Source organism: Bufo gargarizans, chromosome 11 (genome assembly GCF_014858855.1).
Source record: "Bufo gargarizans isolate SCDJY-AF-19 chromosome 11, ASM1485885v1, whole genome shotgun sequence".
NCBI lineage: Eukaryota > Metazoa > Chordata > Amphibia > Anura > Bufonidae > Bufo > Bufo gargarizans.
This window is the reverse complement of record NC_058090.1, coordinates 24,692,362-24,764,450: the sequence shown is the minus strand read 5'-3', so window position 1 is coordinate 24,764,450 and position 72,089 is coordinate 24,692,362.

The following is a 72,089-nucleotide window of genomic DNA, read 5'->3' as shown; positions in this document are numbered from 1 at the left end:
GATTGGATAAATTAAGCAATTGTTAGGCCATTCCTGCAGCTTCATAGGGGAATACAACACCCATCATGCAGAGGGGCGTAAACCTCACTTATCTGCATCTTGTTCTCAGACCACCGTCTAGCACAGCAGAACTTCTGAAATACAGGAATTTTTCCAGGGCTCACTGTCTGCCATGCTGTGGTAGAAGTGATAACAGTACGCGTTTCTATTCTCAGCTGAAATGTGTGAAATTCAAATCTGACATAACCTATATTATATTATACTTCAGAGCCGCAATCACAATTCTGCTCGCAGTATACCCTGCTTGTTCGGTTTCTGCACGGACCTTGACCTGGCGTTTTACATATTGGGAGGCTTCAGCTTTATGCAAGGCAATGCAATCATCTAAAGTGGAATGAAGCACCATTATCGAAGCCACCATATGGGGCCCAGACTAAAAGGGGCTACACGAGTGATAGCATGGGGCGCTGACAGTTACACGTGCATTAAGGGAACAGTCTGAATTTGATGGACAGGGGACTGAAGACCCAGAGACCCCTCTGTCACATAAGACTCCAGGATTATAAATGGTGCATGGTACGTGGGGGCCCTGTGACAGGTTTTGCATTGGGGCCCAGGAGCTTCATGTTACGCCTCCAGGATAAGCGAATCGACTACGGATGAAAGATCCAAAGTTGATTCTCATAAAACTTGGTTCTAATACTGTACGGAGCAGGAGCCAAGTGGTACCTTGGAACCGAACGCGGGATTTTTTATTTTTTTTTACAGTACAAATTAATTTACGAAGTTATTGCGCAAAATCTCACGAGATTTCGCAAAGCAATAACTTCAGCTCATTGGAGCCAATACATTCTAATACTGTACGGATCTCCTGCTCCGTACAGTATTAGAAAGAAGTTTTATGCAAATCTATTTTGGATGTTTTATCCGAAGTCGATTCGCTCATCCCTATTTATGATCATTTACTCCCATCCCTCAGGTGCCCATCAAATATATTAGCCATATAGCACAGGGTAAATCGGACCCTGGTTGTATGAGGCCCAGATATTTAAAATGGCAGCATAGTCTGTGCATACTAATAAACTAGAGAAATGACAATTATTTGACGAGGAGCTGTCACCTCTCCTGACATTGCATTCCCCCTGTAATGACAATTCTGGAGCATCTATTCTTATGACTCTATCTTATACCATTTCTCTATTATTCCTACTAGAAGTTTATGAATGAATTGCAACAATCTGTAATTAAAGTAAAGAGATGGATGTTACCAGTTTGGGGGGGGGGGGGGGGGGCGTGTCCCTGCGTCCCTGCGTCCCTGCACAGTCTGATATCATCCAGTCAGTGCTGCCAGCACCCCCCCCCCCCCTCCCAATTGCTAATATTCATCTAGATCTTCATTGAAAACGGCCAGCAATTCATTCATAAACATCTAGTAGGAATAATAGAGGAATAGTACAACATATTTTTAAGAACAGATGCTCCAGAATTGTTTATTACAAGAGGAATGCAAGTAGTTACTAAAAGACAGATGTCAGAAGAGGGGACGTCCTCGTTAAGTGCATGCTCGCCTCTAGATTTCTATCTAGAAAGAAGGCAGATCAGGACTGTGTAGTGACTGAATGTGCGGGATACCTGGACCTGTACTGTGAAGACGTTGGAGAATATGGCGGGAGGCGGTAAATATTTACGAGTAATATCACTTCCTCTGTGACTCACAATGGGCGGAAGTCTCCTGCATTTCCTGCCAAACAGAAGCCACATGTGGATCGCGGGTCAAGTAGCTGCATGTGCAGATCACTCGGCGACTGCGATCCGATCCCAGGGGTTCTCAGTAAATGCAGTGTCATAGGCATTACATGATGGGGGATGTAGTACTGTGCGGCTCTCTGAGTCTGTATCGCACCTGATCAGTTTAGAAACATCAGCACACTATCCCTGGACATAAGGAAATTCAGTAGCATTACATGATGGGGAATGTAGTACCAGCTTAGTACACATTATTGCATATGATATGCTTAGATACCTGGCTCATCAGATAATGTCATATGTAAGCTTAGATACGCAGCACATCAGATAATATCGTGCGTCAGGCTTAGATACACAGCTCATCAAATGATATCACACAATAGCTTAGATACGTGGCCCATTACATAATATAGACACACATGACAGGTTTAGATACACAGCTCATCAGATATCACACATGACAGGCTTTAGATACACTCCCTTCCACATGATAACTTAGATACATGGCCCATCAGATAATATTGCACATGACGGGCTTAGATATGCGGCCCATTAGATAGCCTCTCATGTGTGATTAGATACACAGCTCATCAGATAACATCACACAGGACAGACTTAGATACACTCTCACACATGATAGCTTAGATACACCAGATCAAAACACAATTGACAAGGTTTGTAACATTAGTTCAGCAGAAGGTATCACACATGGCAGGCTTGGATACCTCAGTTCATTAATGATAGCTTTAGAAATTAAAGAATCCTCAGAATGGCTCATGCACACGAATGTATTTTCTTTGTGTCCGTTCCGTTTTTTGTTTTTTTTTATCTTCGCAGGAGGGGATAGGGAGAACCATGCTGCTGTAACTGTATGGCTGCACGATTCTCTCTATGATTGGGCAGAGTGATTTATGAATGCTCTGCCCAATCTTTAAAGTTAGGGATTTGGAAATCTGCAGGGAAGCAGACTTTCTTCTAATAGTGGGAAATTGTTCGGCTACACAGCCAATCATCCATCTATCATCTATCTATCTATCTATTTCCTATCTATCATTGTTATCTGTCTCTGTCTTCCTACCTCCCTCATACCTGTATGTCTATCTTTTCCTCCATCCAGACTTGGTATATATGTGTGTACATTAATATTTCATGCGGTGCAGGTGCTGTCTAGGAGTCGGGGTTCTCTCTTCTGTAGCATTTGGAATTCTCATTGATTGCGGTGACTTGATGTGTGAAATATTTATGGCCGCCATGTACTTACAGCTGATTATCTGTGTCTCCTCTTTCTCATCCAGAACCTGAAGTTAAATCGCTCCAGGACAGATCCTTTCAGCGCAGTTTTCACTCCGGCTCCGAACAGACGTTTGTAATCAAAACGCATACAGTTCCTGAAATGTTTCGCTCCTCTTCAAAAGACAAGCCGAGTGCGTTCAAAAAGGGAGAGACATCAGCGACTTCGGAAAATGTATATTATCCCGCAATGAGTCGTAGGGACTTCAGGCCTCCAGAGCTGCGCTTCCGTATTTGACTGGTGTCCAAACCCCTCGAAAATGACAACGTACGATAACACAAAAAAAAGGTGAGGGGTCCAAAAAGTCTAGGCTTAAAAAGGACGGCTCAGCTTGCCTGACACGTCGATTCTGGGGCACCTTACAACTCTGTGGTGTTCCTCTGTTATCCCTCCTTGAAATGTATCTATGAATTGACAACTGGGTGTCAGAACGGGTGTTTCTAAAGTGATGATTGGACGGCGTCGGAGTGTCAAGGGAAAAGGTAACACACGGCTATTCTAGGAGGAAGCACAGAAGGCAAATTTTCTTTAATGAGAAATACATGTATTTACTTGTAAAGATGGCAGGAACAAAGCCAGTGCTTCTTTAAAGAGGTTGTCCTATTAGAGAATGAGTACTTAAAGGGGTTGTCCGGGTTCAGAGCTGAACCAGGACATATCTATAATCTCACCCAGGCAGCCCCCCTGGCAGTTTATGCTCCCATGCTCTCCCTTGCCCTGTGCAGGATCGTGCAGGGCAAGATCTCTTTTATTTACTATAACACACTGCCGGGCGGAGGCTTCTGCCCGGCAGTGTGTTCAGTGACGTCACCGGCTCTGATGGGCGGGGTTTATCGCTGCCCTAGCTGTTTTACAGGCTAGGGCAGCGTTAAGGCCCGCCCTTCAGTGCCGAAGACATCACCAGGCCCACTGCTGGGCGGAAGCCTCCACCTGGCAGCCCGATTCGTCACCGGAACTCCAAAAAATGCCTTTGAACTGCTCCGATGCTCTTGTCAGGGGGGCTGCCTGGGTGAAATTCTGGGCATGTGCGGGTTCAGCTGTGAACCCTGACAACCCCTATAATTAGTGGGGACCATTGAAACCCCCATTGATCATGAGAACAGAGGTCCGCAAATGAATGAAGGGGCTGTTGAGCCTGTGCACTACTGCTCCGTTCATTCTCTATGGTCAGACAGAGCTGAGTGCCTTCTTCCATAGAGGTGAGTAGTGGGCATGCTCGGCCCTTGCACCATTCATTTTGGAGACTTGGGACCTCTGTTCTTGTGATCGGCGGGATCCCAATGGTCAGACGCGCACCTATCAGATACTTATACCCTATTATCCTATTCCGACAACCTCTTTTAAAAAAAAAGAGATCGGGGATAACTATTAGATTGGTGGACGCTCTCTTGTTGAGATGCCCATAATAATGAGAATGGGGGCTCTGTACCCCACAGGCCCCCCCAAAATGAACGGAGCAGCAGGTCAGGCATATGCACTACCACTTCAGGTGTGGAGTAGTTTTTCTACGAAAGCTGCCATGTTTTTCTAATTCTGGAAACCCCTTTAAGGGCGGTCTATGGCCCAAAGAGCCCAGGTAACAATGTAAGTCCCCATACCGTATCATATAATAGTGCCCTATGGTGCCATCGGTGTGCTCTGGTCCAGAATATGGGGCAATTGTATCGGAGGGAATGAAGCTTTTTTTCACGGGTGGTTAAAGGGGGCCTTGATAGGGGCAGTGATGACCCCAACCTGTGTGTATATATAGCAGGGGCTGTGGATTTCAGGTGATGTCCGGCGCACAGCCGTCTCTTTATTTAGTAGGTTTACATCACTCCTGAATATCTCACCCCAGTGAGTCACTAAAGTAAACTCAATCTGTGCTAAATATACCCGCCCGCCAGCGCCGTAGTCCTTCTTCTTGTTTAAACACTTTTTCTAAAGGTTTCTTTTATTAACACCTCGGAGAGCAGAACAAATGTCCTCGCTGCTGGTGAGGGACTCGCGCCTTCTGATAATTCACCTGGAGATGGTCAGACAAAGGCAATGAAATTTAAAGGGGCCGTCCAGGATTAGAAAAGCATGGCTGCTTTCTTCCAAACACAGCGCCACACCTGTCCGCAGGTCATGTCTGGTACTGCAGTTCAGCCCAATTCACTTCCATGGAGCTGCAATACCAGACACAACCTGTGGACAGGTGCGGCGCTGTTTCTATAAAAAAGCAGCCATTTTTTTTTCTAATCCTGGACAACCCCTTCACTATTCCTGTAGTATACATTTCCGTTCCTCTGCTCTTCCCCACACTTGTAAAATTCTCAGCTGCATGATGCCACCACTAGGGGGCAACCCGTATTTTACTTTTGTTCAACAGAAGCCATAAAAGGGGTTGTCATACTCGCCGCTCCCATTCTGCTTCTTTCTCACCGGCCACGAACTGGACCATTTTTATGGCTCCGTTCAGATTACAAATTGCTTGGAGCCACATGAGACCGGAACGAGGTGCCCAGGGCAAGGGGTTCAGAATGCACCCACCAAATTAAGTGACTGACGTTCAAAGGGTTGTACAAGGTGAGAAAAACATGGCTGCTTTCTTCCAGCAATAGCGCCACCCCTGCCCATTGGTTGTGTCTGGTATTGCATCTTACATTTGTTAAATGTAGATAGGTTGCAATATCGTGGACAACCTATGGATAGGAGTGGCGCTCTTTTTAGCATAAGGTGGCCAGGTTTCTTTGATCCTTCCTGTACAAACCCTTTCAGTTCCTCTCTCAGGACAATAATGGACCAAATCTGCACCAAAACCTGCATATGTTGTTGTGGATTTTTACATGTATTTTCCCCAGATCTCACCTTTTTATGTTGCAAAAAGGTGAAATCGAACTAAAATCAGCGCAGTTGACATGCGGTAGATTTTAAAATCTGCATCACAGGTAAATTTCTGCACCGACTAGATGAGATATTGAAGGGAATTTCCGCACGTAATACGTACCATGCGCATGTGGCCTAAAAGGAAGCGCTCGTCGTACCTTGCCACCGACAGCATTATTTGCAGCTTAGACACCGCGTCCAATTAATTGCTAAAAAATTTAAAGCCAGGAGATTAAAAAAATAAAAATAAATTATCCCCTCCAAAGTGGCGCCCAAGGTCAGATCCCTACTTTGCCTATCTATTTTGGAGATAGATTAGGGTACCCATAGACTTCTGTGGGGTCCTGTTGCCACTGATGCACCTAACATTGCTCCTGCGGGAGAATATCCCTGCATTATGGAGGCTCATCCTGCGGCACACAGAGGCTTTATGGCGGTATAGCCTCTGTATGCTGCTAGGGAGCCTCGTGCCCCTGCTCTTACATAAGCTCAAAACTGTTTTTGAAAATGGACACCCAGCGGGGGCAGAGAGCCGGGCAGTGAGATATCACATGCTCAGTTTATAATAAGGCGGGATCCTAACGAGCCAGAAATATTATGGACGCCAGTCCGGAGCAGCAGTATGAGCTCCGATTAATAAGACATTCCACATGGAGACACTCCGGGCAGCGTATTTTATGATTTTAGTGCGTTGACCTCATTAACTGCATTTCTCATAATGTGTAATCGCTGACAACACTGAAAGATTTAATTAAAAGTAATTGCAGCTTAAAAGATTAGAGCTCACTCCATGCTCGGAGCCGGTCCTAACGGAGACGCATCGCTGTCCGCGTTTATTAAAACATCAGTTTCTAACAACTTAACCGGCAATATTCTTGGGATCAGTAGATTTGGGAAAGAAGACTTTCAGTTTGGTTTATATTTGTATAGGAAATAGGGGAACGCTCTCTGATTGCAAATGAAACCAAGTAAAACTGAGTTCCGCCCCTTTCCAACACGACAGAGAAAAACGGAAAAAGGCTTTCTTCAATTTCTTGAATATTTTGCTCACAGAAAGCCTGAAATATACTTTTTTTCAGGTCTAGGTGCCTTTAATTTTTTGGCAGGTTGACTTGCCATCTGTGGCAGCCATTTTTTCATCTGTTGCCAGTTGACCAAAAATAGATCACAGCAATTAACCAGATTAATTAATTTCTGCCAAGACATGCCTATAGATGTAGCAGCCATAAAAGCTGTAGTGCCCTGGGGCAAGGGTACTTGGGACTATGGACGTTTGTGGACATTTGCCCTTATTGCTAGTACGCAAAGCCACCAATTTACTACTTTAGCGCACTTGGAAAGGTTAACGTGCACTATGATTTATGCCACTCTTTACACTTGTACTGTTTTTATATTGTTGAACTGCATTTTATATGCTTATTGTAATATATTCTGTTCATTTGCAATGTTATTGCACTAAATCTGCACTGCACTGAGAGACTTTAGTACTTTCTATCAATGCACTGAGAAGTTAGAAATCTTCCACAGTTACTAATAAGGAATACTTGTGTGTGTCTGTAAAAAACTGCTTAGTCATTCCCATAGACATATATTGAAACTCTATACTAGTCTATGACTGAAATTGCAACATTGTTTCTGTTTGTGCTGTGCTTCTCCACTCCACCCATTAGAAGATTCTAGTTCAGTTAGAAACTGTATATAAGGAGAGCAGACAGTCCCTAGTTGTCAGCAGATAGGGACCAGTGCTTAGTAGAAGAGACTGACGGACTACATGAGTGACCTGAAGAAGACGCTAAGACAGGGATACTCTACATAGACCCTGGGTCACCAGCCGTTTGACCCACAGACTTTGGGCTACAAGACCTCAAGACAGGATACCAGCCTTCTGAGAGAGGGGCAGCTAGCTCAGGCATTTCCTCAGCACAGAACCTTCTTCTGCCCAGGAGGAGACTGTAGAAGCCAGCTTAGTGCACTGCCTGTATTATTTTGCACTTGAGTTCCTCCAGTAGTTGACTGCAAACCTTGACCCTCTGGACTTATTTCCAGATATTTACCATTCCCTTTGGAGAGAAGGAACACATAATGACACCTCGAAGGTGTCCGGGGGACCCAGAGTAACATTGGGACCACTTCAAACCCGGTAAATTCACAGTCTTTACGGACCCAGTGGCTGAGGAGGGAGAGCAGTCAGGTGCAGGAACCTCATGAATTTAGCAGTGTCGGCCTTTGATTAAAAAAAACTGTGGACGGCATCTGTACGGAGGTATCGCTGGCTCTATACGGATCTATATACAAATGAGGCCCCGGGGCTCTGCACTAGAGAGCCATAGGGTGTCTTTGCATACGTTCTTACATGCTGTGTGTGTAGTGTCCCACTAGGTATGGGTGGGCACTACACAAGGGTCAATTGGTGTGCGCATTACTCTTACTCACAAGGAACAGAAATGTCATATTTTATTCTGCATTTAATGTATGTTTTAATGTATTGTTATATGCAATGTACCCCTGTCTAATGCAGCAGCAGGCCTAGTTGGGTGTAGTTAGACATCCCAGACACTAGAGGGAGATAGGGAGCCCCTAGTATAAATGTCCAGGCCCAGACAGGGAGTGTTAGTGCAGAGTCAGGAGTCTGAGAAGACACAGGTTAAGAAGCCTGCTCCTGACATGCAGCTGGATAGCCCAGGCTGCTAGTGATGTCCAGGAGGCTGTTGAGAAGTTCCAGCTTACCTGAAGAACAAGAGAGCCTAAGTTAGCTCTGAAGAGATACCCCAGTTGTAGGATTCAACCTCCTGGGAGAAACCGACAGTATCCACCTGATGGGAGGAGGCGTCCCAGGGTAAGCCAAGTGCCCCTGATAGGCAGAGGAACTTAGAAACCATTGCAAGTAGTATCATACCTGAGGAAGGAAGTAACCAAGGATAAAAGCCACCCTTTTAGGCATCCGGGCCTTGGGAGTTATCAAGCCAGAGTAGGAGTTCTAGAAAGGACAGTGACAAAGTACAACCTGCTGCTGAGTGCTTGTGGAATTTACCCTCAGTGTAACTTGCATGATTATTGCCTGCCATACTTGTGAATAAGCCCCTTCTGTGGAACTGTAATACTACAGAGACTGTACTACTCCCTGCTGTACAAAGTTGGATTGTTCAGTAAAGTTTATGTTTGGTTCACTGCATACTTGTGTACCTTCATCATTCCAACCACCAACCGGCGTGCCACCGGCCAAAGGCACTGGCGTCACGAATACCACGGGGACCTTGCCCCAGGCACACAAAATACCTGTAACATCCAGGGCACCTCAACTACCATCAGGCCTGGTCCCTATCTACCGAGCGTGCCCCAGAGGAACGGTGTCTACCTCTCCTTCACTGCCACGCGCCTGCCCAGGGTTCCGCAAATATAGTGAGTACCCTCGATTGCCCTTAACTGTGACCTCACTTCGTCTATACCCTGCAGGTCTGGCGTGTTGCATAAATTGGCGTCACGAACAGGATACGAATATTCCTGCGCCATAGCGGATTTAAAAACTGTGTGCTGAAAGTTATCTTAAAGTGACATGCCCCAATTGTTTTATTGAAAATTGCTGGGCCAAAGTGAACTGTACTGATTGCGGTGTGAAAATAGCATTGTGTGGACTGTTTTCTACTTATTTAAGCCACCGCTTGCTGTCAATGAATAGACAGCTATTTTGCTCAAAGATGGCCGCTGAGCTTGCTTGAAATTGTTTGCTGCGTCATCTTCATCTTAAATTGGCGGTAAAAATTGGCGCCTTCTGCTAAAAGTGCGGGAAGGCTGTATGCTGGCGCCACCGCCCTGTCTGGACATTTGCATGTCTGCTGTAATGGACTCCGCCTCCCCCATACTGGAGTACCTGGGGGGCGGCCTCCCAGTGCAATGGGAGGATCTGTCTGAACTTATTGGCGCCACCCTGTCGCTCTCCAGAGAAGGATCGAGCATGTTGAGGAGTGAGGACTTTCCTGCTGATATGTCCGCGCCTGACTTATTAAACATGGATGTGACTGGTGTAGAGCAAGAGGACGCTCCACCGGCCTACTCTCCGGGACCGGAGAGACCCGCCTGCCCGCCACCGAGGACGCAACCGGAGACCTATTATGGCTCCTGGAGAGACTTCTTCCAGCCCTCGTTCAAGTGGTCCGCATTGATGGCAGAGATCCGGGAGGCCGCAATTAAGAAGACGACTAAAACCAAAATTTACTACGAAGAACTGGCAAAGACCGTTCACGAGTGCCACACCGACACACAACCCCGCCTGGAAAGGAGAAGGGGGTTGGTTGTGGCCTTTGACAAGGACCGAGGCTTCGGTTTCATTAAAGACTACCTGACTGGAAGAGACTTGTATGTCAACAGGAGGTCCGTCAAGCGGAGTTACCTCCCGGAACGTCTACACAACCTCCGCGAGGGAGAGGAGGTTGAATTTACCCCTGCTGAGGGCCTGCGAGGCCCCTACGCCACAGCCGTGTCCCGTCCTAGGAAGAAGACAGAGGACTGGGACTTTGATGAGGACTACTCTGGCTGCGAGCGTGAGTCTGTGCGCTCTCCGGAGGACAACCCTGGCTGCGAGCGTGAATCTGAATGCTCTCCAGGACCGGCCCATCATGCCTTCCAAGAACGGGGCTCTTTCATTGGCCCAAATGTGTTCTGGCAGCCGACAGTGGTAGAGAAGAGGGTTAGCCCATGGCCCTCACCTGAGTTGCCTCGCAGGGAGAAAACTGTCCGTGAGCTCCAGGATGCAGAGAGATTTAAAGCTGCCCTGGAGAATATCCGCAGAGGGAGGAAAGCGGACGCCTCACCTGAGCCTGCAGCGGCTGCGCAGGACGAACCACCCACCGCCCAAGTGCCGACAACGACAGCGGAGACCAGCGATCCCGACTCCGAAAGCCTGGACGACCAGATCGTGCGGCTGGAGCTGAAACTGCGGGAGCTACGCCAGCTTGCCACCGCCAGGATCCGGACTCCACCTGGCCTACAACGTAAGGACCCGGACGTCTCCGGGCCAAAGGTGAGAGTACCTGTCCCTGCCAGTCGTCCCTCCTTAGTACCGGCACCTGCGGTGGGATCCTCATATGCTGTGCACCGGCGCACAGAGCCAGTCGTCCCAGGACCCACCGGACCGCTTGCAGCAGCGGTACCCAGGCCAGTGCAGCAGCCTACGATTGTCATGCCTGCTCCGGTGAGGTCAGCGACTGTGATTACCCCTAGGCCTATGGGGCCTATACCTATTAGGGGTCCGTTTATGTTGCAGTTGCCCCCCAATACTGTGTTGTGGGCACATCCATCGATTGAATCTCAGTACAGGCCCAATATACAGATGGAGCCAGGGAGCACCACTGAAATGCAAAGTGAATATGATATGCCCCTGTGAATTGGCCTGCTAGGCCCTTGATGTGTGATTTGTTTTGCCAAGGGATCCTACCGAAGATTTAACCCTTTCAGGACAGGAGTCCTTCGTTGTTTTGGCCCTCTGTTGCTGCTGCCAGTTACCCACGGCTCAGTGGAGGCGGTGAGCCACTGAAAATACCACGTGCAGCAAGGCCATCTTGTTTACAGGACCTCCTGCCTGCTTTCTCAGAGTGAAAACCCAGTTGTGCCTGTTTTCATGTTGCACCTCTTAACCCTTTAACCCCCTTTTCAGGTTGATTAAGGGTATTACAGCACTTATTTCTATGTGTATGCCATTTAAATAATGTGGACTATTTTATGTGCTGTCATTTTATTATGCAACTGGAATTTAAAGGAATTGGGCCCAGGGATAGACTCAAATGCACATGAGCCTCTGAGATTTTGCTACTATTTTAAAGTATTGTGCCCAGAGATGGACTTCACCTCGTGCGAGCCTCTGTGATTCTTGCAATGATTCCTAAGATCTTCTATCTCTATTTAACTGTGGATTAAACAAGAAAGAAAAGAACCTGGGTACGGACTCATTTGATATGCTTTGAGCCTCCAAAGAACTGTTATTTAATGTTTTACATTTCCCATGGACAATTTGCACTTAAAAAGTATTATATGGACTATCCTGGTATTTATTGTTACGCTGTGCCAGGTCAGCGCCCCTGTTCCCATTGTTTTATCCTGAGAGAAGAGAACGACGCCCCTTTTCACCATTACTTGCTCCTATTCCAGTGGAACTGCCTAATATATGTATACATATAATGTATATTTTGCAAATGTAGATGTGTTTTCCTGCTTTGCTTTATTGTCCTCATTACAGATGCAGTATCCAGCTGTGCAGGGACCCTCCATGTTGCGCCGAGGACGGGCAACGTTATAGCATGGGGGTATGTAGTGTCCCACTAGGTATGGGTGGGCACTACACAAGGGTCAATTGGTGTGCGCATTACTCTTACTCACAAGGAACAGAAATGTCATATTTTATTCTGCATTTAATGTATGTTTTAATGTATTGTTATATGCAATGTACCCCTGTCTAATGCAGCAGCAGGCCTAGTTGGGTGTAGTTAGACATCCCAGACACTAGAGGGAGATAGGGAGCCCCTAGTATAAATGTCCAGGCCCAGACAGGGAGTGGTAGTGCAGAGCCAGGAGTCTGAGAAGACACAGGTTAAGAAGCCTGCTCCTGACATGCAGCTGGATAGCCCAGGCTGCTAGTGATGTCCAGGAGGCTGTTGAGAAGCTCCAGCTTGCCTGAAGAACAAGAGAGCCTAAGTTAGCTCTGAAGAGATACCCCAGTTGTAGGATTCAACCTCCTGGGAGAAACCGACAGTATCCACCTGATGGGAGGAGGCGTCCCAGGGTAAGCCAAGTGCCCCTGATAGGCAGAGGAACTTAGAAACCATTGCAAGTAGTATCATACCTGAGGAAGGAAGTAACCAAGGATAAAAGCCACCCTTTTAGGCATCCGGGCCTTGGGAGTTATCAAGCCAGAGTAGGAGTTCTAGAAAGGACAGTGACAAAGTACAACCTGCTGCTGAGTGCTTGTGGAATTTACCCTCAGTGTAACTTGCATGATTATTGCCTGCCATACTTGTGAATAAGCCCCTTCTGTGGAACTGTAATACTACAGAGACTGTACTACTCCCTGCTGTACAAAGTTGGATTGTTCAGTAAAGTTTATGTTTGGTTCACTGCATACTTGTGTACCTTCATCATTCCAACCACCAACCGGCGTGCCACCGGCCAAAGGCACTGGCGTCACGAATACCACGGGGACCTTGCCCCAGGCACACAAAATACCTGTAACATCCAGGGCACCTCAACTACCATCAGGCCTGGTCCCTATCTACCGAGCGTGCCCCAGAGGAACGGTGTCTACCTCTCCTTCACTGCCACGCGCCTGCCCAGGGTTCCGCAAATATAGTGAGTACCCTCGATTGCCCATAACTGTGACCTCACTTCGTCTATACCCTGCAGGTCTGGTGTGTTGCATGTGCACAGGGCCTTGCCGTGTATATTAACCCTTAGATGTACAGTGAGCGTGCTCCTTCCAGCCGATCCGGTGCTCACATATCGTTTTTTAAATGTTAAAAGGGTTTTCCCAGGAGTAAAATATTGATGACCAAGCCTCAGGATAAGTCATCAATATCTGATAAGTGGGGCGTCCTCGCTGACCATCTGTTTAAAGAGACCGCGGTGCTGATCAGTCACATGACCTAGGTGCAGCTCAATCCTATTCAAGTGAATGGGCCTCGGCCGCAATGCCAAGCATAGCCACTAGCCAATGGCAGCGCTCGTCTGGGCACGGCAGCCCTTACAAACAGCTGATCGGTATGGGTGTCGGTAGCTGGACTCCCACCAATCCGATATTGATGATCTGTTCTGCGAATACGCCATTGACTTTGTACTCCCAGAAAACCCCTTTAAGAAGACCTTTTAATTATACACACTGTATGGAACATTATATACAGCAGAGGTCTTCCATCCGTGCCAGTTGTGAAACTTCCACTCCCAGCATGCAGAAGCTCCTAGGGCAAAGAGGACTGAAGAGGGGAACTTATCAAAGGGAACCTCAGTCCTTCTATGGAAATGCCAGAAAACATCCGTGAAGCAGGCGCAGATGTAAGCATAGCTCATCTCTGACATGTGATCTGGTGCTTCACACGGTGAATCAAAGCCATTAATATTTTATGCCGAACAGGAAGCTTCGGTTTCAGCATCAGTCGCACAGGCGTACGGCATATTAATCAGGGGGATACGGCGCAGAATCGCCAGTAACGCCACCAGATGGTTAAAAAAAAGAGAGCTATTGTGCTAGGAAGATGCGGCTGTGGAGGCATTTAGTGCCAAGGGGCAGGTCACTTACAACGGGTACAGATGGTGACCACCAAAGATGGCAGGACACGTTTGATCAGTGGAGCGGTGATGCAAAGCGGAGATTAAAGTCAGTCTTCACTGCATGTAATTTTTAGGTATGAAGGTCTTTTTTAATCAATTTTTTTAAAATATATGTTTAGAGCAATGGAGCTCCTAATACATAGCTCCAAATCCCTCGCATTCATAGGGTTAAATGAGAAAATGATAGCCATCTTCAGCCACCACTAGAGGGAGCTGAGGAGCTGACTGTATACTGTTACTAGGCAGTAAGCTCAGGAGCTCCACCTAGTGGTGGCTGCAGGGAGCAAGTATGTTAACTTTTAACTCTATGCAGGGAATTTTGAGCTCTGTATCGTACAAAGGATAAAGATTTATGATGAAAATATTCAGCACAGAACTGTGGACCTATTTAGATAAAAACAAATAGTTTTTACTGTTTTCTAAGATGTGTACCTTTTAGGTTATGGCTACTCTTCTCCAATCACTGCCATGCATCCTCCCAACTATCCACCCCCAACTTGTTCTACCTGACCCCTCTGGCCATGACGAAGCTGACGGTCGTGCAGCCTCTGCCAATCCTTGAAGCCGCTTTCTGCAGGACCCCCAGAAGGCTCTGTACCAACCTGGCCTGACCCCCCTACTCCTAGGGATACTTAATCCATTTTTAGCCCATAATCATTACAAATGTTTAGGTCAACCATTTCCAAATTATTTTTGCCTCCCATACGGGTAATAGATGAGCAAAATTACAGGTGGTCGCCCGGCTTTTCCTGGACCAGTGCCTGTGTAAGTATCACTGATGCTCTGGGCCGTTATAATGTTAGATTCATGCACCGTGTCCAAATTAGACAATCCCTTTAATTTCCTTCAATTAGTATTCCCTTAAAGGGATTAACCTCCCTCCACGAAACCAAAAATTATTTCAAAATGGTACACAAGTCACTGTTAAACCAGACGCTGTACCTTGTAGGGCTAGCTAAATGTAATGATACCTTACACCTACTGACCTGTTGCTCTTAATCCATATGCAAATGAGCCTGTAAGTGCACTGAGGGCGGGTACAAGCCATCCTTTGTACCATTGCTCCTCCTGCATCCTGTGCCAGCCCCTCCCTCACCTGTCAATTAAGGAGAGGGAGGGGCTTGCACAGGAAGCAGGAGGAGCAAGGGTGCACAGAGTGGCTTGGACCCGCCCTCAGTGCACTTAACTGCTCATTATATGGATTAAAAGTAGTTTTTCTCTAGAATGAAGCAACAGATCACTAAGTGAAATGTATCAAGGTACAAGACGGTGTATTCGGGTTAATTTGGGTGACTGATGCCACTAGAGAATGACTTTCACCAGCGAACCCCGGTGACTGGTGACATATCGAATTTTAAAAGGAGAATAAATTACAAATTCACTATTTTGCCTCCGTTTAATCCTATGGAGAGTGTGCATCTTGTAGATTCCTCAGGCACGCGTTCTTCCTTCCAGTGAAACAAGACCCTTTCCTGCTTTTCTCCCGCGTCTTAGCCTCTTTCAGATGTTTAGTCTGCATTTCCGAACCAGATGCGCTTCCCGGAGTAAACAGGAGGATAAGAATCTAATGGGAGAGGGGCTGAGGCTGTGCGTACAGCTAGGCCCCTACACCCCCGCCCCCCAGAGCCCTGTCACAGGATATGTGCCTATACTGGTCCTGTCCTCATACCACATGACCGGGTCAAAAAACAAAAATGAAAGCACCCCCAAAAATAACACCTTGAGTCATGTCATCAGGATGTGAAAACTTTTAATCAGCCATTCCTTAGCGCGATCGGTTGACTACCAATATGGCTTCAGCCCCAGCTCCCGTACAGGAGACACCCAGCTTTCCCAGACACATTGGCGCACAGGAGATTTGAAAAGCAGAACATCAACCAGTACGGAGAGGTGTAACCGGAGACCCCCAACTGTTATATGTATTACTGGTGTCCTGGGGGTGACTGCTACCTCTGCACCCCCTATGCCAATATCGGTTCCACAGAGTGTTCCCCACGGGGCAAAGCTATAGCACAGTCCCAAATTTGTAGGGAATGTCTCTAATTTTCAAGAAACAAACTCTACAAATTTTGGCTGTTGCAGGCCAAAAAATGAACGGGGCTTATGTAAGCGTTCCCAGTGGGGTGGGTTAAATATCCAGGTAATAGATCATCAGTATGTGATCGGTGGGGGTCTGAGTCCTGGCATCAGAGCGCCACAGCTTCTTCCTAGGCCATTGAGTTCATGTTCATTGGTCCCATTCAAGCGAATGGGCCTGGACTGCAGTACCAAGGACAGCCACTATCCGATGGACGGCGCTGTGCTTGGTAAGCTGCGGGGAGGCTGTGGTTCTCATTGGAGCACCGCAGTCTCTTCAAACAGCTGATCGCGCTGGGGTGCCGGGTTTTGGACCCCCCCCCAGAAATATCACGTACTGATGGCCCATCCTGAGGATAAGTCATCAACATTAAACACCTGGAAAACCCCCTTTAAGGATGCCATAAGGGGTGCAGACATAGTAGTAACACATGGACCCTTGTGTTTGAGGAGGCCCAAAGGCCCCTCTTCCAAATTTTGGATGGGGGTGATCAGTTCAAAGCTAAAAAGGACATACTGCTGCCCATAGGAGCTTGCAATCTAAACGTTCAGATTGGTGGCAGGGGCTTGGAGAGCCCCCGACCATTGAAAGTTGTAGAAGCCACTTAGTTCCCAGACGCCTTTTCCTGTCAGATGGACCTTTCTGACATTGGGAATGGAATGAGAAGCCGCTGAGCAGCTATCAGCCGCCGTCTGTCTCCATACCTCTGTAACAATATCCAGTGTGCCCCGAAGATTAGCCGTCCGCACAGAGAATCGGAAATCGTAAGTGTCCTCCTCTCTGTTCCTCTCTTCCTCTGATAGCGGCTGTATCTGGAGACATGATACTCTACAAGATTATCCCGCAGCCGCCTTGTTTGCTCGTTTCAGTTTCTGATAAATTCAACAATTGGTGTCAATGATATCTGCCGAATGCGACGTCTTTCCCCGAAGCTCGTGTCGCCGTAATTCTGAATAAAGGGCCTGCGATGATGGCTAATAGACTCTTAAAGGGGTGTTGTTCCCTGTAGTTAAAGCTTAGCCCCTTGTTTGCCAAATACTCTATTAAGGAATGTTTTGAAATCTTAGCTCCCCCCCCCCCATTCAGGATCCTCATCGATTAGACTCTGGAGGACCCATCATGTCCATACATTACAAAGCTCATTTGTTGATTGAGAACTGTGTGATGCCTAATTTCTCCTGTGGGGGCACTGTAGGGAAACTGGTCACTTGCTGCTGGGTTCTTCTACTGATCAAAGCTGATCACTGGAGGTTCAAGCAGTGGGATTGTTTATCATTGAACAGAACCATAACTTGAATCAAAATCTGTCCAGGGCCGCCTTTTACGTCATTCCATTTATAATACTAGTATTCTGCATGAATGTATTATGCTCACATTTGCACCTTGTTACGAATGAGTGTCCCGGGCCTAATGCCTCCTGGTCTTCTGACCTGAACTCGCAGCAACAGATTGAGTGAGTAGACCTTCGACCAGGGTGGGGGACTCCTCCATAGTACGGCACATAAATGTGCCCATAATACACTCATGTGAAGATTGTCTGTATGGAATATTGGGCCCTCTTGGTCACCAGGGTCTAGGTTCAACTGCTACCTCTGCACCCCCTATGGCTATGCTCCTGTTGTTGGGGGACACTACTAACAGAAAGGAATTGTCCAGAAGTGGACAACCTCTTTAAGTACAGGGCCAATTTTTTTCCTCTGCCTTCTCGTATTCTACTGGTTGTAACTTTTTTAATCTTTACATTGACTTGCTGTGTGGGGACTTGTTTTTTATAAGATGTATAGGTTTTGTGGTGCCTACACTATTGCATAAAATTGAGATAAATTTAGCAAAATGCATAGAAAAAAGTAACTTTTTTTCAGTGTAGTTTTCATCCGTAGGCCCCTTTTGTGTCTTCTGCTGACAACATCCCAACATTTTGTGGTGCTTAAAGTTGTCACTTCCCATCCCCCACACAGTGGAAAAAGTTCTCCTGTAATGGAGAAAATCTCTCCAGAAAAGGAAATGCTTGAATTCAGATCTCTCATTTTTGGCTTATAAAATCTTTGGGCCAAGAGCTTAATGTTACACGCCCGATCCCGACACTATTCATGTCAAAGAATATTCTATCCTAGAAGTTGCAGAGAAATTTTAAGAAATCCAATCCCTAATTTGAATGTAAAAAAAAAAACATAAAAATGAAAAATTTTATAAAAAAAGAAAAAAAAAAAGAAGAGTATTTACTTTTCACAAGCCAGAGCCACAATCCCACACTGCCTGCCAGTGACTGCGGGTTTTTCAAGAAGTAAACATTCCTAGTGACGGAGGAAGAAAGCGGAGAGAACCACCGCTCAGGAAATGAAGACCGTCCCCTGGGAGGCTCGGAGAAAACAAATTGTAGGATTTTTTTTTTTTCTTAAATTGCTGAGCTAAAGAGAGAGCGCGTTCCAAGGATAACAGCATCTGCTTTGGGTTGGCCGCACCGAGGGGACAAGGAATGTGCCCAATTTTTAATATAAATAACTTAAGTGCAAAGCAAACCTCCTGATTTTTATTACTTTTCCTACAAAAAAAATCTAAATAATTTTTTTTTTAGGATTTCTTTTCTTTAGAAATCTGTTACATAGCCTAGACATTGCTCAACTATTGACAACTTAAAGGGGTCCTCAAGGCTTTATAAGAAACCTATGCCTTCTTCAGCCCGGAGTAAGACAGTTTGGTTAATACTTACCTGTCCCCTGCGCTGTCGATGCTTCCGTCTCTGCTGCACAGGCTGTGGGTTCTTCCCTAGTTTTCATGTTCAGCTGCATAATGGTAAATGCAGCCCAACAGGAAGAGAAGGGAAGACATCCGGGCGTGACGGAGCTCGCAGCGGAGATGGCGGCATAGGTTGCGCTAGGGCTGGGTAAGTATTAACAAAATTTTCTTTCTTCCACAAGGCAGAAGAATGCATAGGTTTCTTAAAGGGAACCTTTCACCGGGATTTTGTGTATAGAGCTGAGGACATGGGTTGCTAGATGGCCACTAGCACATCCGCAATACCCAGTCCCCATAGCTCTGTGTGCTTTTATTGTGTAAAACCCCCCGATTTGATACATATGCAAATTACCCTGAGATGAGTCCTGTACGTGAGATGAGTCAGGGACAGGACTCCTCTCAGGGTAATTTTGCATATGTATCAAATCGTTTTTTTACACAATAAAAGCACACAGAGCTATGGGGACTACTGGGTATTGCGGATCTGCTAGCGGCCATCTAGCAACCTATGTCCTGGATCTGAATACTTAAAAAATTTAGTATAGCCGCTAAGCTATTCAATGAAATCTGTCTTGTTCTTTTTCCTGGACAACTTATCCCAAAATCACGGATAGCCATAATTTTTAATAGATAAATTGGAAAACCATAATTATAATAATAAAGATTATAAGTAATACATGTCTATAGCTGAATGTACTGAGAATACCTTATTACCAGCATTTACTGTGAGCTGTAAAATGATGATAATTACCTCCAAAATTATCTAGTCAACTACCATCACCGACACGTCTATTCTTTTTTTCACCGACACAAGAAATAATTTAGAATACATACATTATATATGGAGCACGGCCTGCTGCAACCATCTCGCCTCTGTGACCATGTATAATTCAACCAGTAATTAATAGAACATTTATTCCCCATTCAAAATACACTTCATAAACAAACTATATACAAAAAAAAGTAAAAATATAATTCATATAAAAAAAGACCATAAAAATGTAAAAAAAATATAGTGATATATTCGTATAGTCACAGTTCTAATTGCAGAGCTCACGCAACTTTGGAACTCGCTGCGGTATGTGAGATTAAGTATCTCTCTACATTTTATGTTCATATATGGCGTGCGGCTGATACCGGTCCGGGTACTTTCACACTTGCGTTTTTCTTTTCCGGCATAGAGTTCCGTCACAGGGGCTGTATACCGGAAAAGAACTGATCAGTTATATCCCCATGCATTCTGAATGGAGAGTAATCCGTTCAGGATGCATCAGGACGTTTTCAGTTCAGTCGTTTTGACTGATCAGGCAAAAGAGAAAACCGTAGCATGCTACGGTTTTATCTCCGGCGAAAAAAACTGAAGACATGCCTTAATGCCGGATCCAGCATTTTTTCCCATAGGGATGTATTAACGCCGGATCCGTCGTTCCGTTATGCGCATGCACAGACTGAAAAAAAAGGTGAAAAAAAATAAATGCCGGATCCGTTTTGCCAGATGACACCGGAACGACAGATCCGGCATTTCAATGCATTTTTTCGACTGATCAGGCATTTTTAAGACTGATCAGGATCCTGATCAGTCTTAGGGCTCTTTCACACCTGCGTTCTTTTCTTCCGGCATAGAGTTCCGTCGTCGGGGCTCTATGCCGGAAGAATCCTGATCAGTTTTATCCTAATGCATTCTGAATGGAGTGAAATCCGCTCAGGATGCATCAGGATGTCTTCAGTTCCGGAACGTGTTTTGGCTGGAGAAAATACCGCAGCATGCTGCGCTTTTTGCTCCGGCCAAAAATCCTGAAGACTTGCCGCAAGGCCGGATCCGGAATTAATGCCCATTCAAAGGCATTTATCCGGATCCGGCCTTAAGCTAAACGTCGTTTCGGCGCATTGCCGGATCCGACGTTTAGCTTTTTCTGAATGGTTACCATGGCTGCCGGGACGCTAAAGTCCTGGCAGCCATGGTAAAGTGTAGTGGGGAGCGGGGGAGCAGTATACTTACCGTCCGTGCGGCTCCCAGGGCGCTTCAGAGTGACATCAGGGCGCCCCACGCGCATGGATGACGTGATCGCATGGCACATCATCCATGCGCATGGGGCGCTCTGACGTGATTCTGGAGCGCCCTGGGAGCTGCACGGACGGTAAGTATACCGCTCCCCCGCTCCCCGCTCCTACTATGACAACCAGGACTTTAATAGCGTCCTGGCTGCCATAGTAACGCTGAACGCATTTTGAAGACGGATCCGTCTTCAAATGCTTTCAGTACACTTGCGTTTTTCCGGATCCGGCGTGTAATTCCGGCAAGTGGAGTACACGCCGGATCCGGACAACGCAAGTGTGAAAGAGGCCTTACTAATGCCATCAGTTAGCATACATTTTGCCTGATCCGGCAGGCAGTTCCGGCGACAGAAATGCTTGCCGGATCTCTCTGCCGCAAGTGTGAAAGTAGCCTTAGTATTGAGCGTTCGGTCTCATTAGATTTCCGTGGTTCGCTTGTCTGTGTTAGTGCACATCATTTAGGTCATTTTCTATTTTTACCTCTGAATAAGAAACTGTTTAAGTTTCTAAACGTGTCTGGTAAAAACGCACATGAAGTAAGCTGCGGTATTTGAAAGACAGATTTTCATCGTTTGCCAAAAGAATGATATATATATATACTCTGTGAATTAGATAAAGCGGCAGAATCTGGCGTCCCGAGGCCTATAACACGCATGCGCTAATCAAAGTGCCAATACAAGCGCGGGGACGGACTGTAAGTCTCAGCGATCCCGGAGCAATGGAGGGGGATCAAGCGGCATATACGGACAAAGCCACGTATGTACCAACTGATACATTGGCAATAGCAGACCGCGTGATAAGGCGAGCACACCAAGGTACCGGTAAGAAGCGCGAGAGCGCAATATACTTTACTGAACTACATAATAATACTCATACCAGTACTAACAGACAAGCGAACCACGGAAATCTAATAAGACCGAACGCTCAATACTAACCTGGACCGGTATCGGCCGCACGCCATGTATGAACATAAAATGTAGAGAGATACTTAATCTCACATACCGCAGCATATGAATGGAGTTCAAGTTCCAAAGTTGCGTGAGCTCCGCAATTGGAACTGTAAGAGGGACCGTGACTATACTAATATATCACTATTTTTTAACATTTTTATGGTCTTTTTTTTAAATTTAATTTTATAAAAATGTTTTGTATATATTTAGTTTGTATATGAAGTGTATTTTGAATAGGGAATAAATGTTACATTAATTACTTGGGAGCCGGTCATTGGTTGAATTATACAGAAAAAAATTTGCCTATTTTTACGGACTGTCCAGAAATTTCTTGACAGTTGGCAGCCCCGCTCCCGTCCCCTGAAAACCTTTATTTGCTATGATGCAAATTGAATATTTGAGTTCAGCTACAGGTCTCTGCAGATGTCTGGAGGTTTCCAACCAGCGGCTCAGAAAAAGATCATGGTGGAATCTCCAATCAGACCCTGAGCATAGCCCCGGCCTAGAACATAAGAAGCCCTGGGGGCTCATATACAACTCATAATGAACATGCCACAAATGTGCAGCTAAGGACAATGACGCGAGGTGCAGGAACACCAGGAATGTCGCAATAAGGACAGGTCAAGACTCGAAAAACAATTCACTGGGGAGGACAAGACATGGCCCTGCATCGCCTCCGCTAATTGCTATGAAGGCATGAGAGGCAGCTTAATATATTAGGAATTTGCACAGTGAGCAATTCCCCAATATACTACATGTAGCATAAAGATGTTTGTCTGGGTAGAGGGAGAACAAACCAAAATAGGACTTGTAAAGGAAATAATACCAGTCACTGATGTGAAGTAAGGGAATGGCTCCCAGCACAAACCTCTAATACACAACTACTCACAGAAACTTGGGGATATTTGGCTTGTGGGTGAAATTTCAGGATGAACCTAAAACGCACTCTAACCTTTATAGGTGAACTTAATGTGACCTTCTCTAACCTTCTGAATGCTCATGTCCAACTGTTCAGTGTTTCAGTACTTTTTGCACAACTTGCTGTTCTCTAATGGAGCTTAACTGCAAAATTCACGACAGATGATTGACCCATGAGTCGCCCAATAAATTTCCTGGATCAATTAGTATTGGTATTTAAACAGTCCTCCTCATCATGCTGCTCACATTTTGACATCATGAGACCAAGACGACGCCTAACAATTGATCAGAAGTACCTTGCCAATGCGAGGCTTCAAGCAGGAAGTTCTCAGACGGAAACTGCCACTGAGCTTAGTGTCCTCAGCAGGTTGTATCAGAGATAGAGACTGGAAGAGTCACAGAAAGGCAAAGAAGTGGACATCCTTTGGCCACATCCCACACTGATGACCGCTTCATTGTAAACAATGTTCCTCGGAATCGGATGATGAATGCCGCACAACTCCAGGCACGTTTAAGGAGGTGAGAGGCACCAAGTGTCATGTCAGACCATTTACATCAGTGTGGTCTGCGTGCTAGACGACCTGCAAGAGTACCTGACCACCCCACCAGGCGCCAGGGCCAGCGAGCATCTACGCTGGACGAGGGACCGGTGGGCCTTCGTGCTGTTCACTGATGAAGGTCAATTCACGCTGAGCGGAAATGAACATTGCTATGGTAACAGCTTGATATGCTCAAACTAGGTGACAGATTCCCTTTAACAGGTCTATCGATCCCATAATTTCCATAATCCCATGATTTTTCCTTCTTGGTGTTGCAGTTCCAATGTCGAGGAGTGTATATAGTAAATATGGCAGTTTTACCGAATTGCAGTATTCTGATGGAAGTATTGGTAGTGATATGTGAGCACTGTATACAGTGGGACAAAATGTTGGTTTCCAGAAAGTTTGCTGCTTCAGTGTTTTTGGATCTTTTTGTCAGATGTTTCTATGGTATACTGAAGTGCAATTATAAGCAGATATATCAAGTTTATGTATAAGCTCAATATTTCCAGCGTTGCCCCTTCTTTTTTAAAGACTTTGCCCCCACATGTTGAATATCCGATTCTGGGCCAAATCCTGACGTATGGTGACCCATTCTTCTCTAACCATTAGCACGGTAGTATTATTTGGATACTGTATTGTATATTATCTAAGCGGTGCATAGTGGTATTATTTAGGCACTGAATGGCAATATTACTTGATATTGTGTGGCAGTGTTGTCGGGACTGTGTATGGAAGTATTTTGGGGTATTTTAGGGAAGTATCTGGAAACAATATCTACATGTACATATTCTTTACCTATTGTCCAGGGCCCCGGTTTCTATACAGTTGACCATCTCCAGGGACGGGGCAGGCTGGGCTATGTTTGGGAAACCTGAGGATCAGTCAGTTACATGTTATGTGCTTTAATCCTCCGATTTAACAACTGCTTTTAATAATTCAACCAAATCTTTCCGGAATGAGGCTAAGAAGTGATTTAAAGACGCGGGATCTCCCATCTGCTGACAGTACATTAACGCGTAATATATGGAGTGTAATTATTCTGTGCTGCTGAAGTGTGGACGCTTCTGCTGTACATTATTAACTCTGCCAGATAATGATCCTGGCGCTCAGGCAAGGAGCTCTCCATGTGTAATATTCCTGCTTTGTGCGTGTGCCATCCTCACGAGCAGACAGATGTATGGAGAGGCTTCCAATCTCCCCTGATGGGATCACTCATCATGGAGGGCTCCCACTCATTTGTCTGTATTACCGTCCCCCTTCTCATGTACCGTTGTATGGGAAGCAGGCTCATCGAGACCAGGAAATGTTGTAATTAAAGGTGGATTTAGATCAACCAATAATTGTCCAGATTATCGGAAACGACCGCTCCCGCGAATGCTCGTTCCCAATAATCTGGACATCTAAATGTGCCGCCAATCACCAGATGAACGAGCAAAATGTTTGTCAATCCACCCCTGTTCATAGGGCGTTGAAGCCTTGTCATGTTTTGAGACAAACTTTTTGATCTGGTACAGACATGCAACTTCACTTAAAACCTAAAAATTCTATGTTTTATCCTTTTTGCCATCGGGGCACAATTACAGAGGTCTAGGAAGCTGAGATTTGGGCTGCTGTTTTCAGGCCCAAGACATTGTAAATAAATCCACCCTCCCAAATTTTCCCAGAGATGATCTGAAATTAGAAAATGTAGTGGGTCATTTATTAAGACCAGTATTTTAGTTCCAGTCTTAATAAGCCCCTGCGATGGCGGTGGATCCGCTAAAGTTATGTAGAGGCGCCGGTCTAAAAGTAAGCCAGTTTTCTTGCTGTCTTACATTTAAACCATTTTCTACACCTAAAACAGGCGTAGAAAATGGTAAACAAGACGGGCCTGCTCGCCCGCTCCCTTTCCCGTCCACTTTATTTAGAACAGCCGTGAGCGGGGAAAAGTCGCAGATTGCGGCACAAATAACCTTTTGCGCCACAACCTGCGCCATAAATATAGGCATATCTCTGATTGTAAATGACCCCCTTCGTTTGTTCCATTGATACTTTAGTAACACAGAACTAACTTTGCTACAATTGTATCGAGTCTAGACAATGCTCTGAGATCGTCAACACAAATCTCTACCCTGTTCTTATGGTTTGCTACAATGTACAGTCCTGATCAAAAGTTTAAGACCACTTGAAAAATGGCAAAAATTCCTATTTAGCATGGCTGGATCTTAACAAGGTTCCAAGTAGAGCTTCAACATGCAACAAGAAGAAATGGGAGTGAGACAAAACATTTTTTGAGCATTCAATTTAATGGAAACAACGAATAAACTGAAACAGGCTGTTTTTCAGCTGATCAAAAGTTTAGGACCACACCTCCAAAAAAAACTAAGCCCCCCCAAAACAGAAATCCAATTCCAAACATGAGCTCAGTAATGAGTAGCTCCGCCGTTATTGTTTCGGCATGCTTGATGCAAGCGTTTCCATGAGGTGAGTGGGAACATTTCTCCAAGTGGTGAAGACGGCCGCACGAAGGCCATCTACTGTCTGGAACTGTCCATTTTTTGTAAACTTCCCTTGCCATCCATCCCCAAAGGTTCTCAATTAGATTTAGATCAGGGGAACACGCAGGATGGGCCAAAAGAGTGATGTTATTCTCCTGGAAGAAGTCCCTTGTCCTGCGGGCATTGGGTACTGTACCGTTGTCCTGTTACCACACAGACGAGGGCCTCAGTCATGAGGAATGCTCTTTGCAACATCTGGACATAGCCAGCGGCCGTTTGACGCCCCTGCACTTCCTGAAGCTCCATTGTTCCACTGAAGGAAAAAGCCCCCCAGACCATTGTGGCGCCCCCTCTACTGTGGCGCGTAGAAAACCTCTCAGGTGGGATCTGCTGGTCATGCCAGTAACGTTGGAAACCATCAGGACCATCAAGGTTACATTTTTTTCTCATCAGAGAATAAAACTTTCTTCCACCTTTTGAATGTCCCATGTTTGTCCAAACGAGCAGTTCTGTGGCGTTCAAGGAAACGAGGTCTTTGATGGAGTTTGTTGTTTTTGAAGCCCTTCAGTCTCAGATGCCGTCTGATGGTTATGGGCTGCAGTCAGCACCAGTAAGGGCCTTAATTTGGGTCGAGGATCGTCCAGTGTCTTGACGGACAGCCAATTGGATACTCCGGCTCAGTGCTGGTGAGATTTTTTTGGGTTTTCCACTTGACTTTTTTGTTCCATAACCCTCAGGATCATTTAAGAAATTCCAAATGACTGTCTTACTGCGTCCCACCTCAGCAGCGATGGCGCGCTGTGAGAGACCCTGCTTATGCAGTTCAACAACCCGACCACATTTAAAAAGGGAGAGTTTTTTTGCACCAGTTATTTGGACTGGATACAATTGTAACAAACAGAGGCGTCGAGCTCAAGGATGCAATAGTAGCAGTCGAACCCGGGCCTCAATGGCCCTTCTGCAGCATAACAAGCCACCTGTAATAGAAATGGCACTTTGGGGTCCAGAATTTTCAACTTACACCTCTGGTGACAAGCCGGCCACAGCAAGAAGTCGAAAGTCTGCCCCTGTCTATTGGATTTAAAGAATAATGTGCCCGTTTACTGACAGCAAGCAGAGATCTGGAAGAATCTAAAACCCAAAGTATATTAGAAAGTAGCAGAACTTTTCGTTACCCAGTTAGGTGTATAGATGGGAAGCTTTGTCCGTTCCCTCCCCCACTTGCGCATAAATGTCCCAGAATTGCATTTTTGTGGGTTAACCCCGTGTGTCACTACCTTACGTAACTCTCTTTCATGCTATCGCCCCCCCCCCCCCACGCTTTTCAGTGAAGTCACTTCTTAGGCGCACGGCTGGCGTTTGTCATTGAAAAGAAACCTTTAAAAGCAACAGGGGAACAAAGAGCTCGCAGTCCGCTGGGCCGGTGACGCGGCCGTCCAGGTGTTTCTGATTTAAGACTATGACCATTCATTCCTTCCTGCTGCTGGCTCAGCTCGGCAGGCTGCACTGAACGGCCATTGTGTTCCAGTTTAAAGGGAAAGGCGCCTGTAGTAAAGCGGGGGGCCCCGCAGAGAAGGCCGGCTATCCAGCCTTTATTAGCCCCACTCATCCTGAGCAGGCCCCCTTTATTGTTGCTCTTACATCAGAGAACGTACCTGCCACCTTAATGCCTTGTAGGCATCTTTTAATGTGAAAAGTAACCACTATTCAGCTGAAAGGACATTTCTGAGCCATGAGGCATGAAGAGGCACAGACCTCAGTGATTTGGCTAGGATGCATTTCCACTGGTGGCATCAATGTTTGCACCACTGATGGTAGGAGAGAAGGGTCACAGCCTTTTTGGGACTTAGTTTCCCAAAGTCCTGCTCAGGTTCTCGCCACCAACGAGCGGTGAATGTGGATGTGAACATTGATGTCGAGTTGTGGACCATGATTTAGACCATGGATGTCAAACTCATGGCCCTCCAGATGTTGCAAAACTACAACTCCCATCATTCCCTGATAGCTGTAGTATGCCCAGGCATGATGGGAGTTGTAGTTTTGCAACAGCTGGAGGGCCACGAGTTTGACATCCCTGATTTAGACCAACAGTGAAGGATATTTTCAGGCTAGATTTCTCCACCCTGATTGACTCCTTTTCTCTGGGCGAGAACTTTCACCACATTGCGGAACATTAAAAATTCAATTACGTGATTACCCTGTTTACATTACAATGAAAGCTACAAATATACTTTACCATAAACTAATGTGTTAATGAGGTGTTAATCCAGACATTAATTAACCTCTGTCACACCCAAACCAGGAGGGCAGGTTCTGAAATATCCCCAGATCATCCGTGACTTTACTGCAACAGACAGTATTATAGTAGTTATATTCTTGTACATAGGAGCAGTATTATAGTAGTTATATTCTTGTACATAGGAGCAGTATTATAGTAGTTATATTCTTGTACATAGGAGGCAGTATTATAGTAGTTATAGTCTTGTACATAGGAGCAGTATTATAGTAGTTATATTCTTGTACATAAGAGCAGTATTATAGTAGTTATAGTCTTGTACATAGGAGGCAGTATTATAGTAGTTATATTCTTGTACATAGGAGCAGTATTATAGTAGTTATATTCTTGTACATAGGAGCAGTATTATAGTAGTTATATTCTTGTACATAGGAGGCAGTATTATAGTAGTTATAGTCTTGTACATAGGAGGCAGTATTATAGTAGTTATATTCTTGTACATAGAGCAGTATTATAGTAGTTATAGTCTTGTACATAGGAGGCAGTATTATAGTAGTTATATTCTTGTACATAGGAGCAGTATTATAGTAGTTATATTCTTGTACATAGGAGGCAGTATTATAGTAGTTATATTCTTGTACATAGGAGGCAGTATTATAGTAGTTATATTCTTGTACATAGGAGGCAGTATTATAGTAGTTATATTCTTGTATATAGGAGGCAGTATTATAGTAGTTATATTCTTGTAGATAGGAGCAGTATTATAGTAGTTATATTCTTGTACATAGGAGGCAGTATTATAGTAGTTATATTCGTGTACATAGGAGCAGTATTATAGTAGTTATATTCTTGTACATAGGAGGCAGTATTATAGTAGTTATAGTCTTGTACATAGGAGCAGTATTATAGTAGTTATATTCTTGTACATAGGACAGTATTATAGTAGTTATATTCTTGTACATAGGAGCAGTATTATAGTAGTTATATTCTTGTACATAGGAGACAGTATTATAGTAGTTATAGTCTTGTACATAGGAGCAGTATTATAGTAGTTATATTCCTTGTAACATAGGCAGTAGTATAGTAGTTATATTCTTGTACATAGGAGCAGTATTATAGTAGTTATATTCTTGTACATAGGAGCAGTATTATAGTAGTTATATTCTTGTACATAGGAGCAGGATTATAGTATTTATATTCTTGTACATAGGAGCAGTATTATAGTAGTTATATTCTTGTACATAGGAGGCAGTATTATAGTAGTTATATTCTTGTACATAGGAGGCAGTATTATAGTAGTTATATTCTTGTACATAGGAGGCAGTATTATAGTAGTTATATTCTTGTACATAGGAGCAGTATTATAGTAGTTATATTCTTGTACATAGGAGCAGTATTATAGTAGTTATATTCTTGTACATAGGAGCAGTATTATAGTAGTTATATTCTTGTACATAGGAGGCAGTATTATAGTAGTTATATTCTTGTACATAGGAGCAGTATTATAGTAGTTATATTCTTGTACATAGGAGCAGTATTATAGTAGTTATATTCTGTACATAGGAGCAGTATTATAGTAGTATATTCTTGTACATAGGAGGCAGTATTATAGTAGTTATATTCTTGTACATAGGAGGCAGTATTATAGTAGTTATATTCTTGTACATAGGAGCAGTATTATAGTAGTTATATTCTTGTACATAGGAGGCAGTATATAGTAGTTATATTCTTGTACATAGGAGCAGTATTATAGTAGTTATATTCTTGTACATAGGAGCAGTATTATAGTAGTTATATTCCTGTACATAGGAGGCAGTATTATAGTAGTTATATTCCTGTACATAGGAGGCAGTATTATAGTAGTTATATTCTTGTACATAGGAGGCAGTATTATAGTAGTTATATTCTTGTACATAGGAGGCAGTATTATAGTAGTTATATTCTTGTACATAGGAGCAGTATTATAGTAGTTATATTCTTGTACATAGGAGCAGTATTATAGTAGTTATATTCCTTGTACATAGGAGGCAGTATTATAGTAGTTATATTCTTGTACATAGGAGGCAGTATTATAGTAGTTATATTCTTGTACATAGGAGCAGTATTATAGTAGTTATATTCTTGTACATAGGAGGCAGTATTATAGTAGTTATATTCTTGTACATAGGAGCAGTATTATAGTAGTTATATTCTTGTACATAGGAGCAGTATTATAGTAGTTATATTCTTGTACATAGGAGCAGTATTATAGTAGTTATATTCTTGTACATAGGAGCAGTATTATAGTAGTTATATTCTTGTACATAGGGGGCAGTATTATAGTAGTTATATTCTTGTACATAGGAGCAGTATTATAGTAGTTATATTCTTGTACATAGGAGGCAGTATTATAGTAGTTATATTCTTGTACATAGGAGCAGTATTATAGTAGTTATATTCTTGTACATAGGAGGCAGTATTATAGTAGTTATATTCTTGTACATAGGAGGCAGTATTATAGTAGTTATATTGTTGTACATAGGAGGCAGTATTATAGTAGTATATTCTTGTACATAGGAGCAGTATTATAGTAGTTATATTCTTGTACATAGGAGGCAGTATTATAGTAGTTATATTCTTGTACATAGGAGGCAGTATTATAGTAGTTATATTCTTGTACATAGGGGCAGTATTATAGTAGTTATATTCTTGTACATAGGAGGCAGTATTATGGTAGTTATATTCCTGTACATAGGAGCAGTATTATAGTAGTTATAGTCTTGTACATAGGAGCAGTATTATAGTAGATATATTCTTGTACATAGGAGGCAGTATTATAGTAGTTATATTCTTGTACATAGGGGCAGTATTATAGTAGTTATATTCTTGTACATAGGAGCAGTATTATAGTAGTTATAGTCTTGTACATAGGAGCAGTATTATAGTAGTTATATTCTTGTACATAGGAGGCAGTATTATAGTAGTTATATTCTTGTACATAGGAGGCAGTATTATAGTAGTTATATTCTTGTACATAGAGGGCAGTATTATAGTAGTTATATTCTTGTACATAGGAGCAGTATTATAGTAGTTATATTCTTGTACATAGGAGCAGTATTATAGTAGTTATATTCTTGTACATAGGAGCAGTATTATAGTAGTTATATTCTTGTACATAGGAGGCAGTATTATAGTAGTTATATTCTTGTACATAGGAGGCAGTATTATAGTAGTTATATTCTTGTACATAGGAGGCAGTATTATAGTAGTTATATACTTGTACATAGGAGGCAGTATTATAGTAGTTATAGTCTTGTACATAGAGGGCAGTATTATAGTAGTTATATTCTTGCCTCAATGTGAGTCCTTGAATTGTCTAGAAAGACTTCCAGCTGACACAGCAGACGCTGTAGGACTCCGGTGGTCACAAGATAGAACAGTGACCAGGATCGGAGTTATGTGATTCACTGCAGTATCCTGTCCCTACTGTATTTTACAAATGGCGGCCACAATAAAAAATTATCCTGGAGTGCTACTTTGAGAAATAACCCCCATTCCTGCTCTTTGTGCTGAAGCCTGTGTCATTTTGCAAAGGCCATTGATTTTCATTCCAATTGTAATTACTTATGAGCCCATTAAAGAGCAATTAGTTCACAGTCCTGACATTATGACCTGCATGGTTCTGAGACTGAATGTCAGGATTTGCAGCAAATTGCACCTTTTAGCTATTATCTAACCCTAATAATGGTGTCCGGGCTTATAATGGAATTTTGACCATTGTTATGGACCAGGGGTCTTTCAAATAAGCTTTACACACACCAGCCCCCACCCCCTCTTTTCAAGCAGGCACCCATTTGTGTACCACAGGGTAAACACTGCACTTGAGGGACCATTGATACCTATGAAGAATGGGCCAGACAATGGGTGGTAGGCATGGATACAATATGGAGTGCTTTAGGCTTGTGGAACCCTGCTGTAAACTCCGCAATAGGCAGTATCGGTATCGGGTATTTACTTGGTTGGCGGGGAAACATCATCAGTTTTTTCTTTGCAGTAGTTTCTACATCATCGTATAGTGTCTTCAGGAATGACCAGTCTATAGTCACCATAGAAGATCCCACAATAGATGATTATGGCGCATCCATGATAATGTAACAGGTGGGGACCCAATTGGGGTTCAGAACCATCACTTGGCTATTAGGGTGACCCCTGCTCTCCATTCACATATATCTCCCATAGGCTTGAGTGGAGAGAGTGGTGGACATAAGTGGTACCTCCATGGGGTTCAGGGGACTCCTGTAACCCCAATGTGCAGGAGTCCCAGAAGTGAGACCTCTATCAGACATTTAGAGCATATTTATAGAGAAGATGGCCCTTTAAGAGGTTTCTCTATCCCGGCTCTTTATGTAGGGTCCCTCAAGGAACGGTTCTAGAAATCTCCAAGCAGCTCCAAAAGGACTGTTGTGCTTCATAGAGCCTCGTGTCTTTTGCTTTGGGAATCCCCGGGGTCCTAGCCGATCACCCTGTCATGTAGTTATAGTTTGGAGGTCTTGAGTGCCTAGGCCTGCTTTGTATTAGCCGTGCTCCCAACCATCACAAGCCAGTTATGGCACGAATATTCTCTTTATATGGCCTTTGGTCCCCCCCCCCAAACACTAGGACCTAGGTGCTCCTGCAATCTCTGCACCCTCCTATAGCTTCCATTCTGGTGCATATATCACCCCCTACCATAAAAAGTTGTCGAGGATTAGGGAGGAGGATTTTCAGTTTTTCTGGAAATAAAGCCACCCTTTTCCATGGGCCATGCCTGGTATTGCACTTGGAATTGCAGACATGGCTCATGGACAGGACTGGTGCTCTTTCTGGAAAGAAATCTAAATAAAATCAAGGACATTCTCATTAATGAGGCTGATGCTGTTTGATAGGGTTGACCCTGCTGATTATATGGTAGCTTTACCGCCAAAATGCATTGTGATGTTCCTTAGTTAGGCTAATTGTAATCAATATGCTAATTAGACCTTTAGTGCTCCAAAGGGTGGAGCCTAACCCCTCGGTGCACTTCAGCTCCTCTGCTTTCCTGATACTTTCACACCAGCGTTTTTGCTGGATCCGTCATGGTTCTGAACGGACCGGTTGTTTTATCTCTAAAATAGCCAAGACTGATCCGTCTCTAAAACCATTGAAAGTCAATAGGAGACGGATCCGTTTTCTATCGTATTTGAAAAAAATGGATCTGTCCCCATTGACTTACATTGTGAGTCATGACGGATTCGTCTTGCTCCGCACCACATTGCGGACAGAAAAACAGCGTTATTCTGTCCGCGATGGAGACGCAAACAAACGGAACGGAATGCATTCTGGAGCATTCCGTTTCGTTCAGTTCAGTTTTGCCCCCATTGACTGTAACGGTCACGTACACACACACACACAGGGGGGAGGATAGTGACCACTGCGCTCCACCCTCACCCCTGGCCCTGCCTACTTGCCTCATGAGTCCGGATGACAGGGGACAACTGGACGGCAGTCCCTAACTTAGGATACGTGCGGAAAGGACAGACAAGACAAATAACGGATAGTGAACGGACCGGGTCAAAACCAAGAGGACAACGCAGTACAGAGGGATAAGCAAAGAAAGGTCCGGAGAAGCCGAGGTCAATATACCAGGACGGATGCGCAGTACAGGAGGAACAGGCAAAGGATCGTCAGGGAACAGGATCAGGTAAGTACACAGGTATCCAACAACTGCCAGGAACCTAAATTAACAGGCAACCTGTGGCCAGCAGGCTGCCTGTATTTATAGTGGGGAGTAAGGGTCATGTGACGTGGCCAGCGTCACATGACCGACAGACCGACCAGTCGAGCACCGAGTGATCAGCTCGGCGCTCAAGTCAGACCTAGGAGCAGGGAGCCTACCAGCTAGCAAAGCGGCCCTGGGAACGAGGCAAACACAGATCCTCGCTCCCGAAGCTAAGCAGCAGGTCTGCGGCTGACGGGAGACCGAGTGCGCCTTCAGAACCCCGTTGCATTGACAATGAATGGGGACAAAACGTAAGCGTTTTACACCGCTATTGAGATCCTATGACGGATCTCAATAGCGGAAATGGAAAGCGCAGATGTGAAAGTATCCGTACACTCCTTCCCTTGACTGACAGGGCCAAGCATCATCATTGTGCTCTTTCCTGAGCCTGTTATCCCATGCTTGCACTGCTAACTGTATATTCGGCGCATGCGCAGCACATCTCTTTTGGGTTTTACCTCTCCAGGGATGCTTACTGCGCATGCGCTAACGATGGCATCAGTGGTGCAAACATGGGATTATACGGCCAGGTAAGAACACTATGATGGTGCCTGGCCCTGTCCGCTTTGTCAGGAAAGACAGGGAGCCGAGGTGCACCGAAGGACTAGGACCCGCCCCTTGGTGCACTGATGCCCTAATTAGCATATTGATCAAATCAAACATAACTGTGGTATGGCACAATGGATTTTTGGTGATTACGGTACCGTTTTGTCAAGAAGGATCAACCCTGCCAGGCAATATGTCTGGTTTAATAGAGTTGATCCTGCTGACAGCTGCCCTTTTAAATACACTGCTGATGACATTTACAGAGATGGCAGCTTACCTTATACTCTGCAGTTAAGTGCAGCTACTGCTGGGGGCCCCCCGACCGATCCTCCTGAGATGATCTAATCATGACATCAGCCTGGCCTGTGCACATGTCGCAGCGAATGCTCTCAGGAGCGTCTATGGCCAAATCTAGCAATGTTTATACTATCCGCCTCACATGAGGCCTGCAAGTGCGGAGCAAGCATGTGTCATGGTCATGTACGTCAGCAGATCATACATCAACCTGGGTGGTCACTGGAATTACATCCTCAAATGATCCTTTGCTTCCCCAGCTCCCCATCCCCTGTGATCCACATGTAGAACCGATGTTTAACCCCTCGCACTCAAGCTTGTAGTCATTCTTGGTCAATGATATTCTATCTATAATAATTCCAGATCTGTCAACAGTTTAGACACTGAAAGGGCATGTCCACCTGCAAATACTATTTATTAGCAGGCTTGTACTGCAGAGCCATATTCACAATTCTGCAGGCTTCAGAGCTGAAATCTTGCATTTCCTGTTAGTTCAGTGTCTGCATAGAGCTTGCTATGGAGATTTGTATTCTGGGAAGTGTCCTAGGGTTCATAGGAGTGCCCACGTCTATGAATGTCCCTTGTGATTGGATGTAGGGGTGCCCACTTCTATGGATGTCCCTTGTCATTGGATGTAGGGGTGCCCACTTCTATGGATGTCCCTTGTGATTGGATGTAGAGGTGCCCGCCTCTTTGTATTTCCCTTGTGATTGGATGTAGGAGTGCCCACTTCTATGTATGTCCCTTGTGATTGGATGTAGGAGTGCCCACTTCTATGTATGTCCCTTGTGATTGGATGTAGGGGTGCCCACTTCTATGGATGTCCCTTGTGATTGGATGTAGGGCTGCCCACTTCTATGGATGTCCCTTGTGATTGGATGTAGGGGTGCCCACTTCTATGTATGTCCCTTGTGATTGGATGTAGGGGTGCCCACTTCTATGGATGTCCCTTGTGATTGGATATAGGGGTGCCCACTTCTATGGATGTCCCTTGTGATTGGATGTAGGGGTGCCCACTTCTATGTATGTTGAGATTGGATGTAGGGGTGCCCACTTCTATGGATGTCCCTTGTGATTGGATGTAGGGGTGCCCACTTCTATGGATGTCCCTTGTGATTGGATGTAGGGGTGCCCACTTCTATGGATGTCCCTTGTGATTGGATGTAGGGGTGCCCACTTCTATGGATGTCCCTTGTGATTGGATGTAGGGGTGCCCACTTCTATGGATGTCCCCTGTGATTGGATGTAGGGGTGCCCACTTCTATGGATGTCCCTTGTGATTGGCTGTAGGGGTGCCCACGTCTATGGATGTCCCTTGTGATTGGATGTTGGGGTGCCCACTTCTATGGATGTCCCTTGTGATTGGCATGGACGTGGCCATTCCTCTGCACATGAGGTTCTCCTTCATAGCTGTCCTACATGTATGCAGGTGTCTTGATAAAACGTGTCAATAATTAATTTGGCACAACCTCCTCAATGTTTTGAGCCTGAACCTTCTGCGCCTCTTTGTTCAAATGTGTCCTACATGTCACAGAACAAGACTACAAATGGCTTATGTTTGGACGGGCATAACCAGTCGGTGTGTGCAGAAAATATTTGGCGCCGATACAAGGTGTGCTGAACAGCTGGCTGCTACAAAACACACACATCCATTCTTCCCTGGCCGTGACCGCAGGATGCAGCTCAGTACAGCTGGCACGCTTTGTGGCTGACGTAGACTGATTACATGAGATGAGCTGCGGCGTTGCGGTCAATGCACACTATTGCGGAAAGTACAGTCTCATTGATATGTAAAGCATCATCACTGTTCAGATCAATAGCATTGATTATGTTGCTAAGGAACACCTCGAACATGAATCCCTTCCCTGCAGCAGCTACAGTCAGGTCCATAATAGTTCCCCTAGACTTACGCCAGTGCATCTTAAAGGGGTTATCCAATTTCACAAACCCCCCATGTGCCGGGCCCCTCACAGGTAATATACTTTCCCAGCTCCCGAGACCGGTACTGGTGCCCACATCGCCGCTGCTGCTTCTCCCTGTACACGGATGAAAACATCCGGTGTCGGGGGGGGGGGGGGGCAGCCAATGGCAGGTGGGGATGAGGACGACCCTTCCTAGTGTCACCCGCGATGCTAGGGAGGCTCGTCCCCGTTCCTGCCGACCGTTGGCTGCTCCCCTGACACCGGATGTTTTCATCTGTGTACAGGGAGAAGCAGCAGCAGCGGTGCGGGGACCAGGAGCAGCACTGGGGTATATATATGTTACCTGTGAGGGGCCCAGCACATGGGGGGGGGGGGGGGCGGTTTGTGAAATTGGATAAACCCTTCAAGTAAAATAAAAACAAAAAACGTAAACAACTTTGCAAAAAATCTTCATAAAGAATCTACCATTTTGAGTCTACAGCTCCTATACTGACCTCTGTGTCTCCATGGTAACAGACTACAGACCCTGTGCGTAGTCTGATCCTGCAGTCAGGCGTTAGTCCCCTCCGCTGTCTGTAGTACAGGAGCGCAGAAGCCAACTACAGACTTGTAGTCTGAGACTGTGGAGTCACATACACCTGCCGACAGAGAACTACAGACTTTGCTTAATCAAGAATTTTTGCAAAATTTTTTCTTCGGAGCTAAAGAAAAAGTTGCAAAAATGTACGATAGTGTAAAAATAATGTTTTCCTTTAATCTGGTGTCCGATAATCAAGAAAGTCTAATAATCCAGCATTTTTTCTAGCATAGTATGGAAATGTAATGTGGAATTTCACAAGATCAGAAACTAAAGAACAGAAGAAAATAAATATTTGTACTTTATATCTAATGTTTATATACTTTATATCTAATGTTTATATACTTTATGTTCAATGAGATCTCTATATATTTTAGACACTTCATATATGAGATTTATATACTTCATGATTTTTATACTGTTTGTATTGTTTATATTCTTTGTATATGTTATCTGATCTTTATATACATTTTTATAGTTTTATATCTGCTTTTTATGTTCTTTATATCAGATCTTTATATACTTTATATTCAATAAGATCTTTATATATTTTATGTATTTGATATCTGATCTGGATCATGAACTTGCGGTGGGGTCAGCGATGAGAGACTCTCAGACTTTGGGGGTTAAAAGTCCAAATAGCACTTTATTTTCTCAGCACAATTTATTTAAGTCACTTGGGTGAATCCATGGCACATAAAGCATAACCACCAACCTCAAACACCTGCCCGTCTGGGCTCTAACTAAGGGCTCATGTGCACAACCGTATGTATTTTGGGGTCTGCAAAAAGCGGATCCGCAAAAAATACAGATGACGTTCGTGTGCATTCCGTATTTTGCGGAATGGAACAGCCGGCCCCTAATAGAACAGTCCTGTCCTTGTCCGTAATGCGGACAATAATAGGACATGTTAAATATTTTTGCGGAATGGCCATACGTAAAAGTAATGTACACAGAGAAACTTCAGTTTTTTTTGCGGACCCGTTGAAATGAATGACGGTCCGCAAAAAAAAAAACGGAACGGACACTGAAAGAAAATACGTTTGCGTGCATGAGCCCTAATACAGAGGAATGTGTCTCTCACCTGTTGGATTCGGTTTGGCACCGCCGCGCCAGTCAGATAGCCAGCAGACCCTGACCTTGTCTGAAGCGCTGAGGCGGCTATTTATTCTCCAGTAATGATCCCAGTAGCTACACCTGGGAACTCTCAGACTAGGGGGGAGAGCCATACTGGAGTGAGGGCTCATGCACACGAACATATATTTTTTTTTTCCGTGTCTGTCCCATTTTTTTTGCGGCCTGTATGCAGAACCATTCATTTCAGTGGGGCTGCAAAGAAAAACGGAAATGACCCAGTGCACTTTCCGTGTCTGTATGTCTGCATGGCCGTTCTGCAAAAAAATAGAACATGTCCTTTTATTGTCTGCATTACATCCAAGAATAGGGCTGTTCTATTAGGGGGCGGACGCTCTGTTCCGCAAAATGCAGAATGCACGCGACACAGTATCGGTGTTTTGCGGATCCGCAATTTGCAGTCCACAAAACCAACAACGGTCGTGTGCATGAGCCTTATGGGTGTGGACTGGTAAGTGAGGCGGCTGGGTGAAGTATACACCGCTGCCAGCACTTTACCGCACACTTTGTTACAATACTTTATTTTTTATATAAGATCTTTAGATACTTTGTCTATTTTCTATCTGTTTTTTTATATACTTTTATATGCGTTATATCTGATCTTTATATATAGTACTTTGTATATTTTCTTATTTTTATATACTTTATATTGGATTTTTATATACCTTATATCTGATCTTTATATACTTTGTATATTTTATACACTTGATATAGAATCCGTATATGATTTTTATATAAGATCTTTATATACTTTGTATCTGATCTTTATTTTATATACTTTATAACTAATCTTTATATACTGTACTTTATTTTTATGCCTGTTTTATAATCCAGAATATTTGATAATCCCGTCCCTGTCCGATCCCATTGATGACGGATTAAAGGAATTTTACTGTGTTAGAAGCGAACTCTTCACTCTGCGTCCACAGCACATTGCTTCATTTCAAGGGTCTTACAACCTTCGCTAAATACCAGGCTGGTTTTTGCGCTGCCCCCCTCCCCTCCCCTGTTAATCCTATGGTTGGGGGCTCAGGTTTATACCATAGTTAGGTGTTTGTTTTCCTTGTCTTGGGTGGTCCCTCATCTATATCTAATGCAGAGCCCACCATAGACCCCATAATATCCCAGATATGGCTCAGCCTTAGCATGTTAACCCCTGGCTAAACATCAAAGAGGGAAAACCTACAACAACATATGACCATGTCCTGACTCAGCAGAAAGGTGGAGATTTTTGGTGAGAATCCATCCCGTGATAATTTTCTAATCTTGGCTGTCAATGACTTAGTCGGCGGGATCTGTAGCCATTCTGATTATAGGAATGATGACAGCAGCAGCAGAAGAGTGTGCTGGTCAGGAGCGGGGGGCAGTGACCGGGCCTCCCATGTGATGATGTAATTGAGGGGCTGCATGAGCAGTCATAAGGTGAGGGGGCAAATGGAGACCTATGGGAGGCCACCAATGGGGCTCTTCAACAGCACAGAGTATTTCAGGAGAAGAGTGTGCTGGTCAGGAGCGGGGGGCAGTGACCGGGCCTCCTATGTGATGATGATGTAATTGAGGGGCTGCATGAGCAGTCATAAGGTGAGGGGGTAAATGGAGACCTATGGGAGGTCACCAACAGGGCTCTTTAACAGCACAGAGTATTTAAGGAGAAGAGTGTGCTGATTTTGCTGGGAAGGAAGTGACCTGCATACCTATGTGATGATAGGACTACATATCACAGGGTAAATTTGGGGAAAGGGGAGGAGGGGGGGGGTGAATCACAGGCTGATAATGAAAAGAGTGGGGTTCTACCGCAGCACAGAGCATTTTAGGAGAGCAATGCACTGGCTGTGTAAAGGGCACTTACTGTATGTGATGTTAGGTGGGACAGGTTGGCATCTGACAGGGTTAGAATCGCACTGTGAGGAGGACAATGCAGCGAAGTGGTAGGATCAGGGTTCTCCAGCAGCACAGAGTATTTTAGGCATGTCATGTGCTGCTTGTAAAGGAGGCATTGACCTGTCCATTCTTCATACAAAGATGATAACTAGGGCAGGTGTGAATGTGACAAGGGCAGTTTCATGATGTCAGGGGTAGAAAGGGGACAATGCAGAATTTGGGGACTGATAATGTAGACAGATGCACGGGGTTACTTATTTCTGAATGTTCTGGACTCTGGAGGCTCCTGGGTCCTAATGCAATTCTCTGACCCACTCAGGCGCCAGGGCCAGGGATGTAAGTGACGTACAGTTTTTGGGGGTCGCCTGGCAGGTTCGGCCAACATAATGTGTTTGGCGAGCTTTAGGCATGCAAAAAGATGAGTGGAGGAGGCTACTTCTACAGAAAGTTACCTCACTGCCAAAGACTGGCCATCAGCTGCCGGCCGAGGGGGTCTCCCGACTCTTGCATGGGGAATAATGATCGGGGGACTGGATTTTAACATACCCGGATCCTTTGCTCTCAGAGATGTAAGCCGTTGCTAGAGGTATTCTCATGGAGATAAGTGGCCACCAAGGTACCTGGCAGCGTCTTCCTGCCCAGTCTACATGTGTATGGGGGTCAGAAGACTGGTATCTAACCTTCATCTGACATCAAGGGAGAGCCGGGAGCTCCTTATATGAATTGGGTAGAGAACCGGTCCCAACAAAGAGTGAGAAAATTATCTTTTCCTACCGCAATTGAGAATGTGGCTTTTCTACAAGAACGTACCGTCGGGGTAAATGATCAGCAATCTGGCAGCAAGTCCTGAATTTCCCTGCAGCGCCACCGCAGGAGAAATGAAGCATTGCACAGTCCCTACTGAAATCAATGGGCTGTCCATGCCATGCATGGAGGTGCTGAGTCCTCCAGTGTGAGAGACGCTCTTTGTAGCAGTTCTCCGCTTCATAGCTTATAGAAGATAGTCCTGAACGGAGACCCCCGCCCCCCCTCCTTTATTAAAAATCTGAATTGCATGCTGGGATTTTGCTATGCATTTTGCAGGGCGTGGATGTCGGCTGTCCTCTTCTCTGATTTTGCTAAGAGGAGAATCCTAATATGGATGCCACTTTTGTCACCAAACAGGTCACACGGGCATCCTGGATTTGCTCTGGATGCGTTGTGTGTGCATTGCGAGAAACCCGTGCGAGTGCGCACACAATTTCAGTAATTTTTTACTGCGATTGCGTTCCGATGTTCAGTTTTTTTCAGCGCAAGTGCAATGCGTTTTGCATGCGCGTAATAAAAAACTGAATGCGGTATCCAGACCAGAAACAGGACTTCTTTACTGAAGTTTGGGATCGGTGTTGTGTAGATTTTATTATTTTTCCTTATAACATGGTTATAAGGGAAGATAATAGCATTCTGAATACAGGATGCTTACTAAAATGTGGCTTGAGGGGTTAAAAAAATAAAATAAAAATTAACTCGCCTCATCCAATTGATCGCGTAGCCGGCATCGTCTTCTTTCTTCTTCTTTCAGGACCTGCCAAAGGACCTTTTGATGACGTAATCGCGCTCACCACGTGGTGAGTGCGGTGACGTCAGCGCAGGTCCTGCTGAATGAAGAAGATAGAAGGCCTGCGCTGGAGCTCTGCAGGACCTGCGCTGACGTCACCGCGCTCACCACGTGGTGAGCGCGATTACGTCATCAAAGGTCCTTTGGCAGGTCCTGGAAGAAGAAGAAGAAGAAGAAAGAAGACGATGCCGGCTGCGCGATCAATTGGATGAGGTGAGTTAATATTTTTATATTTTTTAACCCCTCCAGCCACATTTTACTATGCATCCTGTATTCAGAATGCTATTATCTTCCCTTATAACCATGTTATAAGGGAAAATAATACAGTGATTAGACTTTAATGGGGTTGCTCATCCCTATGCGTGAAAATCACCGCTCATCTGAACAGTCCCATTGAAGTGAATGGGTCCGGATTCAGTGCGGGTGCAATGCGCTCACCTTACGCATTGCACCCGTGTGGAATTCTCGCCCGTGTGAAAGGGGCCTAAAGGGGTTGTGCCCCAAAAAATAGTCTACGTTTTTCTAACCAGCACTTGGATCTGAATGCTTTTGTAATTGCAAAAGCATAGCCACTGAGCTGTTCAATAAAATATATCTGTACAGCGCCACCTGCTGTTTGTTCTTTTTCTTATTTCTATGTCCAGCTTGCTGGGGTGGACGCACATGCTCAGTTTCATCCTTCAACTGCCTCCTGAGGTGTGATAGGGAAAGAGCTGGGGTAGAACTGAAAACCAAAGCATATTCGACCGAACCACAACTATTTTACTTCACTTATTTTCAAGATCTCTGCTTGCTGTCATTAAAGGGCATCTGTCAGCAGATGTGTGCACTTGGCAGCTGAAGGCATCTGTGTTGGTCCCATGTTCATATGTGCCCGCATTGCTGAGAAAAATGATGTTTTAATATATGCAAATGAGTCTCTAGGAGCAAAGGGGGCATTGCCATTGCACCTAGAGGCTCTGCTCTCTCTCTAACTGCCGCACCCTGTGCACTTTGATTGGCAGGGCCAGGTGTGATGATGCTTTCACTGCCTACCTGGAGAACCCCTTTAAGCTTCACTGGGCTCCCAAAGAACATTGTAAGTGGTGTCCTGGTGCATTGGGGCCCAGGAGGTTCAAGTTACACCATGGATGGATTACATTGGTGCTGGGTGTGTAGATCCCGTTGGGAGCAAATGGATCCCAGTCAAAACATGGAGACATGGAGTCTGTGAACATACCATTAGACGTGTATAATCTCCAGTGCACAGATGTCGGGGTGTAATAATCCGCCCGGAGTAAGACTCTTCCTTTCCTGATCCGCAGCCGTCACAGCTCTTACTGATAGACGTGACCATAGATCCTTGTACTCGGTATACACTCATCAGAGCTCGTTACTATGTGTCATGAGTAATATCTTGCCTGTTAGTCAACGTACATTACTCCAGCTCGCACTATGCAGATCAGGTCAGAGGGAGACGTCTCAAACACTTTTATTACTCTGATGTATCCACAATGAGAAAATAAGAAACTTTCCAACTAGTCTTCATTAGCAATTTCCAACTATTATGAGTCTACAGCTGCCAAGCAGAATCATGCATCTCCATGGTAACAGACAACAAACAAACCCTGTGTAGTCTGATCCCGCAGCCATATTCCCTTCCATCTGTCCCCTACTTCCTGCTATGATACCACATCTATGTTAGGTAGAAGTAGGGAACAAATGGATGGGAGGATGACTGCAGGATCAGACTACAGAAGGGTTGTTTGTTGTCTGTTACCACGGAGATGCATGATTCTGCTTGGCAGCTGTAGACTCATAATAGTTGGAAATTGTTAATGAAGACTAGTTGGAAAGTTTCTTCTTTTCTCTTTGTGGATACATCAGAGCAATAAAAAATAGTGGCAGCTGGAGTAATGTTACTATGGAGTTGCAAACCACACCAAAGAAAACCCTTGTGTCATGCTCCACCCCTCAAGCATTGCACTAGAAAAAACACAATGTTTCAGTTTTACTTGGAGTGTTCCTATAAACAATGTTGTAGCGACAGGGGCTGCTGAGGTTGCAGCCGATCGCAGGTCCTGGGCTATCTTCATCACCATATGCAGCAGCAAGGCAAAGAGAAGGTTACCAAGAGGAATCCTGGCTATGCCTGCTACTCGCATAATGAGAGTTGCAGAGTGTAATAGTACTCTATTGCATATAGTGGAACCTCTCGGTGCTGTCCCCGTGCTCACATGTAGACAAATCACACAGGTCCTAAAGATCTCCCTTAAAGGGTATGCATACTTTTGCAACATATTTGTTTAAAGACCGTCTGTCAGCATGATCAACGCTATTCAACCATTTATACTGCCTGGCAGGGTTGATCATGATGACCAAAATGAGCCCTTTCTCTCTGCAATTATTGGTATTATGGATGCAGAGAACTTAAATGAGGTTCTTGGAGCACTGAGGGGCTGGCCTAGTCCCTCGGAGCACCACTTCACCTCTGCTTTTCTCCATTGCCACTCTTCCTACCAGTGAGATTGTCGGGGAAATCTCATGCATGTGCTGGTGCAGTGAAAATCTCTTCTGCTGGTGTATGTCTGACGTTTCAGGGCCACAGGAGCAGTGAAGATCCCTGGCCCTGTCAATCATTGGGAAAGGTGGCGATGAAGCGGGGCTCCGAGGATCTAGGCCAGCCCCTCAGTGCTCTGAGCACCTAATTTACATATAACGAAAAACAAGAATTTCTCTGCATCCATAATACGGACTGCAGAGAAAAGGGGCTCATTTTGGTCACCATCATCAACCCTGCCATGCACACCGCTCTTTAATTTGCTCCAGGGCATCTAAAATTGGAAAAATAGTATTTTTTTTTTATGAAAACATTTTTGCTAAATCTCCTGCTGTTCTGTGTTTACAACTGTTAGGCAGACCTATCTGTCTCCGTGGTTGCAAATCCTCTATGTAGTCCATTCCTGCAATGATGTATCGGTATAGTATATAACACATAACGGGATCAGACTGCACGGGGTTTGGAATATAAGAACTGTTTCCAAAATAACGGTCGGGGATTTGCAAAATTGTTTCATTTTTCCTTTTTGATACACTGCGCAATGAAACCTTCCGTCTGTGGGCATCATTCCCACCGCAGCCGAGGACTCTCATTTACGGCCGCAGATGCTTCTCTCGGATCTTTCTAGGGAGACGTGTTCTGTATTTATTATGCTGCACATTTATTACTCTAGACTCAAAGGAATCCAACGCAACTTGATTGAAAAAAAAATAAAAAGGGTTGACAATGTGTCTGTGCAATGTCTGCAGCGGAGACCGCACACTTCCCAGGCGCATTATGCTGTATTGAATATGTGCTTGGAGGAGAATGCCGCCCCCCGGGGCAGCAGGGCCTATTATTATGTCAAGGGTCTCGGCGCACAATGCGCATCCAAGGACCTCGTTCTGACACATAAAACAATATCCACTCCCAGGGAGCCGAGTTATTATCGTGCCGGCAACAAGAACATTGTCCAATTAACAGAGCAATCACAGCACAGATTGTGAGCAAAATCAACCGCTATTCACAGGATCACGAATTGTGTTTTGGAGAAGATTAAGGATCCTCAAATACTGAAATATTCTCCAAAATCCATAGTATAGGCCATCGGAGAGCGCTCAGTGGGGTCTGACCCCCAGGAACACCACTAATGATGTGAACAATGGAGACCAGTGGAGTAGGAGAGAAACTAGGTTGCGGTATCTGATAGAGAGCGCCGCTCTATGCTGCCGTGTCTGGTACTGCAGCTTAGCGTCAATCATCTGAGCCGCAGTACCAGAAATATCCACTAGTACACGGACGCTGCTGTGTCTATAAGACAGAGGGAGGAGCCACAAAATGTCCCGGGGTCTCACTCTGGGGGACGGATCTCGTCTATTATCACAAAGTATCGATCATCATCTAATACTACTTGTATGGCAAGCGGAGCTTCTGGCTGATCATCCATATAGAGAAGTATTATAGTAGTTATATTCTTGTACATAGTGGACAGTATTATAGTAGTTATATTCCTGTATATAGGAGCAGTATTATAGTAGTTATATTCCTGTACATAGGAGGTAGTATTATAGTAGTTATATTCCTGTACATAGGAGGCAGTATTATAGTAGTTATATTCCTGTACATAGGAGGTAGTATTATAGTAGTTATATTCCTGTACATAGGAGCAGTATTATAGTAGTTATATTCTTGTACATAGGAGCAGTATTATAGTAGTTATATTCCTGTACATAGGAGGTAGTATTATAGTAGTTATATTCCTGTACATAGGAGGCAGTATTATAGTAGTTATATTCCTGTACATAGGAGGTAGTATTATAGTAGTTATATTCCTGTACATAGGAGGTAGTATTATAGTAGTTATATTCCTGTACATAGGAGGTAGTATTATAGTAGTTATATTCCTGTACATAGGAGGAGGAGGCAGTATTATAGTAGTTATATTCCTGTACATAGGAGCAGTATTACAGTAGTTATATTCTTGTACATAGGAGCAGTATTATAGTAGTTATATTCTTATACATAGGGGGCAGTATTATAGTAGTTATATTCCTGTACATAGGAGCAGTATTATAGTAGTTATATTCTTGCACATAGGAGCAGTATTATAGTAGTTACTTTCTTGTACATAGGAGGCAGTATTATAGTAGTTATATTCTTGTACATAGGAGGCAGTATTATAGTAGTTATATTCCTGTACATAGGAGGTAGTATTATAGTAGTTATATTCCTGTACATAGGAGGCAGTATTATAGTAGTTATATTCCTGTACATAGGAGGTAGTATTATAGTAGTTATATTCCTGTACATAGGAGCAGTATTATAGTAGTTATATTCTTGTACATAGGAGCAGTATTATAGTAGTTATATTCCTGTACATAGGAGGTAGTATTATAGTAGTTATATTCCTGTACATAGGAGGCAGTATTATAGTAGTTATATTCCTGTACATAGGAGGCAGTATTATAGTAGTTATATTCCTGTACATAGGAGGTAGTATTATAGTAGTTATATTCCTGTACATAGGAGGCAGTATTATAGTAGTTATATTCCTGTACATAGGAGCAGTATTACAGTAGTTATATTCTTGTACATAGGAGCAGTATTATAGTAGTTATATTGTTGTACATAGGAGCGGTATTATAGTAGTTATATTCTTGTACGTAGGAGCAGTATTATAGTAGTTATATTCTTGTACACAGGAGGCAGTATTATAGTAGTTATATTCTCATACATAGGAGCAGTATTATAGTAGTTATATTCTTGTACATAGGAGCAGTATTATAGTAGTTATATTCTTGTACATAGGAGCAGTATTATAGTAGTTATATTCTTGTACATAGGAGGCAGTATTATAGTAGATATATTCTTGTACATAGGAGCAGTATTATAGTAGTGATATTCATGTACATAGGAGCAGTATTATAGTAGTTATATTCTTGTACATAGGCAGTATTATAGTAGTGATATTCATGTACATAGGAGGCAGTATTATAGTAGTTATATTCCTGTACATAGGAGGTAGTATTATAGTAGTTATATTCCTGTACATAGGAGGTAGTATTATAGTAGTTATATTCCTGTACATAGGAGGCAGTATTATAGTAGTTATATTCCTGTACATAGGAGCAGTATTACAGTAGTTATATTCTTGTACATAGGAGCAGTATTATAGTAGTTATATTGTTGTACATAGGAGCGGTATTATAGTAGTTATATTCTTGTACGTAGGAGCAGTATTATAGTAGTTATATTCTTGTACACAGGAGGCAGTATTATAGTAGTTATATTCTTGTACATAGGAGGCAGTATTATAGTAGTTATATTCTCATACATAGGAGCAGTATTATAGTAGTTATATTCTTGTACATAGGAGCAGTATTATAGTAGTTATATTCTTGTACATAGGAGCAGTATTATAGTAGTTATATTCTTGTACACAGGAGGCAGTATTATAGTAGTTATATTCTCATACATAGGAGCAGTATTATAGTAGTTATATTCTTGTACATAGGAGCGGTATTATAGTAGTTATATTCTTGTACGTAGGAGCAGTATTATAGTAGTTATATTCTTGTACACAGGAGGCAGTATTATAGTAGTTATATTCTTGTACATAGGAGGCAGTATTATAGTAGTTATATTCTCATACATAGGAGCAGTATTATAGTAGTTATATTCTTGTACATAGGAGCAGTATTATAGTAGTTATATTCTTGTACATAGGAGCAGTATTATAGTAGTTGTATTTTTGTTCATAGGGGGCAGTATAATACTTGATTGTGCTGGTATTTGACTTACTTTGTCAGGACACCAGCTTACTGGGCTTGAAAAGTGACAACTCATTTTTTTTCTGAGATAGAAATATGTTTTAGCAGTTGTCACTTGCTTTCTCCCACTCTCTACATACAATTTGCATTATTGGGTAGTATTTGTAGACCTACATCTTTTCTCTATCCTGATGCATGATGGGAGTGACATTTAGAATTGCTATATAATCTATCAGGAGCTCGCAGCGCGGTATTATTATACGTTTCTGCCATTTATGAACGTCTCCTCCTCATTATCGTAAGTGACGACGTTTAATAACAGGAACATTCAAAGAATTTGCATTGAACGTCTTTCTGGTGTTTCCTGGGGCTGTGGTAGAAGGTCACAGACACTTTGCCTTATGGGAGGCTTAATTAGTCTGGCAGGAGGTCAAGGCTTTGCAAGGATTGCTGTAAGGAATGCATTTCATGGAAGGTTTTATGGATTTTGTGAAATGATAGGTTAGGCTACAAATACCTAAGGACTCTGGAAGATTATCATTATCGGTTTAATTTAACCGGTATTCTCTAATCCGGCATGAATTGAAAATGGTCCCATGATGGATTAGCAGGAAATGATAGTCCATCCGGTGGAAGTCTGGGCAATGACCTATTGGGGGTCTCCCCCCCCCCCCCCCCCGCAATGGGTTAAAGATATAGGCAAAGGATCTGTTTCATGGGTCATGTGACACCATTATAAAGGAATTATAATAAGAAGACCTATAAGACTCGCTGCCCGTATAACACACAGCCCATGATCCACATTTTAGTTGATACCCCCTATAGGAAACCGCTTTATTGTAGCGGTCACCTTGCTCCTCCCACAATCTGCCAAAGGCCAATCAAAATCCACATTGGTAAATTCTGCTGGAAGGGTGGATGATTGGCCCAGGGTAAGACCTTCGACGAGCTCAATTGTAAACCCATAAAAAGGGGCATTTAGTGTTTTTCACTCAGAATAACCCCTCCTGCCATATTTGTAGATGTATGCTGAGCGCGCCAATGTGTGAATATCCTATGTGCGGTATTATCCTTTAAGTGCGATAATGCTGTTACATGGCGTTACGGCGTGCCTGTGATTTTGGCACATCTCGGAGATTACACCGCGCACTGGATCAAAGCTGAGAGCATAATTCTGTCACCCTGTCATCTCCACAAGGGACAGAGCGTTTCAGGGACTGAACGGAGAGGACGGCGTGTTACTCAGAACCGCCATAAACGTGACGGTAACTCCCCGGCTCGACCAGCGAGGACAGGGAGCAGACAAATTGGGAGCTTAGCTGGAATGAATGTGATGTGTAAATCCTTGTATATTAGATGTAGGTTAACGTCTTGTTTATAGGACTGTGGAGGATTCTCGAGCACTGGCTCCGAGGACCAGGTGACTGCCTCCCACGCCATTTCTATAGGGTGCACATGGCCGTGCAACCAATATCCTTTCTCTGATGCAACTGTAGCAAATTCTAAGCTGTGAGAACAATGACGTCTGTATCAGTTCCCAGTCAGTTGTGGCACCTCGCTGTGTCATATATATCGCTCCCAAGTCCCTCCATACACACATGCATGCTCGGTCCAGCCGCCACCAGACGTATCTGAGCTGCTGTTAGATACGTCTGGTGGCGGCTTATCTCCCTGAGAACAAAAGGATCGGGCGTGTTGAAATCCAACAGCCCAATCCTTCTCTCCCCTGACATCTGCTGTTGGTGGAGAGCCCCCATACACACTGGGTTCCGTACATATCATAGAGGGAGCCTGTGTGGCCCCTGAAGTGTCCAGCTCCGGTTGAGCCAATCCCCTTTACCTGGGGGATGGGTGCCTATACAGGACTGTCCAGAGGAGCTTCTTCTCAAGGAGGTTGGAAATTTCCTCAAGGGTCATGGAAAGGCCATAGAAGAGGAAACGAAGCCTGGCATCATAAAGAGGGGCCCGGTGTGATCTTTGTTATAGGGCCACTTCTCTTCTGTGCACATCAATGCTCTGATGGACTTTCTTGGACCCATAACTATAATCATGAGTGGACTGACCAGGGAAAATTCCCTTTGGGCCGATGCCCAGTGGGCCACTTGAGTCCTCCCAAACAGCCACCTGCTGGGTACATAACAATCTAACACTGCCCTGAGCAGTTCTATTGGGGCAGTATATTATACTGGTTCTGGTATGACAGTATAATGTACTACACTTTGGTATTTGGTTCTGCCCTTCTAAGTTATTGCTGCCCCCGCCTACTTGAGTTGACCCGTCGTCCTCGTCCACCTTCTATCAGCTTGGGCCCACCTACAACACAAGGCTACTTTTTATTTTTTCAGGGCCACTTTAAATTCACAGTCCACCCCTGACTATAATCGGGCTGTTGGATTTCAGCATGCTTGATCCTTCTTGTTTTTAGGCTGGCCATCCAATGTAAATCTCTGCTCGGCTTGGCTGAGCATGGAAGTGTTCTTCATGTGGATAGTGGAAAGGCCTGCTGCCATACACCCGTCACCTCTGGATATCTCTGCTCGGCTTGGTGGCTTAGCTCCCTGTGAACACAAGGTATGGGTATGTTGAAACCCAACAGCCCAATGCTTCATACTCGCAACGTCTGCCACCGGGGGAGGTCAGGAGACCCCTGCACCGGCTTATGATACTCTAATGTGTATGGCCAGCTTAAAAGGGTACAATGGGGGCATATCGCTAGGATCCACGTCCATATCGAGAACGGAGCGGAGAAGGTGGTGGCTGGAGAACCCCGGGTCTGGCCACCACCAAGTGCTCTCCCCATAGAAGTGAGTGGGAGCACACCGCGCGTGACCAATTTCATTTCTATGGGGCTGATAGAAAATAAATGGACCACTTTCAGGGCTCCGTTCTTGGTGTAACTGCGGGTCCCAGAGGTGGGACCCTCACCTATCAGACAATGGGGGCATATCCTAGTGATATGTACCCATTGTCTGAGATAAGAATACCCCTTTAAAGGCCCTATTACATGGGTGGAGTGACAGGCAACTATCATGAAGGAATGGTTGGAAGGAACGCTCATTCCTGATAATTGCCCCGATCCTCAGTGTTCTTCTCATCATCAGCCTCCTGCTTTTGGATGCACATGGCCAGATAGTGTATCTATGTTTTCACATCCAGGACATCTGCTCTGCTCTTATCTGAAGGGCAGTAGAGGTGAAGCATCTCCATTAGCACTTTGTTTGCAGAAGAAAATCTCTCTATGGCTTAATGAAGAGTTTTTTGCCGACAAGCACTTGGGAGGAAAAAGTCAACATCAAACGTCCAGAGAACTGACAGCATCCAGGGAAAGCTCTGTGAGGCTGCGGCCAGGGCGACTTCATCTGCTTGCAGATTACAGGCAGCCCATCCAGTGCGCCCAGAAATGACGTCTACGGCAGTTGTGGTCTGCCCTCGGCGGTGGCCGTACTGACCATAAGTGATGTTCCAAGAATGGTCCCACCTAAGCCAACCCTATCCTATCCATTCTGGGTGTCCAGCGGTTTAAGGCTTCCAGTGATGGTCTCCAGGGCCAGGTCTAGGACATGGAAAACTGGGCAATTGCCCAAGGCTCCTATTTTCAATGTCCATTCCATGGCTCTGCAAAAAAGGTGGAACGTGTCCTATTCTTGTCCATATCGCAGACAAGAATAGGCATTTCTAGAATATCGCGGAATGGGAAAATGCTTATTGATCATGAGAATGGGAGCCACATATCTCACGGGGACCCCTGAAATGAGTGGAGCTGCTGGAATTAACCCAGCGCTTGTACTTCAGCAGTCCCATAGAGATGGATGGAGCGGCAGTGCACATGTTCGACCTGCCGCTCCGCTCATTTCAGGGGCCCCCGTTACTCATGATCTGTGAGGGTCCGATCCTGCGGATAGAAATAAACGGAGTCAGTGTTCAAGCAATACTTCAATCACATCAGCGCTTGAACAGGCGAAAAGTTTGGAAATCCTCCCCCAAAAAGTTTCCAGAATTTTTACATATCAGAAGCCATTACAACATCTGTAAAGTTATCAGAGAGAGAGATCGGCCCTTTGGAAAGAAATGAAATCTGGGAAAGGCGTTTGTCTTCCCGGCTAATGTAATTTTAGCTGCATTTACATTCGGCGACGGCCGCGCTTCTAGTTTTTCATAACAGAGATGATGAATGACTGCGAGAGTCGTCCCCGGCCGAGGGGGAGAGTCATGTAATTTGCTGCAGTAATTGGTAATAAGTTATACAGTTGAGCTGACAAAGCTGCTCCGTAACAAGAGGCAGCCATGGAGAAGAATACAGTCACAGGCTTGGCCTGGTACTATGGGTCAGGAGGGGGCAAACTGGGAAGGAGGGGCCGGGCAATGTAGCCCACGAGAAGGCCACCCTCTATTACTGCACACACAGGACGTATCATCATCCGTGATCTTCCATTAGACCAGAGATGCCCAACCTGCGGCCCTCCAGCTGTTGCAAAACTGCAACTCCCAGCATGCCTGGACAGCCTACAGCTATCAGCCTACAGCAGGGCATGATGGGAGTTGTAGTTGTACAACAACTGGAGGGCCGCAGGTTGAGCATGCCTGCATTAGACCATGGCCTGTACTGGTTGCCCACAGCAAATCCGCAGTGTGTTAGAGAACCAACAAAACGGATGAGACTTTAAGAGCTGTCGTTCAGATGCGGCGGAAAAAAGTCTGCAGCGTAAATTAATTTGTGGTGTTGGTTTGTCGCCATACACAGGAAAAAAAATACGGAGCAAATCTAAATGTATCTCGCACATGACGTCCCTCATGGCTGCACCCTTAGGGCCTGTTCACACTGCGCCAGATTTTGGGACCGAGCCCACACCAAAATGCCATCAGCGGCCATGTGAAATCCCGCTGCCACTGTTGTCATCGTGTAGTCAACGGTATAAAACCTTTCCTTGTACGGTGTCCGGACGGACGCCGCTGGAAGAGGCCACGGGTGTCTGTTCGCAGTTTAGCACCGAAGCGTGTCTTCATATTGAAATTTTAAAGAAACCCAGCATATACATGGCAGTTTCTGCTACACAACGCATGTTAACACAGCTTTAGACAGTTTCCATACATCTGCCCCAACGACCCTAGTGGCCAGTGATTGGCTCCAACATCCCCGTAGCTCCCAACTAAAGTTACTGGGATTATCCTAAATTCTACCGACATTCCATGCAAATTTGTCTTGTTTTGGCTCAAATCTGTAATAGGAGTTTGTAAGCAGGTTTGGGTGGGCCTGGGGACCAATTTAAATGCCTCTACTTTACCTACACAAATGTTGGTAAGTAGGTTCTAAGCGGTGCAGAGGTGGCAGTCTCCTGGCCCTGGAGCCTGAAGGGGCTCAGAGGTCCTTCTGCCACATGAGAAGATGTCATTCTAAACAACACATCATAGATGGGGGCCCTGTTACAGATCAGAGCTTCAGGTTGACCCTCTTGGTTGTCTTTTGCTGGACACCTTTGAGGCTCATTATTGTTTCAGAGTCTGGGTCCACCAAAGTTTTCTCTGGTCGACAAAGCCCCAGATGATGGTCTAACCTCATGGACCTCAACTAAGTTCATCTTTAGACATAAAGAACTCTAAACCACGAGACTGAGGTCTCCAACTTGTGGCCCTTACAATAGCTGGAGAGCCACAGTTGGAAACCCTCCTCTGATGCCTTCTATACCATCCATACCTTCTGTGTGTTATCACATGAGGTGGGTGGGCTACACTACATTGGACAAAGACCACCAAATGGATGCATTTGCACAAAGTCTGGAAAAAAGTTGAGATGTCTCCTTGCCCTGCAAGCACAACACAAGCCATGTCAAGAGTGACAAGATAATTGCCCAGTTATGATATCAGCTCCTCAGCCTACATCAAGGCGCAGTACATGTCAATAGTATTAATCTTACATATAGGGTAAAAAAAAAACAGACCGCACCTAAATATTCTGCCAAGGTTGTTTACATGGAGAGCGCCATGTCCTCACATCTGCATCTCGCACTGTGTCTTGGCCCAAATCACTATGAATAAATGCAACAAGATGAGACACGCCTAGACGATGCACCCATTGAGGGAATGCCCAGATGCTGCAAGTCGGCCAGCTGCAACACACGAGTAACACCCAAAATTTTCCCAAGGAGATAAATAATAAATGCATTCTTAGTTCCAGCTCACGTATCTGCTGAGTTAGTGTCCACATACAGAATAACCTTTTTTGGGGTAAATTCCCTTTTATATTGAAGGAACAGTCACCCAAAAATATTTTTTTACACCACATCTCCAGTGGTAAACTACTGGTTAACACTATTGCTTTTAGCTTTTGGGTTCTAACTTGGAGTCCAGTGTCAAACTGACCCACCAGAGTACCAGAGGATCATCTGGCGGGCCTAGGACGTGAAACTATAGTGGGCCTTAAAGGTCCAGAAGAAAAAAAAATTGGAGCTGCCTTTGAAGCCGATCACTTTCCACTAGGTTGTTTTTCTTTAAATCAAAACCTTTAAGACTTTTTAATGATATTGGGGTTGGGTCCTTAGAGTAATTTCTTATGGTGGGCCCTAGGAACCCCAGTCCGACACTGTTGGAATCCAACCAGGAATATGTATGCAATGTGGATGTTCTCCTCATGTTTGTATGAGTTTTCAACTTCTCAAGAAGGCACATGGTAGAGAATCTTAAGGTGGACAATGTATAATTTCTTTGGCTGATTACTATTCTTCCTGACTACACCATAGGCTTAGTTTGACCTCTATTGACCAGCCAAAGAGTCCTTTTAGCATACGATACATGCTAGATTCCAGCCCTCACTTTCATCATCCTGTATTCTCACCGACCATAAACAAATGGCCGATACAAGCCTTAACCATTCACTCCAAGTAATACTTTCGTCTCCAAAAGGCTTTTACAGTTTTACATCTCTCCTTAATCGGTCAACTTTCAATGCAGCCTCCCTATCTAGAAAAATCTTCTTATCGTTATCTGCCTGACCTTTAGGAAGCAGCCGGTCAATCTATCACTTTGGGACAACCAGACTTCACCACAAATCACAATTATGGGGATGTCATTTGTAAGTCAGTGTTCACTTGACCTCAGGGTTTAGAAGCTTATCAAAGAGGAGGTTCTGGTTTTTCTCACCTTGGTGGAAGAGTGGGGTTGGGTGAGAGTCTTTGAGAAGAAGATCTTTGCCATGCATGACCATAGTCCTGACCACAGGTTTCCAGCAATGATCAGTTCTTTGACGTTAAACTCCGTCCATTACTCCTAATAGGATTTTTGCAAAATGCTGTGTCCTAGACTATGAAGATGCCAACACAACCCTTGCACAACTTGGATATGGTTCTCAATTGGCATTCAATACAAACAATAACCCCCCCCCAACTGTGGCCTCATCCCCTAGAGGTATTATCACCACAAACACTATCTCTCCCCTTGGTTTCTAGCTTTGCTGGAGACGTGTTACATGGGGGGTTCAGAGACAGATTGAGGAGGACCCTCACTTATAAGGTCCATTGGCAAGTATGACATTAAAGGGGCTTTCCCATAAATGAGATTTATCACCATAGATGATAAATGTATGATCGTTGGAGGGTCAACCAATGGCACCCCCATCAATCTGCTCAGTCCCATAGAAGTGAATGTAGTGGTGGTCACCACAGTTATATTCAGACAGTGGGCTCCTTGGGGGTATCACTCTCAACATCAGTGGAGGCCTCAGGAGTTGGACTCCCAGGGATCATACTTTTACCACCCACCCTGTAGACAAGTAATAAATTATGTTTATGAGAACATCCCTTTAATACAGGAGGGTCCTTTCTTCTGGATCTGATCAGAAAGTGGCTACAACAATCATGTCTTTCAATCTGGAGGACCCACCACGTTCATGCATTCCACGGACAGCCTATTGATTTCAGTGGACAAATGTCAATACCTTATTTCTCCTGTGGTGGCGCTGTAGGGAAGTGAAGCACTTCCTGCAGGTCTACCTAGTAAGGCGTGTTACAATTGTGTTTTCAAAGAAAAAAAACTGAAGACCTCCAAAACCGTGTCTGAAGTCCTATTTTATATGAAAAGATGATGGGGGTTATGGCTCCTCATTCATGATCTTATGAACTCCGTAGAAGAGGGAAAACTGTTTGTACATTAACCTGAACTGATTCCAGATCAGTCAAGTAGGAACATAAGTCCTAATGTAATCTAGCGGCAGGTAATCACATGTAGACGCCAGCACGGCCCGTCAATGTTTAACTCTTTAGATGTCGGCTGCGAAGGCCGCGGCTGGCTGTTGGGGCATGTTCCCAGTGTCGCCCCAGTGATCCTGGTGCGTTCTGTGCCTTTCATGTTCTCCGTGAAATTAAAGCCACATATCTCAAATTGAAATTAAATTCTTGACAGTAATTAGCTGTAATGTCATGGTTGGGATTTTTTTATTTTTTTTGGGCGCTGCTGGGAATATATGTTAAAAATGAATGTAACTTTGTTTCTCTTTGAAGTTCTGTCTCTTCGTTGATTTCATGTTCTGCATATTGTCTGCAGCTTCAGTGCAAACTCTGTGCCCGGGCCCCCACCTACCCGCTGCCATTTATAATACTGGTGCCTTCATAAGGGCTCGTATGGCTTCTTCAGTGTTTTGCGGGGCATTTTTTTTACGGATCCGTTTTTCCATTTTTTGCTTCGGTAGTGTTTCCGGTTCCGTTTAGTTTTTCCGTATGGCATATACAGTATATAGTAACTAATTACATAGAAAAAATTGGGCTAGGCATAACCTTTTCAATAGATGGTTCCTCAAAAACGGAACGGATACGGAAGACATACGGAGTACATTCCAAATGTGTTGCGGTTTTTTTGCAGACACATTGACTTGAATGGAGCCACGGAACGTGATTTGCGGGCGATAATAGCACATGTTCTATCTTTTAACGGAACGGAAAAATGGAAATGCAGAAACCGAATGCATACGGAGTACATTCCATTTATTTTTGCGGAACCATTGAAATTAGCTGTTCGGTATACGGACCGCAAAAAACTTTCGTGTGAACGTGCCCTAAGGAGTAGAGAGGACTGTCTCAGGCTCCAGGAGAAATCTCTGTGTCTCGTCCTCCTTGCGGATGGTTTCCCATTGCACACATTTATGGCATCACTTGGATATTACATTGTCTGTTGGAGTCTACGGCGGTCTGAAATCCACATCCTGCGTGCTCACAGGCCCAGGGTTACGGTCCCGTTGCCCTGATGCAATGTATTAACGTCATGTTCAAGGGTGGCATCACTATAGTAGGTAATAACGGATGGCATGGATCGCGCTCTGCCCACCCCTCCTCATACATATCATGGCAGATGCTGATCATACTCGTAAGACGGCTTTCTGTTCATTGGGCCAAGAGCGATGTTCTCCTGACTCTACAGCTGCATGTTATCGCAGTAGGATAAGTGGTGCCAGAATAATGCAGCGCCGCTTATCTCCTAGAAAACAAGAGATCCTTATTTTTACACAACAGGCTATTACATTGATGGTGGACGCATTCAAAATCGAGATGACTCGCCAATCACTATTGAATGTGTACGGCCAGCAAACTGCAGGGTCAAATGAGCAGCAAAATCGCGAAATGTCCGAGAAATGGAGGCGACGGCACGGCCATCGGGGATATTTTTACAGCCGCCCGCATCCATAATTCAAGCTCCGCGCACTCATTTACAGAGTGTGGAAAGAAATGTCTGCTCCGATGAGCATCAAAAACTGTGACGGCTCCAAGGTTTTCATGTAGCTGTGAAAATAGGCAAATGTCTGGAAAATCAGCGGCCCCCTCTGGCCCCCTCCCAAAAGAGCGGCGGAAACATCAGCTGCTTAAAGGGGCTGTGTAGCTCAATAGATATTAGGCGCTGTAACTATTGTGCTTGCTCTGGGATTGCCACGGTAACGTCAACACACTTGTGTGGAGGTCACCTGACCGGATGTCCTTGAGACAGGCAGAACGTGAAGGTTCTGGGCCTCCAACTACCATCTGCCATTTATAATATTGGTGTTTGCCCATGTGGCACGGGAGCTTATCGGCCCCCCAGGCACCATTGCTGGGGGCATCTGCTGCCTCTGCATCCCACCACAGTCACAGCACCCGCTAGTCTATGGACAGCTCGCAACCGCAGAGCAAGCGCGACATTTGGATGGAATGGAGGAAAATGAAACCTAGTTATATCACTTCACAACTATAATCTATATAGTGATGTCATAATACAGGGATAATGCACAGAGTAATGTCACACTATAGGGATTATAAACACAGTGATGTCACAGGGATAATACACAGTGATGTCACAGGGATAATATGCACAGATATGTCACTTCACAACAATAAAGCATAGGGTGATGTAACAGGGATAATGCACACAGCGATGTCACAGTACAGGGATAATAAACACAGTGATGGTACAGTGCAGAGATAATGCACACAGTGATGTCACAGCGCAGAGATAATGCACACAGTGATGTCACAGCGCAGAGATAATGCACACAGTGATGTCACAGTGCAGGGATAATGCACACAGCGATGGTACAGTGCAGGGATAATGCACACAGCGATGGTACAGTGCAGGGATAATGCACACAGCGATGGTACAGTGCAGGGATAATGCACACAGTGATGGTGCAGAAGAAGACAGGGCTCAGGCCTCCCTTGTCAGACTGCAAAATCATTTATGAAGGAATTTTATCAAACGGGTTTTGTCTCTTCCTGTGAATGTTAATGCGGAGTCTAAAAATACCACATTCTGAAGTATTTCCAGCCTGAACACAGCGCAGATATTTAACACCCTATTTCCAAAGTCACTTCATTACTGTCTCAGGCTGGGAAGGTTGGGACATGTAGATTTTTTCTTCAATTGTTTGTTAATTTTTCTAAAGATACTTTCAAAGCTTTTGTATCAATGTAATATATCCTGTATGCATCCTGTATTATACTCCAGAGCTGCACTCACTATTCTGCTGGTGCAGTCACTGTGTACATACATTACTTATCCTGTACTGATCCCGAGTTACATCCTGTATTATACTCCAGAGCTGCACTCACTATTCTGCTGGTGCAGTCACTGTGTACATACATTACTTATCCTGTACTGATCCTGAGTTACATCCTGTATTCTACTCCATAGCTGCACTCACTATTCTGCTGGAGCAGTCACTGTGTACATACATTACTTATCCTGTACTGATCCCGAGCTACATCCTGTATTATACTCCAGAGCTGCACTCACTATTCTGCTGGTGCAGTCACTGTGTACATACATTACTTATCCTGTACTGATCCCGAGTTACATCCTGTATTATACTCGAGAGCTGCGCTCACTATTCTGCTGGTGCAGTCACTGTGTACATACATTACTTATCCTGTACTGATCCTGAGTTACATCCTGTATTATACTCCAGAGCTGCACTCACTATTCTGCTGGTGCAGTCACTGTGTACATACATTACTTATCCTGTACTGATCCCGAGCTACATCCTGTATTATACTCCAGAGCTGCACTCACTATTCTGCTGGTGCAGTCACTGTGTACATACATTACTTATCCTGTACTGATACTGAGTTACATCCTGTATTATACTCCAGAGCTGCGCTCACTATTCTGCTGGTGCAGTCACAGTGTACATACATTACTATAGTAGCACAGCTAAACCTCATTTTATGTTCTTGCATGTTGTTCTGCAGCCAATTGTAGGACTACAGAAACAAGCATGCCCGTACAGCCTACATACTGGGCCTTGTTGTCTTCACCCTAATACTGACTTGCCGCCTCTTCTGTGGGAGGCCCTTTCATCTTGGACGTGTAGATTTCTCTCACTATTTAGACTGTTCTCCCATCGCCTCTAAGGGATCGTTCACACGGGACGCACTTTGCTGCAAATGCACAATGAATCAGCGGCAAAGTCTGCAAGTGCAGGACGTTAGAATTGCAAAGGGTGAAATCCAGGCAGGGAATCCGCAGCATAAAATCCATACGACAGGTCGAGCCTAGGGGCAGATTGTGCTGCAAATTTTTTTTTAAATATCATGCACTTTGCTGCTGCAATTTTTCTATGAGCAATTACACTGTGGAAAATCCACACCTGCCCCATGGCAGTCTGTCTTTTCCCAGTACAATAGAGTGCAAGCTGTTTGAGCAAGGGAAGGGAAGTCATCCGCTCATCATGTAGTTCACAATTAGCGCATCGATTTACAATGTAATGAGTCGATTCGCCGAGCCCAGATACGAGTCAATGAGTTTGGCAGCTCTTACAGGAAAGCTGGTGACGCCAGGAGGCCCTGCGGTAAATTATTATTTGGGGTTATTCCTGTTTTCTTACAGGTCATTGCCTGGTAACATCACAGCGAGGAATCTGGTGACAGCGAGCAGACAGTGGTCACCAAGCGTGATAGCAACACGCTGCAAGCGAGGAATAGGGAGTATAGGATATCTGCCTATAGGGTCACGTAAGGACTGAAGATTAATGGGGGGGGGGGGAGGCATCCTGGGAGTGCAATCCCAAGGGTGACCTTCAATCCACGTATCACGCCAGGGGCGTCGCCTCTCCTGATTAATAACTACATACCCCATGTGATAATTCTCGAGCAGCTTCTCATAGAAATCTATGTTGTGCTAATTACTTAGTTATCACTACTAGAAGGTTATGAATGAATTGCTAGAAGTTTGCAATGAAGGTGACACCACTCGGGGTGTGTCCCCCGCACACTATCCAACCAGGACTGTCAGTGTCAGACCTTGCATGGACACCCAGATGGACCTTCATTGCAAACTGCTAGTAATTAATTCAAAACTTCCAGTAGGAATAATGCAGGAATGACACAACATAGAGACATAAGGATAAAGGCTCCAGAATTGTGATTACACGGGGAATGCAAGTAGTTAGTAAAACACACGCGTCAGGAGAGGGGACAAGTCCTTTACTATGCTCCTGTAATGAGGCCTTCAACTATCACGTATCATTTATGCTGCTAGTGCCTTCTTATTTGGAAGTGGAGCCTCTGCACCCCTCCCACCCGTGCACCAGATCCTGGGTGTAGCTGCTACCTCTGCACCCCCTATAGCGTCTCCCCTGTATCACGGTATGGCCATGAATGATGGAGAATCTGACATATATTGCACGTTCCCTGTTCTGGTGAGAACATTCAGCCCAAGAGGCAAATGAGGACACAGATGTCTACCCTGGTGCCACCTCCGACGCCTGCGCTCCAAGAAGACACTATGTCCTGGCGTCTGGTAGACTGGGGTCAGTAGGGTAGGCAGGTGGCACATTGTGTCTAGAGGACCCATCCCTTGACCGAGGAGGGCGGTGGTCTCAGCGGCCAGTCCACCACAGAGCTGACCATTACCATAGTCAATAAATCCATATATTATAAAACCGCTGATTCCAATGTCTTGGTGGCTCAGCATAAGCCTATAATACACAGCCATGTAATCTTAAGGAGGTGCCCTTACCTTTTGCTGGCTCGGGTCCATGTACGGTAGAGGTCCTTCCTATGCGCCCTGTAATAGTATTTCCACCAGGTTGTACCATGCAGAGGGCTCCACCGTGGTCTGGAGACTGTCAGCAGGTCTACGTTCAAGGTCCCATTCCCACGTAGTGTTGTGCAACAGAAAATCGTATGAAATGTTGTTCGACAAGCCCGATCCCTTCACATGCCCCTGCCTGTCCGTGGGGCGAAGCTGAGGGCTGCGATCACGCTAGTGCCCTATAATATTGTCCACCTATGTAATGGAGGGGGGGGGTCTGTCACCTGTTGAGTGCAAAGTAATGGCAAACACGACTGCAAATCGCTATTATTTTTTTCTACACGAGACCTGAGTACGTTGCGACGATCAAGCTAGGACTTGTATCTCTGCGCAGGCAGGAGACACAGGGATTAGTGTTAAGACTAGAATGAAGTTTTCTTGATAGGAGAAGACACCTTCCGATAGAATAACCCAGAAACACATCAGTCGGGGGCGATACATGGGGGTCAAGACTGGAAGAGGCAACCTTTACAATGACGATCCCCCTGGGACCCCCACTGATCAGCAGAAATGTTCCCAACCAGGTTCCATTAGGACCAGTGATCACAAGCGTCACTTGTACAGCAGGGGTGCGGTAGTTATAGGTAGGGGTACACAGGGAGGTGACGGAGCCCCCTACTGGTGCTGGGTAACCATACCTCTAACCACCAGGGATGAGGACTTGTTTGCCCTTCTTAGGTAGCTGTAGACCAGGGGTCAAACTACAACTCCCATCATGTTCCATTCACATATGTTGTGAAGTTTCACAACAGCCGGAGTGCTGGAGGTTGCTGCCACCTGGTCTACAGCTACCTAAGTAGGGCAAACAAGTCCTCGTCCCAGGTGGTTAGAGGTACGGTAATGTTGCTCAGCACCAAAAGGGGGCCCCGTTTAGATTTTTGCTCTGGGGCTTCCTCACCTCTATGTAAACCCCTACCTATAACTACCTCACCCCCTACTGTAGAAGATGCAATGTAGATGCTGTAGGTAACGTACATATTTAGGGCTGGGAGGACCTGAGTTATGGGTGCCATAGGGGGTGCCTGTCTTGGCCAGGGTATATAGGGCTAGGGTGGAAAACCTCATTTTTGCCCCAACTGAAGTAAAACCCCAGCTAACGACTCTGCTATCCCTTCGCATTGCAGATTTGTGTAAATGCCCCATTCTCTCCACAGCTGCTGAGTGGGCGGGTTCTTCCTGGTGTGATGTCAGAGCTGTTCTGTGCACTCGGAGCCAATCAGATACTTCCCCCTGCAGCTGCATCCCCATCCTCTCCCCTCCTCCATGTCTTTTACTCTGGAAGGATTTCTTTGAGGAACTGAGGAGGTTTCTGAGCATTTCCAGAGAGGAGAATAAGAACTGCAGGCTGCCGGAAGGTGGGGACGATACCACTGTCTTCTAATAATTATATTTAGGGACATGCACAAAAAAGTGTAACATTGTAGGTTTTTTATTTTTAATGCAAAAAGAAATAATATATATATATAGAATATTTAAGCCGTAGAGACAGTGAGTCACTCTGGTGGCCTGGGAGGAACTTGACACATACATTAGTTACATCTCATCACTCTGCCATGAGTCAGGACGGCACAGCATTTCACACAGGCATCCAACGGGGATGAAACAGAACCTCAAGGCTCCTTGGTGGGACACATCATCATCCTTCAGATCCAGATGCCATATTTCCTTCAAAATTTATAGGAAGATTCGGCATAGCTTGGCACACTGGCACCTTTGTAGGCACTCAGCGCCCATTACATCTGATCCTTGGTGGGACACATCATCATCCTTCTGATCCAGATGCCGTATTTCCTTCAAAATTTATAGGAAGATTCGGCATAGCTTGGCACACTGGCACCTTTGTAGGCACTCAGCGCCCATTACATCTGATCACAGTGAATAGAATCACTTTGCTCCTTCCAAGCTTCATGTCACCGTAGAAACAATTCTAGGACAATGGCCAGAGGTTGGGAATGTCCTGCAACCAGAAGACTCCATGGGAGGACATCGCCAGGAGCGGAGCTGTCTGCTTCTATACATGTAATAGTTTCCCCTCCGAAAATCACCTTCTTTGCAATGTGAACTTGAACTCTACAGTTCCCCGTCAGTCCCTGGCCTCTGCTGTGCCACTTTGGGCAGGGGGTTATATTATTTGGTGAAATTGTGGTAGGAAGAATGGAGGATGCTGCTGTGTGTTCCAGGCTGAAGACCACGTGTACCAGAGATGCAGCCATTAAACTCCAATATGGCACTAGGTGAGAAGGGGCCCATTCCAAATAAGCAGAAAGTGTACGCGAGTCAAGAGAATAGTACAGGGCACCAGAGCCCAGGGGATTAGAAGTTCTGAACGTTCGGTGGATCTCCACTCATTGTAGGTGCTGGAATAAAGGGGAAGGACCAGCTAGAACAGGGATCAGCAGCCTTCGGCACTCCAGCTGCTGTGAAACTACAACTCCCAGCATGCACACTTACTTGTTTGTTCTTGTAACTCCCACAGAAGTGAAAGGAGGATTCTGGAAGTTGTAGCAGCTGGATTGCCGGAGGTTGCTGATCCCTGAGCTAGAAGGTCATAGTCATCTTCAAGGGATGGGGGCTAACAAGTGCTGAGTCTGTCTTGCCTTGTGGGAGGATTGTGTATGGAAATGTGAACCAGATGGTGGAGGACATTGGGTGCCCTTTCTACATCTCATTGGTCCTCATTTATCTTCATGTTTCCAAGATCCCACACCTAGGTCCACCACCTTCTCCATTAGCCGGTAGGCCAAAACCAAGAGGCAAAGCCTGCAGGAGTGAACCAAGCCCATTCTTTCTTGGAAAATACTGGCTACCCACGCAATGCTGCATCTCAACCTACTCGTGGTGGTACAAAGGCCATAGAAGAATAGGATTACTGTGGACAACTGCAATGTTCCTCCATGTTTCACCCAATGTCACACATTCCTTCAACCTTCCTTACCAACCATTAACGCCTTTGACGTGGCAGGAGACATCTTCTCCTCCGTCCTCTGTAGATTATATAATCTCCACGAATAACATCCTCCTTTATCAGAGTGATACATAATTCACATCGGGGACTAAAAATCGTCAGAAAACTTAATTATTTAGAATCATCATCTAAGGACCAGAAAGATAAATTAAGGAACGTCTCCGGGTCCCTAAGGAAGGAATAATCCTGAAGTCTCAACACCGTCTATAATTAAGGGATAGAAATGATGTGGAGGACTCGGGTTAATTAGGGGTTAATTAAATTTCTAATATTGTAATATTTGATGATTACATTGTAACTTTCTCCAGAGGACGGAGTCACCTTCTATGGGAAGTCAACTCTAATGTATATACAGTGTATATGTTGTAGTCTAATCAGAATCTATCTACCTATCTTTCCCTCTGAGTTTTTATTTTTTACACTGATTACTTACTTTTTAGATATGCTTTGTGTTCCAGACTTCCACAATTTCCTGGAGATCACCTTTCCTGATACTAAGCTCCAAATCCCCTGTACTAACAAAGTGTTAAAAAAGCACTCCAGCAGTATACAGTGCAGCATAGTCTACTAATAAAGACTAAAGGAGCTCTTGTGTATACCTGTTTTAGTGCTATTTATGGTTTATCTACATCTTGAATCCTTCGTCCCCTCAGACATAGTTCCCCAGTGTAGCCTAAATTTCTCACCACGCCTCTGGTCTTACAGAGACAGAGGGCACTGAGTATCATCACATTTAGGGCAACCAGGGGTAGATCTGTGGCAAAGAACTGCTGCCCCCTAACTCACATTGCAGAGCCTCAGTATATTCTATGTGATGCAGCGTCAGCCTCTCCCCCTGCCTCCTGCTTATGATAGGTTTCTCTCTGTCCACTCTTAAAAGCAGGAGGGAGGGAAAAGCAGTGTGAAGCTGCATCTCATAAAATACACTGGAGACTCTGCACACAGTACACACAGAGAGTATACACAGGCAGGGGAAGTCAGGGAAGAGCAATGTGACACAGCATCTCATGAAGATACACTGGAGATTCTGCACACATTACACACAGATACTATAAACAGGTGGGGTAAGCCAGGTAAGAACAGTGTGAAGCTGCATCTCATAGAATACACTGGAGACTCTGCACACAACACACACAGGTAGTATAAACAGGCAAGGTAAGTCAAGGAGAGACCAGTGTGACTCAGCATCTCACGAGGATACACTGGATTCTGAACACAGCACACACAGATAGTATAGACAGGTAGGGTATGTCAGTAAACAGCAGTGTGAAGCTACATCTCATAGAATACAATGGAGATTCTGTGCACACCACGCACAGATGGTATAGGCGGGCAGTGTAAGTCAGGAAAGATTAGTGTGATCTGCATCTCGTGAGGATACACTGGAGACTCTGCACACAGCACACACAGTTTGTATGGACAGGCAGGGTATGTGAGCAAAGAGCAGTGTGACGCAGCATCTAATAGAATACAATGAAGATTCTGCACACAGCACACACAGATAGCATAAACAGACAGAGTAAGGCACAGTAGAGCAGTGTGCAGAAGCATTTCATAGGATACACAGAAAATTCTACACACAGATACTATAGACAGTGAGTCAGGGACATTTATAACTCTGCACCTGATCATTGAATGGAGTTACCTATTATATCACTGCACTTCTTGTCCCTTAGGTAAGGCAGAAGTGATATCTTCAGCAGCACTTTATATATGGGGAACATACAGAGAAACAAGGAGGGTGGAGCAGGTTAGGCAGGAGAGGGGTCTGACAGCTACCAGGAGGGATTTGATAGGTGCTGCTGATGTAATTCTGTCAGTCACACAGGGGAGACGGATCTTATGTTTACAGAGGGGATCAAGCTCTGGACTGGTGGTCAGATTGGAGATGCCATCACCAGGTACCCATAATGAAAGGGTTCAAATTGTATGGATGCAACTGAGCCGGAGTGAAACAGAAGACACCCTTAGAATACTGGGGGTGAATTTACACTTGCTGGAGCTTATTCAGCGGCCACCACTAGAGGGAGCTCAGGAGCTTATTGCATATAGTGTTGCTATTGAGAACAGTATACAGTAAGCTCCTGACCGCCCACTAGTGGTGAGCATGGAAATTAGTGGTTTTATTCAGATAATCGAGTTTATTTCAACATTTCGCTTCCAGTGATATTGGCCCAGGGTATATGTGGAAAGTCCGATTGTGAACTTGTTTAGTAACGGGGACTTCACTGAGCGATTGCAATGTCTGTACAGCGCTTCCTTGTGGCCCTATTAGGGGTGGCATACAGATGGATGAAAAACAGCAGGGCAGACGGATTTAAATATCCCAATCTTTTTGTTCTCGGGGAGTGTTTTTGCAGCGGCTCATCCTCCTCTCTCTCCATTTAGAACACATGCACACTCGGCCAAGCCGAGGATGTATAGGGCGGTGGGGGGTCTGCAGCTGACTTTTCTGTAATGTGTTTTGCCTGTGTAATTGTATTAGAGGAGTCACTGACTTATTTTTTTTCTTGTGGGGGGGGACATGATTGAAAACTTCATTAGTTAAGCATGGGGGGGTGGTGCTGTAATTAGCAGGGGGTGTTATTCCCCGCAGCACATACCTGGCATAGCTGAGTCAACAATCAAACCCTGGGACAGAAATCTAGATAAGATAACAGAGATCTAGCCGAAAACAAAACACCCATTCATGATTCATGATATCCAGGCTCGGGAAAACTACACAGTGTATGGAAGAGCAAGATCAACCCATTTACACAACACATGCCACCTTGTAGGGCTGATCCTGCTGATTAAAATTGATAAGTGCACCGGGGGTGGGGCCAGCACTGGAAAGCTGAAGAGCACTGAGAGGCTAGCCCCCCCCCCCCCACTCCCCTTGGTAAAAGTATACCCTGTGTTTAAGATTTTTGGGCTTTTTTTTATCTTTATAATGGGACCCAAGGGGCGACGGATGCCAATATGTAGAGATAAGTCAGACAGTTGAGATATCGGGTGCTGTTTGCTTGGGTTAGGACACTGTAGGGTGGCTTTAGTTGTCCCCGCAGTGACAGGTTCCACACCTCCATTATTATACCACATTTAGCAGCTCAGGACTGTTTTCCCCTCCTTGCCCTTTCCTTGACCTTAGGGTCCTTCTCTACCTCCCCGTCTGCTAAGGATGCAGATCCTGTGTATGGGCGATGGGATCAACCAGTACTTAGGAGGCATCTATACCACTAGAGGGGTACTGGTACCATTATACAAGATCTTTGCTTCAGCATCTAAATAATACAAAATATCCCTATAATACCCAGTTACCAGAGCTATATACTGTATAATTAATACCGCCATTATACCCATATAACTGAGCTACATATCCATAATTAATACTGCAATACAATGTATCAAATAATGCCTTAACACCAGAGCGATACACTGTATAACTAATGCTGCCTTTATACCCAAACTACCTATGCATAATTAATACCCCCGTACAATGTATAAAATACTGCTACAACACCCCCATAGTAAACCTATATAGTGCACAGGTAACGATAGGTCTGTCCTACGGTACGTACGCCCTTAAGCCCCTGTGTTGAAATTCCCAGACACTCATCTATTTCCGATCATGCATTTTTTTACAAGACCTTAAGTTTTTTTTTCATTACAAGAAATAAATTAAGTTTTGTTTGCAATGAAAAAAAAAAAAGCAATTTTAGAATTTTCATTTCATCCGTTTTCATGTTACTAGACGACAGTAACTCGTACGAACAATTCCCGGGATGAATGGTCGGCTTTGTGCTCTCAGCTTGGCGCGGCGTCAGAAATACTTTGGATTGGGCTTGGAAGCGTTTGAGGGCAGGAGTACGGGGGCTCGCCGCTTCTTAATTATTTAAATATGTCAGCAACAATAGTCTATTGACTGAGCCGCCGCAAGCTACACTCACTTAAAGGGGGTGTCTGGTTTAGGAATCCCATTAGGGAGTTCTGATTTAATTGAGGGGTTGGGGGGGGAGCTCATTTAGGACATTCATCAATTAGTCAGGACAGCTACAAAGAGCGTCTCCCACTATGGAGGACCCAGGCAGCAAATGGATTTCAATGGGAATGGTGTAATGCTTCAGTTACCCTGTGGTGGCGCTGCAGGGAAACTGAACACCTGCTCCTCGGTCCCTGCTGATCGCTGGAGGTTGCAGCAGCAGAAGACTCTCCTTCATGTCTTAGTGGGGACCTGTGGAAACCATAGACATGGAGGAGAGAGACGGGGAGAGATAAAAATGCCAAAAAAAAAAGGATTAGGAAGATTAGAAATACGGAAATGATCTCAATCGGCAGATCTATTTCCCATGGAGCATTGCCTGAAAATAAGTCCTAATACAGCCGCCCTTCAATGACGACCACTATGCCTTTCCTAAAGAGCTCCCCCTAGTGGTGGCTGCTGAGTGTTGTTATTTATTTCAATATCCAAGCATTTGGAGCACGGTATCAGAAAAACACTGCAGAATTTTGAATATTCAGATACTAAAGTGTTAAAGGGTGGGCCTCCGTGGTTGTCGCCGGGCACCTAGGAGAACTCCAGCACCGGAGCGTCCTGCCATATCTTCCATTAATAATAAGACTATTGCACATCGCCCTGACGGTGCTGCTATTATGACTAATCCGGCAGCGCACACATCTGGCTTCAAAGGACGCCTGGAATGTCTCAGTATCTCGGCAATAACGCCATGGCTCCTCATAATGGGGATTATCCACCGACTTTGATTGTGCAAATTGGAATACCAGGAATCGGCCCATAGGAGAGCATTATGTGCATAAAGAACGGAGCTGGTTTAACTATTTCAGTCCATGGGAGACATTTATAGCGCACAGAGCTATGGGGGACTGGGTATTGCGGATGTGCTAGCGGCCATCTAGCAACCCATGTCCTCAGCCTTATACACAAAATCCCGGTGACAGGTTCCCTTTAATACCGCCATACAATACACAAAATGCTGCCACAATACCCATATATAGTGTCCAAATAGCAAATACTCGCTCATACTCAAGCATTCTCGGCTCAGTCAAGCATGCATGACATTATTACAATGATGATCTATGGTATCGCACTGCGACATGCGACACGCTGCGACTGCAATGCGACATTCGCAGAAAAATCAATTTTGAATGGATTTTTTGTGGATGTCGCAGTCGCAGCATGTCGCAGTGTAGACCTAGCCTTAGGCTACATGCACACGACCGTATGTGCTTTGCTTTCCGCAAAAAAAAAAAAAAAAAAAAGGATGCCATCTGTATGCCATCCTTTTTTTTTTTTTTTTTTTTTTTTTGGGCGGATCCATTGTAACAATGCCTAAAACGGACAAGAATAGGACATGTTCTATTTTTTGGGCGGGGCTACTGAATGGACATACGGATGCGGATAGCATTGAAATGAATGGGTCTGCATCTTATCCGCAAAAAAAAAAAAACGGAAAGGACACATAAACAAAATACGTTTGTGTGCATGAGGCCTTAGGGCTCATTCACACGAACGTGTGATGCCCGTTGCCGTATTGCGGACCGCATTTGCAGATCCGCAATACACGGGCACAGTTCCATGCCCATTCTGCATCACGGATGTGGACCCATTCATTTCAATAGGTCCGCAAATCTGGAGATGCGGAACGGAACACTACGGAGTGCTTTCTGGGGTTCTGTTCCGTGCTTCCGGATAGAATCTTTTTGAGGAACGGAAGGATCGCGGACCCATTCAAGTGAATGGGTCCACGATACCCATGCGGCTGCCCCACGGACGGTGCCCGTGCATTGCGGACCACAGCATGGGCACGGGCTTCACACGTTCGTGTGAACGAGCCCTTAGCCTGAGGAAAGGGAGAGTACTACAGCAGCACAGAGTATTTCAGGAGATGATTATGCTGATCCTGTAAGGGGCGCTGACCTGATCATTCATTTGGCTATCTCACTGAGGGCAGGGGGCAGCGCCATGATACGAGGAGGGGAATGGAATCGGAAGGTCACAAATAAAGTGTACAGAATAAGATCCCCAGCAGCACAGATGATTTTAGGAAAAACTTGATCTTATGAAAGGTAGGGAATTGTGCAGACATATGATTATGTCATTGATGGGAATAGGGGCATGACGTGAGGGAGACGAGGGCAAACCAATGACAGCAGGGTCCCTGAACAGCACAGAGTATTTCAGGAGTTTGCTGGTCTTGTTTCCGTCCAATTCTGTGATTATTATGATGTGACGACGAGAGTGGCGGCCTGTGAAACAGCAGAACAAAGTATTTCAGGACTTGTAAAAGTCAGTGGCTCCATAGTGAAGAGGCAGTGTATACTTGAGGCACAGAGTATTTAAGGAGAGTGAACTGATGGGAAAGAAGAAGACCGCCCCCGCCACACAATTTTGCAGGAAACAAGAGCCTTACTTATAAAACTACACAGGCATCAGTCCGGCAGCACAGAGTATTTGAGCAAATTAAGTGTGCAGATCTTGTGGGAAAGGAGGCAAATGAGATAGTGAAAGAAGCAAGATCCACCAGCAGCACAGAGGATTTCAGGAGAGGAGGAGAGACAAGCAGGGGGTCAGTGTCTTGTGTTGCACAGTCTACTTTAAGGGAAAAATCTCCTGGGATGGAAGGAAAGGAGACGAGATAATGAGGGCGATTATCCGATCAGAGCGCGAACAAGTCACAGGACAATTATGTGGGATCCGTCTGTCTGACCCGCGGCTTCAGCGACAATTGCGAGGGATTAATCCCGGCCGACACTTAAGAAGTTGGAGTTGAACTCGTTGTTCAAAGGGATGAGCAGCCTCAAGAGTCTTGGGAGATCCTCCAGTATCCAGAGCTGTCGGCGCTCACACAGACAAATTCCTTTAATCCGGACTCGCTGGGCGCCAGATTATCAAACGAGACGGAACTTCATCAAACTGGACAAAAGTCATTTTAAAAAGTGTTAAGAAAAAAGTCATCTTACCAAAACCGGACCAAGCGCGGAAGAGAATCCCAGCTCATCACGGGAGACGGAAAATGTCCAGACAGCGAGGGGAAAAAGAATATTATCCCAGAACATATTATATCGAACCTTTTTGATATGTTTTTAATTTTTATTTAAATGCTGGAAGAATTTAAATTCCCCCCCCCCCCCCCTCTGTTTGGACATTAAAAAAGATGACTGCTGTGGAGGCCGGGGCGGGACCATAACGCTGCTGTGGAGGCCGGGGCGGGACCATAACGCTGCTGTGGAGGCCGGGGCGGGACCATAACGCTGCTGTGGAGGCCGGGGCGGGACCATAACGCTGCTGTGGAGGCCGGGGCGGGACCATAACGCTGCTGTGGAGGCCGGGGCGGGACCATAACGCTGCTGTGGAGGCCGGGGCGGGACCATAACGCTGC